This window comes from Apium graveolens, chromosome 11, assembly GCF_009905375.1.
Source record: "Apium graveolens cultivar Ventura chromosome 11, ASM990537v1, whole genome shotgun sequence".
NCBI classification, from domain to species: Eukaryota; Viridiplantae; Streptophyta; class Magnoliopsida; order Apiales; family Apiaceae; genus Apium; species Apium graveolens.
In genome coordinates this window covers 205,788,455-205,848,566 of record NC_133657.1, presented here as the reverse complement: position 1 = coordinate 205,848,566, position 60,112 = coordinate 205,788,455, and the positions used below count along the sequence as shown (strand labels likewise).

Genomic DNA, 60,112 nt, shown 5'->3' with positions numbered 1-60,112 from the left:
ACAAACTTGATTTACAAGTTATTCTCTCCGTCCCTAAAAATGTTTTCTATTTGTGTTGGACACGTTTGTCTGTTGATAAAGGCCTTAATTTAACACTCCCCCTCACTCGAAAGCCCATTTATGGGTCGAAGAGTGGAACACCGGCACCCATCTTTGGGGTATTAATTGCCTTTAGTGTACACAATAAATTGTGAGAATATTGGAGGTGGCTGAGAATCAAACCTTAGTTCTCCCGCCAGCCTAAACTCTGATACCATAACGAGTGAATGCAGATGATAAGAAATGAACTTTGCCAATGCACACTTTTGATTTTTAATATATTTAATTTCTTATTAGTATTAAATATAAAAAATTTATTATATTAAAGTACTCATAAATACAAATCTAACAAAATCACTCATGACTATGTTTGATATTACAGATTAAACGTAAATTAGTAGTCAATCATTTACCGTGAATAGTACTAAAAGTAAAAAAGAGAAACGTTTAACGGGACGGAGGGAGTACTTAACAAGAAAGAAGTTTATTTAATGACTCGGTTACAATGTGCTTCATTAACATTGTTAATAATTTGTATCAAAGAACCGGTTAAACTGAAACTTCAAGTTGTCAAAGAAACGTCAGTTGGAACTCTGATACTACGTCAAGAAATCGGTCATTCCTAAAATTTTAGAGGAAGACTATTATCATGATCAAATATTAGTATTCTAACAATTACGAGAATAAAGTTAAATCAGAGTCTTCTGTCAACAGCTTATATCATGTTTCGTAATTAGCTCATCTAAATTATTAGAAAAAGGTAACTTGATCAAATTTTTAAGTAATCAGTCACACTATAAATTTAAGGTAGACCACAACGTGATCTTATATTTTCAACACTCACCCTCAATGGTACGATACTTTTCGTACCGACCAAGATAACATACATATATAACTAAACATATATCAATACTAATAACAAATATTTAAATTAAATAAATGGGGATGTGAGGACTGAACCCTAGTCTCTCCCTAAACCGAGCTCTAATTTCATACTCCCTCCGTCCCAATGAATTCTTAACATTTGAAATAAAGTGTTCGACACGCAATTTAAGGCTCTTATCTACTACAGGTACATAAATAATTTTAAAAACTCTTTTCGTTAGAATAAAAATTAAATGTTCACATTTTTATTTTAAAAAAAGAAAATCTTAAAAATAAGTTATGAAACTATACTAGACGAGAGTCTTGAAATGCGTGTCGAACTTATCATTTCAAATGTTAAGAACCTACTGGGATGGAGGGAGTATTACGTAATCAGTATGGTCCAACATGATCATATACTCTACGACACATATTATAAATTATATTTAATAAATGTAACTAAATTATAAGCAATGCATGCAGTTCGAACATAACGTCAAATTTATTTGCAGTTCCAGTTGGTTGGATGCTGTTCTTGGACGGAGCTTCAGAAGCTATGTTCTGTATTTCGCATATGACTTGACAAATATTCTCTTCTTTACCATTTTCTAACGGAAAGCTGGATTTATATGTTAGTCTTACTTGGATTCTCCTTTATTTGTTGTTGCTAAACTTGTACTTGGATTCTTATCTGAGCCAATACATAGTATCAGACATTCCAGTTGGTTCTTACAGCTCAACTGGTGTTCTTTGTTGCTCGTGTTCCGCCTCTGGAGCTTGCCTTGTTGGTATTAGTCCTTTCGAAATTATATAACTTGGAATGTGGATTATTGTTTGTCAAAGTTAAATGCTTGTAGAAGTATAGAATTAGTTTGTTAAGAAAGTTTTTACTTGCAGATTCTATTCAGAGTTGAGTGAGAGCTGAAGAGGACCGTAAAAATGGATGCAGACAAGAGTTTAAGTGCACTCGAAGCAATCAGCAAAGAAACTGTTGATCTGGTACATCTTTTAGGATTGTTATGTTAAATCAATGCTTGATGTACTGGTATAAAGTAGGTATTAGATGGCCTTATCTGCAAATTAATCACGATTTCTAGAGCGTCTATTTGTTATGCAACTCAGGCAGCACTAATCTTAAATTATAGATGTCTTGCTTTATATGTGCAATTAGCTAGCATAATGTAAAATTTGTAAGTTGATGAGAACTAAGAAGTTCATAACCTGATTACGATCTTTTTGGAGGTTGTTACACATTCTTCTGCTTTAAACGATAACTGGCCATGTATTCTCATATTGCAGGAAAATTTACCAATAGAAGAAGTTCTTGAAAAATTGAAGTGTACCACATCTGGGCTCACTTCTGATGAGGTTCAGGAACGTCTTGAAGTGTTTGGATACAACAAACTTGAAGAAAAGAAGGTCTCTTGTTACTTCATTAAGCTTCTCTGGTTGTTGATCTTTGATATGTTCAAACCACATCTTATGACATATTGCTTTGACAGGAGAGCAAAATACTCAAGTTCCTTGGGTTTATGTGGAATCCTCTGTCATGGGTTATGGAAGCAGCAGCCATCATGGCAATCTCGATGGCTCATGGAGGCGTAAGTGTTTGAAAGATCTACTAGTTTTACTTAAAGACTTACCAGGAACATCTAGTTGACTAGTTGCATAAACTATGGTCTAAAAGTCCTGTTTGTTTCACCATTCACAGGACAAGGGAGTGGATTTCCATGACTTTGTAGGCATCGTTTTGCTACTTATCGTCAATTCAACCATAAGTTTTATGGAGGAAAACAATGCTGGAAATGCAGCTGCAGCCTTGATGGCACGATTGGCTCCGAAAGCTAAGGTTGGTCTGGATGATAGTGGATATCAAATTGCTAATGCACGTCCTACACTAAATTCTACCCTTGTTGACGTTTCAAACTTTAAATGTTCTGCCAGATTCTACGTGATGGAAAATGGAGCGAACAAGATGCTTCTGTCCTAGTCCCTGGAGACATAATAAGCATCAAACTAGGGGACATCATTCCAGCTGATGCTCGTTTGCTTCAAGGGGATCCTTTAAAGATTGATCAGGCATGTGTCTGCGATTCTCATAGTGTTCTGTCTGTTTACTAAAACACATAAAGAACGTTGGATCAAACAAATTACTACTCTCGATGTCTGACAACGTTGTGCATATTATTCAGTCCTCTCTTACAGGAGAGTCGCTGCCAGTAACAAAGAATCCTGGTGATGGAGTATATTCGGGCTCAACATGTAAGCAAGGTGAAATTGAAGCAGTTGTTATTGCCACAGGAGTACACACATTTTTTGGAAGAGCAGCTCATCTTGTTGATAATACTACGCACGTTGGGCACTTTCAACAGGTCCACACTGAGAGCTCATTTTCAAATATCAATAAACTCTTAATTGTACTGCAAATCAGAAATCAGTGAATATAAATACTTGATAAACATGCATTTGTACCTTCTGGTGGATCACAGGTCTTGACTGCAATAGGAAACTTCTGCATTTGCTCAATTGCTATTGGAATGGTCATTGAGATCATAGTTGTAGCTAGTCAACAAAGAAAATATCGTCAAGCTGTAGACAATCTTCTTGTCCTACTCATTGGCGGTATCCCCATTGCAATGCCAACCGTTCTATCAGTAACCATGGCCATTGGTTCACATCGCTTATCTCAACAGGTTCACTAAGCTATATATTATTATCGTACTGCCATTGGTTAATGTCCGAGAAATATTTCCAGTTATGCATTTAAGTACAACTAGTTGCTATGTAGGCATGCACCTTTAATCGTTGTATTTTCTTCTATTTCAGGGTGCCATAACAAAGAGAATGACAGCTATTGAGGAGATGGCTGGGATGGATGTCTTATGCAGTGATAAAACAGGCACCTTAACTCTCAACAAGCTTTCAGTTGACAAAAATCTAGTTGAGGTGAATAATCAATCCCTATTCCTTTACTTGCTGAAAGTATCTTTGATAAACATATCGATATTTTTAGTAGAAGCAGTCGCACATGAATCATAATCTTATTATTACAGTCTGAATATCTTTAGAAGTATTAGCTGCCAGATCACATTTTCCAAATCCTTGATGCACAGGTTTTTGCCAAAGGTGTTGACAAGGACACAGTAGTCTTGATGGCTGCAAGAGCCTCTCGATTGGAGAACCAAGACGCCATAGACACTGCAATCGTGTCCATGCTGGGTGATCCTGAGGAGGTATTGTTATTGTTGTTGTAGATTATCTTATACAGAATCCTGTTAAATTGGTGCAACATTATGAGAAAGCTAGTGCACATATTTGTCAAAGTACCTTGGTTCATTCTCAGTTATCGTTTACAAGAATAATCGACTTATGTCATTGATCAACTGTCATGCTGGTACCTTTTCAGGCACGGGCTGGAATAATCGAAGTTCACTTTCTTCCGTTTAATCCAACTGACAAACGAACAGCTCTTACATATATAGATGCTGCTGGAAATATGCACAGAGTGAGCAAAGGTGCACCAGAGCAGGTACTTATTCAACAATTTTTAGTATGAAGCTTACAGGTATCCTCATACCGTACTTAAATTCTTTATCCCATTGTTACTTCAGATTCTCAGTCTAGCATGGAACAAATCAGAAATTGAGAAAAAAGTGCATAGTATGATAGACAAATTTGCTGAACGTGGACTTCGATCTCTAGCAGTAGCTCGCCAGGTAGATAAACCTTACCATTTGCCTCATACACATGCTCTTGAAAAGTTTCCCATAAGGCTTCATTTTTGTGTTCTTTACATTGGCACAGCAAGTACCTGAGAACACCAAGGACAGTGCTGGTGGTCCCTGGGAATTCGTCGGCCTTTTACCTCTCTTTGATCCACCTCGCCATGACAGTGCTGAAACAATTAGAAGAGCTTTAGAACTTGGAGTGAGCGTCAAGATGATCACAGGTGTGTGCCAAAGCTTACTAAAATATCCGTTCTTTAGCTGCATCCATTAAACAATTTCTTCAACTTTGTGATTATCTGGGAAACACAAAATATGTAAATTCAGAAGCAGCTTGTGCTGTAGGAAATATGTTTTGGATCTGTCGAGATCTTTGTATAAACATATTGATCGTGAACTGGATACCAATTATGCACATTTGAGCTAATTAACTCGTTTTTTAGTAATCCCAACTATGGTACCAATTTTGCACGTTTGAGTTACCGCGTTTTGTAGTAATTCTTACTATAATTTCTTCACTTCAATTGCATATTAACCAGTTTCATAAGAAAAGGCCTCAATGCTCTCAATTCTCTTAGATGTTTACCCTTTCATGGATCGTTTACTATACGTTCTGTTTGGTGTGTCCAACAGCAACTAAGCTATCACTTTTAAGTTTAATCTCGCCTATCATTGGTGTCTGAATGATATCATAATTAACAAACAACATAATCAGGTGATCAACTTGCAATCGGAAAAGAAACTGGGAGACGCCTAGGCATGGGAACAAATATGTACCCATCATCGTCTTTGCTTGGTGAACACAAGGATTCTTCACTGGCAACTCTATCAGTCGAGGAACTTATTGAGAATGCTGATGGTTTTGCTGGAGTATTCCCTGGTAAATATGATGGTTATACAAATTAGAACTCTTTAAAATCCCTTCTGTTAAATATATGATCCTATTAGAGCTTTCCTCTAACACCTTAATGTTTTAGATGAGCTGGTTACTCAACATACACTAAATCCGTCTCCAATTTGCAGAGCACAAGTACGAGATAGTAAAAATATTACAAGGTAGAAAGCACATATGTGGAATGACTGGTGATGGAGTTAATGATGCGCCTGCACTAAAGGTAGCAGACATAGGAATTGCTGTAGCGGATGCAACAGATGCTGCCCGGAGTGCTTCTGATATAGTTCTAACTGAGCCGGGGTTGAGTGTGATCATCAGTGCTGTTTTAACAAGCCGTGCCATCTTCCAGAGGATGAAGAACTACACGGTAAATCATGTCTAACTTGTTCCAGCACTTCCATGCTTCATTGAAAATTTTGTTCTTAAATACTGGGATCTCGATTAACAACAGCTTATTTCCTTTTCTTCAGATATACGCGGTGTCCATCACAATACGTATTGTGGTAAGGACTAATTTATGATTAATACTTCAAGATTTTTAAACTTTAGTCACTTTTAAGTTATATCTAATGATTAGTCTCTTTGAGTTCTGTGCAACAGTTGGGATTTCTGTTGCTGAGTGTCTTTTGGAAGTTCAATTTCCCTCCTCTGATGGTTCTGCTCATTGCGATTCTTAATGATGGTAAGAATCCACTCCATGATACAATGTAGCTTTATAGCTTCACGACGCTTCTTGATTTCAGTCCTACTTGATACTTCGTTTAAAAAAAATTGTTTCAGGTACTATCATGACAATATCTAAAGACAGAGTCAAACCATCGCCACTTCCAGACAGCTGGAAACTCACTGAAATTTTTGCAACTGGAGTTGTCATAGGAACTTACCTTGCCCTAACGACGGTCATATTTTACTATGGAATGGCTGAGACTAGTTTTTTTGCGGTAAATGCATCTGAGCTTTTCTACAGATTACCAGATTTAAGAATGACCTTGTCGATTTATACTTTCTGGATGATGTCACATGACTACAAAGAGTGATAGTTGATTCTATTTTTGAGATAGATTAGCAATTAATAATTTTCTGTTCTTCTTCTCTCATTTCTCAGAAGCACTTCCATCTAAATGATTTCAACAAGCACCAATACGATTCAGTTCTTAAAACTCTCGGGAAAGAAGAAGCCAAGAAACTTACCAAATCCATAAATGGGCCTCTTTCTTCAGCTGTGTACCTCCAAGTCAGTACCATAAGCCAGGCCCTGATATTTGTGACGCGCTCCAGGGGATGGTCATTTACTGAAAGACCTGGCTCCCTCCTAATTTGTGCCTTCATCATTGCTCAGTTGGTAAGTCAGTTTGACACTCTCCACAAGCACTATCACAATGTTCTTTCTTTACCAAATAAAGAATCAAACTAGGTTCAGGAAGGGCGAGATTGAGATGTTAACTGACCCTGCCCTACCCTACTATTAGAAGTAGAAAGACTGTTTCCGTGAATACCTCATTTTTCAAAAACTTCTTCTAAGGCTTTGGAAGATGTTGAATTATTTACCAGAAGAACAAATACTAGAAAATTTTTAATGCTATCCTTTAAGCAATAGATTCCAGTCCTAGAATGATCTGAGATCGATTTTGTACTACCACTGCAGATCGCCACGGTCATATCTGCTGTAGTCACATGGGAAGTTGCAGAAATTATCAAGATTGGATGGAAATGGACAGCAGTTATTTGGATATACAACATTCTGACTTACCTGCTGCTTGATCCAATCAAATTTGGTGTCCGATACGCGCTCAGTGGAAGAGCCTGGGGTCTGATACTAGACCAGAAAGTAAGTGAACACTGATCATTTTATACCACATCCAGTACTTTCTTTCTGGAAACTCATTAAGCCTGATTCAAAACTGCTACCTAGCCAAATTATCGTCTTTTAAGCAACAATACAGTTTCTTTCGCGAAATTCAGAATGTCCCTCAATTTTTCTTTTCCCAGACGGCATTCACCACACAAAAGGACTTTGGCAAGGAAGCTAGGGAAGCAAAATGGGCAACAGAACAACGGACACTTCACGGCCTTCAGTCAAGCGACACAAAAATGTTTGCTGAGAATTACAATTTCAGGGAGATTAACATCATGGCTGAAGAAGCAAAAAGGCGCGCAGAGATTGCACGGTAAGTATACTTATCATCCTTTAATTATATCATTAAAATCACACGTTCAAACATGTAAAATAAACCCTTTGTTGGTGTTTTTGTGTTGCATTGTAAACAGGCTGAGGGAGCTTCACACTCTGAAAGGCAAAGTAGAGTCTTTTGCAAAGTTAAGGGGATTAGATATTGATGTCAACACACATTACACAGTCTAATCAGAGTTCCATGTAGTTTCAAAAGGTCCGGGCATAATATGGTCGTACTCGACATACATGCAGAGAGACTGTTTCCGTAAAGACCAGACTTGTTTTAAATTTTTTCATAGGAAGCAATTCCGTCTTCATTATTGGCTTGAGAATTGTAAATTTGACACCGGAATAATACATTAATCCACTAAGGGGTCGTTTGGTTGGAGTCATTCTGGTATCAGGTATGGATTTCGTTCATTCTAACCTCATACCTGATGTTTGGTTCAAATTTTTTTTCCTCCAAACCCGTTCCTCATACCCCCAAGGTATGAGTTTTTGATATCCAAGGGGAGAGGTGGGTATGGGGAAGGGGTATGGGGAATCAATTTTATTTATAGTATTTCAACTTTATTTAAGCAATCAAATGTAAATGTTTAATACAAAAATAATTTAATGAACTAAAATTTATTAAAATGATAATTAAAATAATATTTAAATTAATTAAAATTAATAACTTAAAAATATTTTAAATCTAAAATATTCATTACAGCACTCAACCAAACACATGATATCATAAATGATACTTAAACCCCATACTACCTTAACCCGATTCCTGATTTCAACCCCATACCACTTCTCGAACCAAACGACCCCTAAATATCAATAATAAAATCATGTTTGTCTACTTGTCTTGCTAGTTTCTTCTATCTGCAATTTCATCAAGAGATTAATTAAAAAATCCAAATATAAATTTGGAATCAAGTACGAATTAGTTGGATTGCAGGGCCAAACACACTCTCATGGATAATGAGCAGAGGTGAGGAACGTTTTGGAGAACGTTTTCGGGAACGTTTTCGGGAACTCTGACATTTCTAGGAGTTGTAATCACATTTGTAACCATGCTTTCCTACTCACTGAACAATGTGTGCACGGAGAGAATCAAGTAAGTTGATTGAGTATTAGATTAGTGCTTTATATTAAACAAACATGCATGATGTACTTATCATCCAATTAGCATGATTCTCGCCTCACTTGTCCAACCCCATAAACCAATTTTAAGTTATCATGATTTATCAGTAATTTCCATTATTAATCGATCGGCTTCCATTTTTGTAGACCTTCCGCTGGCTCAATCTATAAAATTGGGTCACAGGTCATTCTCAACATTTGACCTAATCAACTCCTATCATTCTATTTCAGTGAGTTTGGGTCCGGTCAAGAGCAAATAATTGTTGCAGCACAATATATGTTAGAAAGATTCAGCCCGACGTTTCGGACTATTAAATCTAAATCAAAATTAAAATAAAAATTCAATTTAATAGTCCGAAACATCGGGCCGTTACGGTTGGTATCAGAACAAGGCTTCGATCATGGGATCTGTGAGTTATAGGCCCACCACATTTCCGTTATGCTTATTTCATATTATCACATAACATCTGCCCCGTCATTTTGTAACAATTTTTTATAATTTTTTTATACGTATAACACAACTCTTTATTATTAAGTATAGTAAAAGAAAACGATACATTTACAAGGCGACTTTGGGTTCAGAAACAAATGATCTTAACTTACGAAACCATTGAATAGTAATGCAGTACAATAAGTTACTTGCTTCTGAAATGCATGTCACTTGTTCGTTGTTTGTACGTTTAATTATTTTGTATATAAACGAACGAGACGCACTATTTCTTGAGGGAAAAAGTAATTACAAGTACCTAATATTAGGTCGTGTGGGTTCAAATCTTGCACATTGAAAGAACAACAGTTGAGCACAGTCATGAGCTTGATTATCATGTAATCTAAAAGTCTTCATTTTATTAAAAAAAAAATTGCTAAAATTGTAAGTTTAGTCCGGGATTGAGTCTAGATTAGCCTCATTGTTCCGTCTAGGAATGTAATCGAGCCGAACCGAGTTGAACATGTCAGGCTCAAGCTTGATTAAAAAATTTTGGGTTCGATCTCTAGTATGATCGAGGCTTTAATTTCAAACTCGAAACTCGGTCGTAAAAGTTCGTTAGGCTCGAATTCGGCTAGAAAGTTCGAAGAGAATTTATCAAATATTAACAAAAGCTCGAAATATGATAGGTTTGGCTCGAGTTCGATTCGATTAAATATATAATATAAATAAAATACTAAATATTTATATAAAAATATATTTATAATAAAAAAATAAAAATAATAGAAGCTCGATAAGGCTCGCGAACCTTACGAGTCGAGTAATTTGAAGATCAAACTCGGCTTGGTAAATAATTTGAAAAGCTCGAGTTCGGCTTGATTGTTACCGACTCGAATTCTAATATTTTACGAACAGAACTCGAGTAGCTCACGATCGATTTGACTCGTTTACGTCCCAATTTCCGCCCAAAGTGTTACTACAGTAACTCATATTTTGATAGGCTCTCATTTCTCAGCCAGATATATGGAAATCACATGCTATTATGCTGTCCACGAAATCTTCCTTCTTTTAACCAAAAACCCACTAGATATTATTTTATATTCATTTATATGCACAAGCTGTTACTACTATAGTATTATTTTGCCCCACCCATGCATTAAAATAAAACACTCATATCAATCCAACAATGCAACTCCCGACATATACCCACTAATATTTTCCTGTTTTCTTAATAACAATTAATTATAATTATCTTTGTGATAAATCTTTAGTTAATCTTTACATTACATGTTTATGTAACTTGGATAATCTTCTAATATTATATTCTGGGGCTTATATATGCTTAGGTATCTTATTTGATTCTATATTTGTGGTGAGATTTGGCAGTCAGGACAAGATTCTTGATAGGTTTTGGAAAATGGAGTTGAAACTGTGTGTTTCAAAATCTTTGTCTAGGCCTTTCTTCAACTCCAGTCACATAGCTAGTCAGAAACTCTCACCACACCTCTGTTCTTGCAAAGGTAAATGCTATATTCTGTTGATTTTGTGAAAATTGTAAAGAAAGGCTCATGATCTGTTAAGTTATAAGCTCAGGACACTCGCTCTGATACCATGTTAAGTTACTTGCTCTCGAGGATGGCCTCGCTCTGATACCATGTTAAGTTACTTATCTCGACTATGGCTTAATTGGATCATATGTCTCTAACATGATCTTTTTTTTAGTTTTGAATTTGATTTTGTTTGCGTTATTTATAATTTATAATTTATCATTCTCTGTTGTTGTGAAAATGTTGTACACTCCTTACTTTACCTTCTAATTATGTTCTACCTTAGTATATGAAAATATAGCTGATTTGCTTCTGTCTTGTTTATACTGCTTTCTTTGATTTGTTAATGTTTAGGTAACTTTACAAGGGCTGCTTATTTGAGCACTTCAGGGAATACTATGAATGCAGTTTCGAATGATAAAGTAATGGTGGACACTTATTCATTTCAAATGAATGGAAATAATGGAGCAAGCCCAACTATATATTTCAGTAAAAGAGTACTTGACTATCTAGATGATGAGTATGGTGGAGTTGTAATTAATCCCGAAAATTTACCATCTAATCCAAGTGTTTTTGCTTCTGTGCTTCGTTCATCTCTTTCGCGGTGGATGTTGCAGGTGACTTTGAATTTGCTATTCTGAAAGTATCTTCATCCTATGAGCTATTGATGTTAATGTGTACACAATGTAGTTGATGGCTAGGATTATGAAAACAAATTAACTTTGCTTTCGGGTTTCTCAATTCTCATCGCGCTGTTTGTGATTTTACATTTCCTTATAATTGCAGGGAAAGAAAGGAGTTTGGCTTAAGCTCCCTCTAGAAAAATCTGAGCTTGTACCGATAGCAGTAAAGGTAAAGAAATCAATTAAAGATACTCGATTTTTCAGGCCTTTTACCTACATGGTAGATGCAGTATTTTGAGTTTTAAACTGTGGTTACTTCTTTATTATTTAGGAAGGATTTCAGTACCATCACGCAGAAAGAGAATATCTGATGATGACTTACTGGATTCCTGAAGGACCTAGCATGCTTCCTGATAATGCTTCTCATCAAGTTGGAGTTGGGAGTTTTGTGATTAACGAACGTAATGAGGTAAGATTTCTATGCTAGTTTTCTGCAGGAAAAAGAATTATGTTTTCCCAATATACTGCATCAAATCACCTTACTAGCAAGTCACAAGGACGTTTGTTTTATTTAGTGGTGGCTGCTTCAAGTATAATATGGAAACTAGAAATTCAATCCCCTCCTTATAATCTATCCATCAAGTCCAAATTGCATAAAAATTGAAGATTTCTATTAAATCTCTGGAAACGTATATTTGATGGCCATTTCAGGTGCTTGTAGTGCAAGAGAAACACACAGCACCAGCACTTACTGGCCTGTGGAAATTACCTACTGGTTTCATTCAAGAGGTTTGATTCTTTGAGTTTTGCACTATGATTGTTGCCAGGTGTTCCGATTTTGTAACTGTTTTTATTAACATTTCAGTCAGAGGAGATATTTACCGGAGCTGTAAGAGAAGTTAAGGAGGAAACTGGTGTAAGAACTTCATACATAGTTCCTTGATAACATTACAGCTATCTTGTAGTAGTGTGTATTCACGAGCTTTTTTTCCTGTCTATGTCGCAGATTGACACTGAATTTGTGGAAGTTGTAGCTTTCAGGTACAAAGAAAGTTTCCCCTTTTTTCCCCTTCTGAAGTCATATCGATAACATATTATTTATCTACTTTATTATCTTGTTTTGGAGAACTAGTAGTAGGATAATCGAGTGACATTCACCTAAGAAATATCTAAAAAATCAAAACAACTACTCATATTAAAGATACAAAAAAGTAGCAGAAATAAATCTGATGGAAAATTTGTCCAAAATGTACATCTTCTAGCAGCTTAGAGAGTACATAGCTTACATGTACAATACACTACAGGGGGGATGACTTCTTGACTGAGTGTCTGATAGTTTACTAGGGCCTTGGGGATTTCTGGTTAAAGTCCACTGATCCGTATTTCCCTGAAGTCATAGTTTATGCGGTGTTCATAAGTATAGTTGCCACAGTCTGCTATGATCCAATTTCAGATATACGGAAAGAAGGGATATTAATCACATCCTTTTAATCCTTAAAAATTACCAAATAAAAGAGATTTATTATAAGCAGTAATTCCTAGATGTCGTTGCCTACCTTGATTTCAAGTTTGGTGTTACTGTTATCCTTAAGCAGAGCATTTAACTTTCACTTCCCCAGAAACTTATTGTTATACTTCTCATAAGCATGGAAGTGTAATTGCAGGCATGCTCAAAATGTGGCCTTCCAAAAGTCAGATTTATTCTTTGTCTGCATGTTGAGACCGCTTTCAAATCAAATCATAATTGATGATATTGAAGTTCAAGCAGCCAAGGTAACACAACTTGACTTAACAATAATATAATGATCAGTTTCGTAGACAATAGCCAGAATGATTAATCTGGTGAGCTATCGCTCTCTATGTATCAACGCTCCTTGCTAATTGAACCTATTTACAGTATTTGTTAGTGTAGAACCAATAAATTTGCTAACTATCATCCTATTTATCGATCATCACAAGAGGCAACAGCATTTTTATTAATTTTCGCAGTGGATGCCATTAGATGAGTTCAGAGAACAGCCACTTATCCAAAGTGACAACATGTTCAAAAAGATCATTGACATCTGCATTGCGCGTCTAGGAAAGAAATACTGTGGACTAAATGTTCATCCAGTAGTTTCTAAATTCGACGGGAAAATGTCTTCATTGTACTACAATATAGTCGACACTTCAGATTCCAACTGTCAGACCACATCACTCTGAAGTGTCTCAGTGAAGTCTCGGATGAGGAGTCTCAAAGCAAAATACATATGTGCTTTCCTGCTCAAGACAAACACTACAGCTTCAAGAAACTTTGCCAGAACTGGTCTCATATGTACAATTCACATGTATAGTCTTCAAGTCCTGTATTCAACACTCAACAGAGATCTTACTTGTGTACATAATTCATTCGTCATAATAGGGGAGTAACTCACTGAACTGGGAAACATAGCTTGATTTATTTATATTATAAATAGGCGGTAGTCCACGTCAAGCGATTGTTCGCTTGATCATCAAAATGTTTGTTAAAGAAAAATTTTAAAAATAAAGTGCCTATATAATGACGTGACTCACTGCATTCACATACATGAGGCGATTGTCAGCAAAATATTCTTTAATGACGTGACTCGCAACATTCACTTTAAGATACTCGAAAATTAAATTGTAATAGAGAAAAGAATAAACAGTGAAATTAGATGTTGCTTATTGGAAATCATATCCTTGATCTTAAAAGTCACCTTAGAAGAAAAAGTCCTATTATATCCGGTGAGAAGATAAAGAACATGTTTGAGTAAATTTAATATTTTTTAAACTAGTAAATTAAAAAAAAATTACTTATAATTAATAATATTGAAAATGATGTTTACCAATATGAAATTTAAAACACTTTTTCCTTAAATAAACAATTATTCCGGCAATAAATAATTCTACTCCTGCCTAATTATTCTACTTTTGTCACAAATTGAATAAAATATAAATGTGTGAGTCAAACTTAGTTTTTGACCACTAAATAAATCAAACAAAAATCTAACTAACTATAAAAAACAACTGTTAAAAAAAACTATACAAAACAAAAATTATATGCCTACAATAATTCTCTCTCTCTCTCTCTCTCTCCTGACAACAGAGCATTCATTCTGTTAATCACACACCTTCAAGAATTGGAACTCAATTATGTAAGCTCTCTCTCTCTCTCTCTCTCTCTCTCTCTCTCTCTCATGTTATACTTACATACTTCTGTATCTATATTTCTTGAACTTCATATCATTCTCTTTACTATTCTGTAAAGCTACTAGGGTTTTTCACTTGGATCTACTACAATTCTCATTAAAGTTTGAATTTTTACACTTCTTATTACCATTCAACTTAATTATATATATCATGTGTGTATATTTAGTCTTTATATAGTTTTTTATGTTTTAAAGTTTTGATTTTTATTATGGGTTTTGTGTAATTGTAGTTCTTTAGGAATTTATTAAGTGATTCTAGTAGATATTGAGCTTAAAATAGAGAATTTATGTCTTTATTTGCGTAATTGTAGTATATGTAAGTTCAATAAAAGTTGTGATGTCGTAAAGTTTCGGTTTTTATTCTGTTTTGTTGTGTAATTGCAGTTGTGTAGGGGTTTATTAAGTAATTCTAGTAGATATTGAGCTTAAATTAGATAAATTTATGTCTTTATTTGCGTAATTGTAGTATATGTAAGTACAATAAAAGTTGTGATGTTGTAAAGTTTCGGTTTTTATTCTGTTTTGTTGTGTAATTGCAGTTGTTCGGGGGTTTGTTAAGTGATTCTAGTAGATATTGACTTTAAATTAGAGAATTTTATGTCTTTGTTTCTGTATTTATAGTATATCAAGTTCAATAACTGTTGTGATGTTGTACAGTTTTGATTTTTATTCCATGTTGTTGTGTAATTGCAGTTGTTTAGGGTTTTTACCAAGTGATTTTAGAAGATTTTGAGCTTGCATTAGTGAAGGATATAGTTCTTGAAAGTTGAGGAGTGGAGAGGGAAGTGTGTGTGTATATACACAGTATGCGTTTGTTTCCGTCCAGCTCATCTAGGGAGCAGAAACAGAATGGAGGAAGCAATTATGCTCCTTTGTATCTTAATGTATATGATCTTACTCCAATTAACAATTACCTTTACTGGGTTGGCCTCGGAATTTTCCACTCCGGTATCGAAGGTACACATTTTTCTCAGAGTGTTAAAATTGCATCTAATCGATATTTTCCTTTTTTATTCTTTTTACTAGGTTTTGATTACCATTATATTTGGAATAATTAAGTATCTGACTACGCGTTATATATTTCATTTGTGCTAGATTATGTATGGATTTGATAGGTATTTTGTTTAAGGATACCTTTGGGATGATTATGTCTGCCATATGATTAAGAATTTGGGATGATCGTAGTTACATACTTACATGTAGACTAATATACGGAAATTGGTACTTAATGTAGCTTTGTTCATATTTCTATTACTTGTTTTCAGTATATTACTCAACTACCTGGAAGGCTTTTATTCACGAAATGCATCGAGTTTATACTGGTTTGCTTTTTTGATTTAATGTAAAGCTCACGTAAGTAGTTGTGGCTTGTGAATACAGATACTCTTGATCTGTCATATTAATTTTCACTTAGGTTGTACATTTGCAACAGAGATTGAGAAATGCTTTACAAATTTAAATGTTAATGCGAGATCGACTAATAGTGGAGATGCGAAGTATTTTAACTTTGTTTTGTTGGAAAAGTCAGACGAGAATCTATAGTTAAATGCAGTCAAAATATGGTTTTTGGGGATAAAATCTGTGTTCACTTTCTTTTTATTTCAATGAAATGTATGTTAGTGCTGGAAACAACTCATGTTTTACCCATTGTACTCATGGATACATGGAAAAAGTAAAATACCATCACCTTCTAGAAGGCTTCACCTTTCTTTTTCTTTATCTTGAATGGGATCTCCAATTTTATATTCCCAGAATCCTTTCTTTAAATCCTATAGGTAGGTTAACTTTGACTACTGTGAATACTTTTGCATTAATTTCTGATAACTAGCAATCTCAGCATCTTTGTCATGAGACTCGTGACTTATCAAGAGTAGAAACTTAATGGTTACACGGAACATCATTAGTGAATGCATGGTGTCCTGTAATTATGTTTTTTCTTCCTAATGTTTCTCTTGTCTCATGTTTAATCTTAGATTGAAGTTGAGACAGTTAGAGTAAACACTACGCAAACCATTTTTTGTTGGTATTATATGAATTACAATGCCATTCTGACATGGTTCTTTTCCAGATCTTAATGCTTGCCTTTTATATTGTTGTGTATGTCTTTCATTTGATGAGCAGTACATGGTTTAGAGTATGGATTTGGAGCCCATGAATATTCATCAAGTGGGGTGTTTGAGGTGGAACCCAAAAGTTGTCCAGGCTTCATATTTAGGCGTTCAGTACTTTTAGGGAGTACTGATATGTCACATTCAGAGTTCCGTTCGTTTATGGAGAACCTCTCTGGGAAATTTCATGGTGATACATACCATTTGATTGCGAAGAATTGCAACCATTTTACAAATGAAGTGTGTTTGCGTCTCACTGGAAAGGCCATTCCAGGGTGGGTTAATCGGCTGGCCAGATTAGGTAACAAAGTAGAACCTGTATTTTTGTTTTGGAAGTTTCCCTTGCCCGTCGTCATGGGGGAGGGTTGCCTTTACCACTATACTAGACCCGCAACCTCCCATTATTTTTTACTTGAACTTATATATTTAAAAGTTTCAGGTTCTTTCTGCAACTGTCTATTGCCAGAAAGTATTCAGGTCACAGCAGTGCCAGTGAGACATCTACCTGATCATCCAGTATATTCTGGTTAGTTCTTCTCATATTAGATAATTTTGGTATTAAGGTTCATAATTCAGCTCTAGTATTAGAATGTATGGTCTCCTTGTCATTGATTATTTTATTATTATTTCATCAATCGTGGATCGTAAGAGCTCACATATGAAATAGGAAAATTATGCCAACTCTAATATGAAATTGTTTTCAGCAAGATTTGTGATAAAAGGGAACTTATCTAAAGAGGCATCTTCAGAAATAAGGAAAAAAAACGGCTCGTGTATGAAACACCCAATTTGTGCTTGATCTGATTTTACCTATCAATATGCACTTTACGGCTTTTATATTACATCATGCCAAGAAATAAAACTCGTGTATATATTATCTTGCCAACTTAGCTTTAACATGGAAGTCGGCATATTTTTATAATACAAATCTTCAGTATTGGAGTTCACAATTATGAGTTTAGGAATTAATGTGGAACAAGATGTTTCCAAAAATAAATTCAAACAGTCCATTCATTGTCACTTAACATACTACATAAGCCTAGGACTAGGCACTGCACAATTTTCAGTATGAGCTGATGGTACACAGAGAACAAACAATTTTATTCTCTGAGTAGTTCTGTATGGGAATTACAGGAAAAATAGAAAAGAAATGTAAACACACTCAGATTATCGTAATAGCTTTATATGGGAATTACAGGAGAAATGGAAAAGAAATGTAATTTTGTATCATTGAGCATTACTGACTTGTTTAGATATAATTCTGATTAAAAACTAAATATGAAAAATGAAAGCAAAACTCTGGGGATTATAATCCATGAAATTATAAGTAAAGAAACAAAACGAAAACATGACATTACATGTGTTTTGAGATTCTAGGTTAATGAAATGCTATCCAGTAGAATAGACCGCAAATTGGATGTCTGTATATTTTTGAATTTATGTTAATGTGTTCCGAATTTTGTTAATCAAGATACAGATGATGGGTCAGATTCTGGCGGATCATTTTTATCGGTAGAGACTGTAGAGGAGGATTCAGATCACCACCTATTGACTCTGCCAAATAGTGATGTGGCATTTTTGAAAGACCAACCAGTGAGGGTAGCAAAGGAGCTACATTAATTTGTTTTTTCTTCCATCCAATGTATCAACTTTCTGTTGGATGCTGCTTGTATCTAATGTATTTTTACGAGTGTTTTAGAAGTAACATATCATTCTAGTATTCAAGTGCGTAAATGTTGTTTACTCGTACTATTTGGAAGCCAAAAAATTTAGTATAATCTCAACCTTGCAAGTTAATCATCTTTGGTAGCTATGCTGGAGTTATTATAGAGGAACGAGATATATATTTACTGTTAGCTGTTATTGAATGGAATTGCTGTCAAAATCCACCTGCGGCAGAAGGCAGAAAAATTTGACAGGAAAATAAGTTGTAAGGTTTACTTCAGAATATGAAGCCCTGACCAGTGAGATGTAAGCAGCACTTTCTGGTTCCCCAAAGCTGTTTACTGGAATGTTTTATCTGATTAACATTTAATTACGTTTTTTCGATGTCGTATTATATCTTTTGCTATCACCAAATTCTGTTGAAGATTATTTATCAGCCCCTTTTGCAGCTGTGTTTTTTCGCTATACATACATACCTGTAAATTCCATGTCGATTTGAATGAAAGAACTTGAGGTCTTTTGGACCATATGCGGTGGATTGTTGGTGGATTGTTGGGTATGGTACGAATTTGTCTTGGATGTTTCTTAAGCGATGATTTTAGTACAAAAGCACCAAAAAAATTTTATGACCTGTAAAGAACAATTTAGGTACTTAAGTTTTTGTACACCTTATGACTAGACATATCTAAACATGATACTGAAAATCTACGAGTTCACTTCCATATTACACCAGGTTGGATTAGTACCAACGCGACAACTGACCACAATGTCCTTAGAACAATTCAACATCGACATCTATGGTAGAAATCATAAGAAAAGAGTCCGAGCCATTCGATTTTCCCAGTCGAGACCTGTTGTTGGAGGTACAGCAGTTGAAATGGAGTCGACGGTGATAGTACTCATAGCATGGACTGGAGGGGGCTCAGCCTTTGTTGTTGATGGGTAAACTGACAATGTTGTATCGAGACCTGTTGGAGGTACACAGGTTGAAATGGAGTCGACGGTGATAGTACTCATAGCATGGACCTGAGGGGGCTCGGCCTTTGTTGTTGATGGGCAAACTGACGATGTAGGAGCCGATGAGGGGACAGCAAAATGCTGACATGAAGGACATACGGTGAGGGTCGTGGGGGGGATCATTTGCGCGGAGAACTGAGGAGACAATTTGAATGCCCTTAATTCTTGCACCTCATTTCGCAACTTCCTGTTTTCTTCCATTAGAGTCTGGCAACATCTCTTCAGGAACTCACAGTCAACTGCTGTTTGCTTCAACTTTGTCCTGCATATACCAAAACTTATACAGCGATTTTTTAAATAATTAGTCTTGTATGCTTTACAAATGAGTATTGTTGCGAGCATTGAAAATCTACCTAGCTCACAGACACTTAGGCTGCCTAAGAGGTACCTCTGCAGATTTGCCTACATTTTTTTGTTTTTAAGCACTTGACTTTTTGCAACCAAAAAACATGAAACATTGAGATCTTAGATTCTAATAATTCTATTGCAAGTGTAGTGCTTTATGTTTGTAGTTCCTTAAAAGATTAAAAACAAAGTAGTAATAATGGAAATACAAAATTTCTCAAAATTCACACTCTTGATATCCCAATTCCTATGCAACTTGGAGAAATTTACCACTTCATATATAATCAAATAATAGCATTTTGCATCATAATAAATGCAACCGAACCATTTAAATATGCATATATTATGTATTTAACAATTTCCAAAAACGAACATTTTAAAAAAAAAATTTAATTTACGATTCTTGTCAGTACTAATCGAGCCAATGTCCAACCACAAAAAGGGGGCCATTATACGTTACAAACGTAGACTTTCTTGACTACTACAAATAAAAAACGAACTAGAGTCCAACCACGAAAAGCGGCTTTTATACGTCAGGAACCTCGATCTTTCTCAACTACTTGCACTGTCACTCACGTGACTCGATTTAAACCTATACTCTATCAATTACGCAAAATCCTATACGCGACAAGAAAAATCGCACGAGAATTGTCACTGCAGCACATGAAAGGTGAAGCATAAATCCTTTCAGGCCAAAAGATGATGTTCTCCCATTTATCCAAACTAAATATAGCAATCTAATTGCAAAACATAAGTTGTGACCATTAAAATGATAAAAAGAACTACCTCACCTTGCCCTTCTGTTCTGAAACCAGACCTCCACTTGTCGAGGTCCCAAACCCAGTCTCTTCCCCAAATCAATCTTTTGCTTCTGCAAACAAAACGCACCGGACCGGTTACTAAATTTACCACTGTTAATTTACTGTCTAGTCTCGTTTAAATTATAATTTCATAATATATATTTTTTCTGAATAAAAGTTTTATGTTTAAACTTTTATTCAAAAAAAAATTAAAAAAACATTATGAAACTATACTTTATAGAAGTCTCGAAATACGTGCAAACAGTGAACGTAAACATCTCAGTGGGACGGAGGTAGAGTACATTTTAACTACAGCGATTAGGCATATAATTGTCAATGTAATATCTGATTCTCCTTGTTAAAAGAACTGTAATTTCAACAATAAAATGAATCAAGAACCCGTCGCGCCTTAATAAACAATAGAATGAGAAAGGCTTAATTGTTATCAATTAATTTGAAGTACAGAAGGAAGTTACAACTTACAGGGTTCAGAGTACTGTGTTCTTTGAAGCTCTCCTCAAGGATAACAGCCTGGTCTTTCGAAAGCCTCAACTTTTTTCCACAATTATCGCCATTTTCATGGTCCTCACTTCTGGAAAATTCCATAACATCCTCTCCATTGGCTACCTCTCGGATCAGACTCCTTTTGTTCCCGCTCAGACTTGACAGCGTGCTGTTGGGGGGCGACACGACAAGTTCGTCTTCCACGTCCCCTGTCGGTGACCTGTTCACGTCTATTCCTGTCAATGACCGTCTTCTATCCACCCTGCATGTCTCCACTTTCGGACCTATATAGATATTGGTTACGTTTCTCGTTAAATATTGTGGGAATCGAGCATTTTTATGCTCTATTTTACAGGTTCAGGGTTCGATTCTGGCTCAATCCAGAGAATTATTAGGGAATTGTTTGCTAGTAATTCAACGGATATTACTCTATTAGCTTATAAGCAAATAGGTACGATAAAAAATAATGGCATCTCTTGCTACTAAAAAAATATGTCACGTGGTCAATGAAGTGTTGGTGCTGTGGTTGAGCTCTTGTACCCCTTACGGGAGGTCTAGTTTGTCAACGAAGTATTTGTATACTGATTGAGCTCTTATACCCTTTACGGGAGGTCAGGTGTTCGAAACCTGACGTGTGCGTGTGTAATCAATTAGAAGAAAAAAAATGTCGCATATCGGTGGTAGTTCAATAATTTATTGACATAGCATGCAAGTTATAAAACGATAATTTGCAAAAGTATACCTGATGAATGAGATGGCAAAGTGCTGATTTTGGGAAGATGATTAGTGGCTGAAGAAGGCTTTAGATTCAGCTCCTGTGATGATGAAAGATTAGCAGTTTGATTACAAATATTGTTAGTGTTTGCAAGTTTGTGTTCATGATCGGATGAGCCCGGAAAGCTCAAGCTTAGACTCAAACCAAACTCTTCACTTTGTTGTATCATCATGCTTTACTTAACTAGTACAGCTCACATGTTGCAACTATGGGTTGCAGTCTTGCAGAGGTTGGAGAGAGATTTTTATGGAGAGAGAGAGAGAGGACGAGAGAGAGAGGGAGAGAGAGAGGACGAGAGAGAGAGAGGGAGGGCGAGAGAGAGAGGGAGAGATGAGGTTTAAGTGCTTACTAGAAGACGACTAAATCTCTTTGGAAGCGACAAGGGGTGAGTGTGGCCGTGTGGGTAGTAGAGGGGTTGCCAAATATCTCAATCATATATAGCACTTTGCCCCCTTCGTTTTGTACTTGTGCTTCTATCATGTTCTTTATTTTATTTCTTTTACTTAGGTTGGGTATAGTAGCTTTATTTTTACGAAATATTTATTTCTATCGAAGAACGGATTGTTTAGTAAATCATTGTCAAAAAATTGGTTGTAAATAAACTTAATTTCAACTAAATATAACCGGTTAATTGTATGGGATCTGGTCGTGACAAGCAATGATCGTAAACATCGTGTAAAATATTTCCGAGAACAATAAATTTAATATCCAAAATTGATATGAACGTAGGGATATAACGTCAGTCTAACATCACTTAATTTTTTAACTTTAGAATTTTTTAATTATTTACGAAAAAATTTCACACAAATAATTTATATACAATCGTTCGGTGTGTATCAATTTTCTTAAAAATATTAGTAAAAATGGGTCAAAACTAACTAACTATCTGTTGGTTAACGTTGTAGTAGGTCTCTTTACCAGTCGAAATAATAATTTTTAATTTTTTTTTTTTCTGAATTAAAGTTTTAGTTATATATTTTTATTCACAAAAAGAAAATTTTAAAAGTTATTATTTTAACTACGTAGTCAAAACACTTAGAAGTGTGTGCATAAAAGTCAAACGTTATGTAAAAGAAAACAGAGGGAGTACGAATTTTTGTTTTGACAGAAAAATCACACGAACACTAAATACACGATTGAGATGTAATGTCAGTTTTGTGTTTACTGTATGGATACACGACATGAGTTACACGCAATAAATATATTTATAAGTAATTATTATTATTTACTATAAATATGTATATTTATAATAAATAAATGTAAATGTAAATATAAATATGTATATTTATAATAAATAATTTTAAAACACTGCATATTTTTATAATATTATAAGTATAAATGATATAAATGTACACATTTCATGAATTTTGTAAATTTTTACCTAAAAATTCAACATTTATATTTATTTATTTATCTAATAAAATTTATATTAATATTCAATTTTATATGACAAGACACGAAAATGGAGGTACGTGGCCTAAATGACCGATTTTGTGTTTAGTCTTTCGGTAAACGACATGAACGAATTGATGGATCTACTCCTGCCCTTACAAAAATTGATTTTGTGGGTGACATGGTATGTTACGTGACACATTGTTCACGATATGGCCCCCCTATTTGAATAACAATCCGAGAGCTGCTCGATTTTGATATCATTTTCAACTGATCGCTCGGTTATATTTGGTTGGAAATATATTTATAATTTACTAAATGATCATTTTTGACTATATTTCCAATCATCGGATCTATATTTCCAATCATCGGATTTGATTGATTTTGTTCGATAACACTCATTTTTAATTAATAATTAACGGTCATTTTTAAATTGGTCGCTTTTGACCGTTTTCGTTGCAGTGCAGACAAGTCGGTCATATTAAGTTGAGGACAAAGCATAGTAAAGATTGGACGGAGATGAGATGTTCGCAAAGGAACAAAACAAAGACACTAGCTTTACACACCATCTACATCTATCTAGGTCCTATATAATGGCAAATCTTTTCAAACCCCATATCCCACGAGAATATCAAGATTCTCAAACAAATTCATCGGCCCTTTGAATGCAACCAATTATATTTTATCCATTGTTGTCTTGAATTTCAATTCTCGCTCACTCTCGTTCTGAATTTTGTATTCAATTATCAGTTACTGATTTATTACAATGAATATTAATTTGTAAGATATGTATATATAAGGGAATGATCAAATACTAACCAAATTTAAAATAGAAATTTAGAACTAATCAATTTAATCAAATGGCCTCCCTAAAAGCACCTCACCCAACTACTCTGCACCATCTCATACCCAATTTCAGTTTTTCCCCTCCGTTTTTAATTTGACTTTTCCCGTCAAACCGTAACTTTTTTTAAAATCCGATTTCACTGTATTTTTCTACATCTCTCAACGATCGATTTGCATATTATATATGTTATATTTCGAAGTAATTTTAAAAAAAATATTTGGTTTCTAATTTTTATTTTAAAATTGGTTTCTATTAAGATAGCATATATATATATATATGTTTAATTATGAAAAGAAAATACAAATATGTGCGTAAATATTAAAATTTAAATAATAAAAACACAACTGTGCATGCATTCGTTTCGTGCATGTGTCAACAAGTATAAAATAAAGTTTGAGATGCATGTAGGAATAAAGGCGAGCATAGGGGAAGATGGGATGAAAAATAAATTTAGTCTATTTTTATCCAATAGGATATTGGACTGTCCGGTGGAGTATTTATTTTATTTGAGATACTCAACTTTAGTGGGGTATCGTATAAATACCCAATTATCAGTGGAGTATTTATACAAATTGGGATATCTAGTTAATAATGCAGTATTCAATGGGTTAAAATTAACCATTTTTTCTGAATAATTATTTTTGTTAATTTTTTTTAATTCAATTTTTTTTGTCATTTTTTCGGAAGACGGAGAGATGTTGCATATATGAATATTATGGTCCAACAAGCATATGATTATATAAATCAGGGAGAGAGATAAATCAGGGACTTTCTCTTTTTTCGATTAAATTTATCCCTTTCTAAAAGTCAAATTTTATATATTTTATTTATTTCAATCATACTATATTTTTCTTGACAAAAAATTCATACTATATTATTATATAAATTTATATTTGTATAGAGTAAAGTTATATGGAGTCTACTATTTCATTGAAATCCTGAAGTCTGTATATCTTGTGCAAGTTATATATTACGTAAAACATCGCAAAAATATATTATTTTGCTATTCATGTTCTGCAAATATTATTATTTTAGCAATACTCTTGCAAATTCTATATATTTTGCAGGTAAAATATTGTAAAATATACTCCCCCATCCCACTGAATTCTTAACATTGGGGGACGGGGGACCGGCACGCATTTTAAGGCTCCCGTAAAACATAATTGCCTAATAATTTTAAATATTTTTTTTAAAATAAAAATATAATGTTTAAATTTTTATACAGAAAAAGAAAATTTTAAAAATAAATTATAGAACTATACTTTATAGTAGTCTTAAAATGCGTGTCAAGTATGAGAAAAAAGTATGTAAAGAATTCAGTTGGACGGAGGGAGTATTATTCTGCAGAACATTCATATTCACGTTGCATAACATAATATATTTTGCAATATTTCACTTATGGAATGGATGAGATTTGCAAGATTTCTATTAAAATAGTGATGTTTAAAAAATATGATTCATATAATAATATGTTATGCAATGTTTTATTTATAGAACAAATATGAAATTTAGGATTTCAATGAAATGGTAAATCCGTGAAACTTAACTCATATATATAATAATCAAATATATGTACAAACAAAATTTAAATAATATATATACTTGTGTCTTATCCATTCATTGATTTACACTTTTTTCCTGTTGGACTCGTTCACTTTTTTTGACAAATATGACTTATAATCTTACAAATAAGTCTATGCTCTAATAAATTCTGGAAATAAGCGAAAGTCGAACCAGAACTAGGGATGACAACGGGTCAGATTCGGATCTGGTATAAAATCCAAATCCAAATATTTTCGATTTATCCAAATCCGTCGGGTTTCGGATTAGATCGGGTATTTTTCGGCTATCCAAAATTATGAATAATATAGTCAAATTTAATATTATTTAGACATGCAGACACCATTAATTACATTTGAATGTTATCTAAAATTAAAATAAAATAATTAATAAGTAGTCAAACACATTAAAAGACATGTAATATTTAGTATTCTTATCACAAATGAATTTTTGTTGTAAATATTTGAAAAGTATATCTTAAATAATAAAATTATTTTATTAATGTGTTTGATTACTTATTAATTATTTTATTTTTATTTTAATTTTTGAAAAGTATATCTTAAATAATAAAATTTGATAATCATAATTCACCAACAAACTTGACAATTAATCTACTACTACTTGAATAATATAATAAAAATATGTAAAATACACATTAGATCTAAATTATAACATATAATATATTATTTAAGTGTCGAGTTTTAACCGGATTTGTATTAGGTTTCCGATTTCGGATCGGGTATCGGTTCGGTATCGTTGAAATCTAAATCCAAAACATCGAGTTCGGAATGTCCAAAATTTCGAATTTTGGATTGTATGTTCGTCGAATCGGATTAATTTACCATCCATGCCCAGAACCTCTAATCTATGCTATACTATTATAATCAAAACATATAATAATTTGGTTGGTTGGTTAACACCTTCCAAAAAAATGGTACCACCTTCTAAAAACACAAATTAAGATTTTAATATTATTTTTTTTAAATCACAAATGTGACTAGGGGTGTACACGGATCGGGTTGGGCGGGTTGGGAGAATTTAGCAACCCAATCCAATTAGTTTGGGTTTTCAAAATTTCAACCCAACCCAAACCGTTTAAATTTATAACCCAAACCAATTTGTATACTTCGGTTTGGTTCGGTTTGATCGGTTTATTAAATATACAAAATTAATATAAAAAATTATAATAAAATATAAGGTTTCAAAGTTTAAAACACTTGAAAATAGTTCAAAACAATATTACAATCCTCCATATTGAATAGTCTTAAGCATCTAATTTTTAACATCAAAAGTACAAATAATATTGCTTACGCTTTAAATATTGGAATGAATCATTAATGCAAAAAATATAACACTAATCAAACATCTATTGTTGTTACGAAATGAACTATGAACACGGAGGTTATAAATTAAATTTAGAGTTAGAGATATATGGATCTATGTAAATGGCCTAAACATAATTTTGGATTAACTTATTAGCATGTACATATATATTTTAATCGGGTTGGGTTGGATTGGTTTAAAATTATCGAAAAGCATATCCAACCCAATTAAATCGGGTTGACATTTTTTCAACCCAACTATATATCGGGTTGAAAAAAATCGGTTTGGTTCGGCCGAAATAGGGTCGGTTCGGTTTGGATTGGTCGGGTTGGCCAAACCGTGTACACCCCTAAATGTGACGTACATACATACAAACAATTCATTGTGATCACAACATAGCGTACTCCTCCTCTGAATCTTCTTGCATTCGAATAACCAACCGATGCTTATTTTAAATAATATAAGAAAATATATATATAAACAATTTACATATTACTAATTATTTTAATAATATTAATTATTTTTAACAATCTATCCATATTATTAAACTATATTATTACAAGCAAAATATAAGATAATTTAATTGGTTGCTTAACACCTTCCAAAAAAATATTAGAATCTTCTAAAAACACAAATTAAGATTTTATATAAATTTTATTTAACATAAAATTCTCTCATTAATAAATTAATATTCACAATATTATTATCTCAATATAAACATAATTATAATAAATTAATATTCACAATTTGTACTATACTATTACAAGCGAAATCATGTTTCGCTTGGCCGGTTGGATAACGTTTTCCTAAAAAGTATGTTAACATCTTCCAAAATAAAATTTAAATAAATAGTATAATTTAATTTAAAAAATTAAAACATGTATCCAATATAACTACAAACTCTATAAAAAATTATTCAGCTTAATTTCTAATGACATTTAACTTCTTTTTCTTATCTTTTTTTTAGGAACCAAACACTTTCAAAATTAATTTTATTAATTTAAATTATAATATAACAAAATAATATAATTTACATACAAAATTATGGAAGAATTTTTATGATTTTAACCCGTACATCGCACGACTTATTGACTAGTAATAATAAATACACTCTTAATCACTTTAAGACATCCAAACATACTCGAATTCATCTATTTATTTGCACTACCCTCCACAACTTGAGACACATTTCAAGACCTCTAATAATAGAGAAACAAAGGTACGTGTGGGGCCAAGTGAGAGGGGTGGGGGAGAAATTGGAAGCCACGTGGGAGAGAAGTAAAATATTAAATATGTGATTAAGAAGTTTTGTTTGGTGTTTCACTACTCATTTAGTAATTTTTATCGGTAAGCGAATACTCCCTTCGTCCTTTTGATTTTGTTATCAAAAGAATTGGGCACGAGAATTAAAAAATATGTATAAAATATTGAAAAAGAGAAAGAAAAGTGGGTGAAGTGGTGGGACCCATTAATTTTTAATGTATAAAAGGGAGATAGTGGGGTAAAAGTAGTGTGAAAATGAAGGAAAAATAGGGAAATAGAGGGACTCATTGACTATTTTTGGTAAGTTTTAAAATGTAAAGAAACGGATGAGACATATCAAAAAAGAAAGTATAAAAAAATGAAAAAGACGCGGGGGGTAATTTCTTTCTATATTCACATGAATGAGAACATGTGTTGTTATTGTCAGTTTGCTTCCTCCTCAACCCCACTCTATTTCCGCAGCCGTGCATATCCATCTATTGTTTATCAATATTTCCGGTGTTGATCACGGTATAAATAAAATCGAACATTATCTAATGATGTGTTTAAATCGATATCTATACTATTATATTCAAGAAAAACCGTTAAAGATTTAGTTGTTGGTGGTTATGGGTCATTGATCATTCAATCCAGATCAAATCTATAAGAACCGTTAGATTTATTCTTAAAAATTAGTATTATTTAAGAGTTATAAGGTTCGAATCTTGCGAGTAACATATTAAAATTATATAAAAATAATAGTATTCTTTAAAAGTTATAAGGATCAAATTCTGCCAGCAATATACTAAAATTAGAATTTACAATATATAATGATAAAAATAACCGTGTATCGCACGGTTATATACTAATAATAATTAATTCTGAAAACGTAAAATTTTCTTTTCATCTCACATGAAGAGATCACGAGTCAGTTCGACTTAGTTTTTAGATTAAATTACAACCACAACTAATAATATTTTCGATTTTAAAATTTGAATTGATATTTTTGATTTTATTGTGCGTCGTTTACTATTTTTTTGTACTTTATTCGACGATAGATCAACGAAGCGGGCGCGGAGAAGAAACACTTTCAAGAAATGACAAGATAAAGATTTGGATTCTGTTTCGATTTAATATGATTCGATCTCGTCAATTTTTACCGTTTTCGGTTTAAAAGTTACTAGTATATAACCTGTGCGATGCACATTCATTTTATAATTATATATTATAAATTTTAATTTTAATAATATGTTGCTTGTAGGATTCAGTCTTATATCACTCGAATAATAATTTTTAAAATTATATCTAACGGTTCTAATCAATTTGATCTGACGGCTCTAGATTGAATGAACAAACACCAACAATCAAATTTTCAATATTTCGTCTTTATTACAATAATATAGATATTACAACCGAAAGTAACATACAAGTATTTATTCTCAGTTCTAATTCTAGCTGCGATTTTACTTGGCCCAAATATTTCAAACTCCAATTATTTTAAAATTGGCCTTGGACTCCTAGCCTACCTCAGAGTTAATATGTAATAAGCCCGGCCCATGAACCATTGGACCTGGACCAATCGAACTTCAAATAATTTGAATTTAAAATTTCATGCTGAGAAAAATATGGAGAAGTGGCATTACTAGTGGACAGCCCCAGTTACCGTTTTAACCGCCACTTTCAAATTAAAACACCACTGTAAAAAAATGATCAAACAATATTTTTATTTTGGAATTATAAAGAAAGCATGCATACGAGTCAAGAAAAAATGATCAAGAAAGGGCCATGGACTGCTGAAGAAGATGAAATATTGCTCAACTTTGTGGAGAAAAATGGCCCGAGAGAATGGAGCTCCATTCGATCCAACAATCTTTTGCCCCGAACCGGAAAATCTTGCCGTCTTAGATGGGTTAATAAACTCAGACCCGACTTGAAAATGTAATTTTTTTACTTGTACATGCATAAACTTTCTTATTTTTTAGGTACATTTGATTTTTGTTGTATTTTTAACTCGCTTGGTGAAACGGAGAGAGTGTGATACTGTTGGAGCATTTTTTTTGGTTACTGATATTTGTTTTTGTTATGTTTGGAACAAAAAAGTGGGTGCAAATTTTCAGCAGAGGAAGAGAGAGTGGTGTTGGATTTACAAGCAAGGATTGGTAACAAATGGGCGAAAATCGCAACACATTTGCCCGGAAGAACTGATAATGATGTCAAGAACTTCTGGAGTTCTAGGCAGAAGAAGTTGGCCAGGATTAAGCACTGTTCTCCAGGCAGAGACCTCAAAAACAAAGGAAAATCTTTGGTCGCTCAAGAAACTCAAAATTTATCGGTATGTATAGTGGACTCGTTAAATATACGTCTTGTTGTTGTGTAACGTGTATCTTTTTTGTTCTATGATTCAAGTTATGTGTTTGATTCATCTTGTTGTCGTGTTTCTTTTTTTCTATGATTCAATAACAACCTGAACTATGTTCTATCATATAACATAGCCTGAGATTCGAGAGACCTAGTCGAAATCAGTTTATGGGGCCCTAATATACATATTTTATGGAAATTAATATATATTTACTAAAAGAAGTTAGAAATTTTTGGGGTCCTCATATGTCGGGGACCCTAAGCGCAAGTCTTACTCGCCTATAGCCAGGGTCACCCCTGGACTTCTATGTTTGATTTGATAACATCAAAGGTTGAAGTGGAAATTGTAAAAGTTTAGAAAAATTTACAAATGCTATAGTTTATTTTGCAGGCATACAGGAGCAATACTATAGATCAAGTGCCAGAAGGACCATCTTCACAATGTAGTCAATCATGCTCACCTGAGATGCTCAAATTAGTGCCATTACCGGATCCAGTGAACTTGTCTCCTTTACGCGCACTTGAGACAGACGAAACCAACCTGATACCTTCTTCAGAATCGCAGTTTCTGTTAGAATTCCCTGAGATCCTGCAACAACCTGAATTGCCACTTTTGCCAGGACACAATGCCATGAAATTGATAGGAGATGATGAGCCACTTATGATGAATGGTAGCTTATTTTCGGAGGGGCTTGCAACTCCTGATTGCTTCTTGGATGATTTCCCAGACGACATGTTTGATTATATTGAGACAATGTCAAGCCCATCAGCACCATGATTCCTCTGTATCTTTGTTTGACTCTCTGGTTAAGATGTAAAAACATCAAAATATGTTAACATATATAGAGTAACATGTAGTGTATTGTTAAGATACTTGTGAACTAATCTTTTAGCTTGTCTAGTATATGGAGCTTGTAACATCTTTTCTGTGTTTATGAAAAAACTTATATAAAGATCTCATCCAACTCGTTCTACGCTGTTATAACATGATATCAGAGCCCGATTTACGGAAGAATGAAGATTAAACTTTCGTATTGCCTTTGTGGTGACTGGCATGCCACAGAGTTATGTGTAACAATATGATAAACAAGGTTATATTATATATGACTTGTTATCCGAATAATATATATGTACCCACTTCGCTTCTCCACCGTCCAAATAGATTTTAAGTACTTTATATATTTTGTGTTTATTATTATTCTTATTATAATATTCCCCATCAGCTCTCTCTGTAAAACTTAAAAACAAATATAAGCATTCGCGTCCTTGTGGCTGAGACTTTAATTTGGACTGAGAGTCAAGTTTCGATCGGGCATAATTTAAACGATGTTAAATGAGTTGGCTTGTGAGAGTTAAGTTTCGAGTCGGGCATAATTTAAGCGATGTTAAATGAGTCGGCTCGTGAGAGTCAAGTTTCGAATCGGCATAATTTAAGCGATATTAATCGAGCCGAGCCGACTCGTTTAACTAATCAAGCATAAACTTTTAACCGAACTCGAGTCGTTTAGTTTCATGAGTCGAGTCAAGCCGACTCGTTTAACTAAACGGGACGATTTTAAAAAGTCAATCAAATCCAGCTCATTTAATTTTAGACTTAATCGAATTTAAACATTTAACCTAACTCGATTTATTTAATTTTACGAGTGAAGTCGAGCAAATGAGTCAAAATGAAAAGAGTCGGATCCTCTCGACTTGTTTTTTTTGAAGTGAACTCGACTGTTTAGTTAAACGAACTACAGTTCCCGAAATCATTTCGATCGATATGGCCATAAGCAGGTTGAAGTTTAGAAAACAACTTCAAAACATAATTCAATACAAATAAGAAAGTGAAATTTAAAATATTAAACTTACAAATAATATGATAAATACGTCACACACGAATATAACTTAGTGCTATATTATACATATTTCATCCGAATTTACTTGATGTTTGATTTTTTGTGGTCAAATTGACCCAAATTTGGCCGTAAATTAAACATCGATCTTTCTTTATTTTTAAAAATTGAAAAATACATATTAAAGTATACGTAGTTACTTTCTATATGAAAAATACATATTAAAAATACTACGTATACTTTCTATATGAAAAATACATATTAAAAATACTACGTATACTTTCTATATGAAATTTTTGGTCAAAATTAGATTAATTTGACCGTAAAAAATTAAACATGACAGATAAATTGAGACGGAGGAAATATATTAGAGGTCAAAATTTATTAAATTTGATTGATAATAATTAGCGATCAAATTTAATTCCACTCCGCATTCCACTTCGTAATTTCTATTTACACCTGACTACTTGAGTACACCTTAATTTTACATAGAACACAGATCATATACCATATAAACAACAATTATCCAGGCATCTCTCGGTCTTGAAATACAAATTTCTTTTATTTTTTACGCGTATTTTAATGTAAATAATAAGATAGCTCCCCAAATTATTTTTTAAAGAATAATGCTAGGTTCCCCAAATATCTTTCCAAAAATTTTACCAAATAACGTGACACATGACTTATGTTAATTTGTGGACGTATATTAATACACGCGGGGTCCCATTTTATTATCGAAAATGTTACCAACTATTCATGTGACACATCAGATTTGAGGAAATTTTTGGGTAAAAAATTGGGGTCTATAGTATTTTTCTTTTTTAAATTGAATAAAAATATACTTATTATTATTGGCAAAAAAAATATACTTATTAAATTTTAATTTAAAAAAAAATGAAAATAGTATGGGGAGCTGTAAAATGTGGGTGAGACTTGTATTTTGGGACGAGCTTTGTTTAAATCTTATAACCACGTTTTAAATCTCATAACCACGTGTGATCTAAAAATCCCAAATATCCATTCTTTGCCTATCCTACACAAAACACACAAAATTCTCCAAACCCTAATCCCCAAATCCCCTCAATTCGGGTCCTCAATCATGACCCGAAAGTGCTCCCACTGCAACAACAACGGCCACAACTCTCGGACCTGCCCCAACCGGGGCGTCAAGCTATTCGGGGTCCGATTAACCGATGGATCATCCATCCGAAAGAGTGCTAGTATGGGTAATTTGACCCATTATTCCGGATCCAATTTGACCCAACTTCATAACCCGCCCGGAATTGACTCGTCCGATAATCCGGATCATGGCGCTGGCGACGGGTATGCGTCTGAGGATTTTGTTCCCGGGTCGGGTTCTAGTCGAGAACGAAAAAGAGGTCCAATTTTATATCCTCTTTTGTTTTAATCTCGATATAAATAATCTCGATAAATGAATAAAATTTTCCGTCTTGTGGGTATTAGTTTAATTTATTGGGGGTGGGGTTTGAGTTGCGTAGAGGGTTGTATTGTTAGTTAAGTAAAAGAGGGTGCAATGTGTAGCTTAAATTTGTTGCAATGAAAAAAAAAGTTTCGATTTTTATTTAATGTGTGTGTTATTAGGGTACATTTTCAGGTTTTTATGGTTGTTTGGTATTTTGATTTGTTTAAGTGTTGTATATTTGTATTGTAGTATTAGTTAAGAAGGTACAATGTGTAGCTCAAATTAGGTGAAAATGAATTATTTTAGTTAAAAAGGTGTGATATTTTAATTGATCCGAGTGTTTCTATATTATGCATTCGGGGTTTTTAATTTGCTTAAAGAGTTGCATTGTCTTGATTAAGAAAGTACTATGTTAGCTCAAATTAGGTAAAAGAAGACGAAAATATACTTTTTTTTCTTTAATACATGTGTATATATGTATTTTAGTAGCCTACTTATATTATTTTGAAGAGGTGTGGATTGTTTATATATCAAGGTTTCTTGGATAAATGTGTTGTGTATGATCTACTAATTTGTTATTCTTGTAATACATTGATTGGAGCTGTTTAATATTTAGGGTGTGGAGGAGGATAGTTTTTTTCAAGGCATGACAATGGATAATCGTAGCTTTGTCTACATTTTATTTTAGTATTAAGGGTGGTTATGTAATGTTGCATATGAAGTTTAGGAGTGGAATTGGAATTTCTGGTGCTTTAGTTATAGTTGAGGAGAGATTTTTATTTGTGAGACATGGAGAACGTCATCCACTTTCCTAAAGCTCTAAATTTTTAGGTGTTTTGCCATGTGTGTCTTTTTCTGTGGAGATAAGTACTTATCTTTCAAAAACTAAATTTTGCCAAACTACCCTTGATTTAAATTTATCTGCATCTTCAAGGGCTCATCTGATCAGCCAACATATATATAATGTTTGTCCCCTAGAATTGGAGCATGTCTGAAGAACCTAACAATTGCTGATATGATAGTTGGATAGTTTACCAAATGACATGAGATTGGCTGCAGGGCCTCGTATTCAGAGACATGTATTTTTGTTTCCTTCCTTATTGTAACATCTATAATATAGTTTGTCACAATTCTTTATATTTGTGGTGGAATATACCGTTTTTACAGATACTGTATATGGAAGGAAGAGGATCAATCAGGATTCTTGACTATTAAACCTTAATATGCTAATCTTTCAAGAAAATGATTGGGGCAATGTCAAATAGTATCTGCAATGTAGCTTATAATTGAATGGCTTTGAATCATCTGACTTATCAAAAATTCTGTCCACAAGCCTTTGCTAAGTACAAAAGTGGGCTAAGAGTAAGCTCCATCCCTAGAAAATCTTGACGGGACTGTCTTTTTCTGGTTAAAGATCATACTATCTGTCTTGATGTTGATCCATATGCAGTTACTAGTTTTGACCTATTATATTTCCCAAATCGGTTAACTTTAATTTTCAGGTAATCCGTGGACCGAGGAGGAGCATAGGATGTTTTTACTCGGTTTGCAAAATCTTGGCAAAGGTGACTGGCGTGGAATTGCACGGAATTATGTAATTTCAAGAACACCTACTCAGGTGGCAAGCCATGCCCAGAAGCATTTCATTAGGCAGAGCAATATGTCTAGGAGAAAGAGAAGATCAAGCCTCTTTGATATTGTAGCTGATGAAGTATGTATATCGCTCTATCTTCGAACTCCCCAGTTTAAGCCTTGAGCATACTTGTACATTTACTCTAATCAAACTGTTTTAGGGATTACAAATTTACTTATTGTATTATCTTACTATTTTTATTTTTTCCGTAGTCAGTCGAAACCACAATGGTGTCACAAGAATTCTTTTCTGTTGATCCTCCACAAGCCGAGGCACAAGCTGACACATTATTTGAAGAAGAATGTGAATCTATGGAATCTGCTAACTCCAATGATACTGTACCTACTCCTCTGAAGCCAGAGAACTTACAATACTGTTATCCAGTTATTTATCCTGCATATGTCCCTGTTCCTGTTCCATTTTGGTTGGGGTCCAACCAAGGGCCAATTACAACAGATGGTCATGAGGTGCTTAAGCCTACAGCGGTGCACTCAAAGACCCCTATCTACTTGGACCAACTTGTTGGCATGTCTAAACTCAGTCTAGGGGAATCCATTGGTAATGGAGGACCTTCTTCGCTTTCAGTAAAATTACTTGAAGGCTCTAGTAGGCCGTCAGCTTTTCATGTCAACTCAGCACCGGCTAGTTCTGGCATTAACTCGGGCAAGAGTCCTATCCATGCAGTTTAGCAATGTAGACTTGTAGGTATGCTTGATATATGTGAACTGTAGTGAATTTCCTTTGATACAAAGAAATGTAGTCTGTATGTGAGGTTATGTTATTTAAGTTGGTTAGATATCGTAATAAGCTTATTACTAATAGCCTCAGTTTGTGAGATATAATATGTAAGCACATTTCACCATTGAAATCTAAATGGAAGTTTTGTTCTATTGTGAAATAGTTCATCTGTGAAAAGCCATACGTTTTTTATTCATTAGCGGTTTTTGGAAGATCTCCTGCAAGTGGAAGGTAAGGTAACCCTGCTTCGAGTGAGACATTAGTGGTTACATTTTATTGTTACCGAATTATAAGCAAATACACGATATTATATTGTTGGTTTAAATAACTGCTCTGTGTATCCTTATATTAAACAGCAGAGAAAATAGTCATTTCATTTCTTTTCATGGAAATAGTAACATGTACTCGTAGGGGAACTACAAACTTAAGTAGCTAGGCATACTCTCAGTATGTATCAGGTATCTGAAGAAAATTAGTCCCAATGCATTACAGCTGGAATCATCTGTCCGCTATAATTTTGCGCGGATATGTGTTTATAGTAAAAATTATTGTAAATGGAGTGGACCACGTCGTCTATCAGTGCTTAATACACACTTCCCAAGGTTTTTATTGTCCATCCGCGAAAAATTATAGCGACTAGATGCTTAGCAACAAATCAATTTGCGGATACTTGTGGAATCAGCTAGGATGACAATTTGGACTGATTATGAGAATATGCAAAAAGTTTTGGAATCCTGGTGCACTGTGTAGAAGAATGATTAAAACTATTTATTGTTGGATTTACAAAACAAAGATAAAAGTTCACATTTTAGAAAGTCTTGCCTTGGTCCTTCAAGCAAGGGCCGGCCTTGTCCCATAGCTCTCTGTCTACATATCTTGTCATCAACCTTGCTCTGTATGTGCATCTTCTATCATTTCTTTATCAAATTCTGTAGGCTTCAGTATGGCCTTTGCAGCTGTTTGTCTTATAATTACCCTGCTAGCAGTTCCTTCTGTGTACGCTGTCGATCATATCGTTGGAGACAGATCTGGTTGGAGCCGAGGGATAAATTACTCTCAATGGGCTTCCGGCAAAAAATTTGCTGTAGGTGACAATCTCGGTAAGTTGCACACTTTACAATTTAGTAACAATTAGCCATTATGAGTTGCATGCTATATGTTACTAGTATTCTTTCTAGAATGTTTAAAAATATTGATTTGATTCACCATTTGATAAATATTTTGGAATCTCTAGATATTTTTAATTTTAGAAAAGCTTATACTGATATATGTACACTCATGATCAGTATTCAGTTATGGATCCTCTGACAGTGTGGATAAAGTCCGTCGATCCGATTACGAATCTTGTACTGCAGGCAACGCTCTGAAGGCATATAAAGGAGGCAATAATACTGTCCCATTAAAAAGCCTAGGTTCAATGTATTTCATCTGTCCAGTATTTGGCCACTGTGTTGCTGGCATGAAATTAAGAATCATTGTAAAAGCCTTTGATCCCACCAGCGCTGCTGCACCATCGACTACTAAAGACTCGTATAATGGTTCTGGTGGCTTTGGTAACATGATAAGTTGATGCTAGGATTTTGTATCGTTTTTGCAGGCCTAATAGGGTTTATGAGTACTGCAGTTTCGTTTCGTTGTCGTACGTTGTAATTGTGTGAAAATCATTTGATGATGGAATGTACTTTACGTAAATCATCAGATTCACCCTCTTTCATTCATATGTAATAGCGGCAGATTTTCCCAGTCTTCATTGTATTGCATAGTTGTAGGTTTTGTATTAACAAAGCTTCTGCTGCCTTTGCGGAGTAGCCAAAATATTGACAGTTATATTTCTAGATCAAGTTATTTGATCAATAATATCTTTTCGTTTGCTGAATTTGTGAAAGATCCTCCACTAACTTGTCGTCGTCCATACTAAGGTTTTCATCTTTGTTTTCAGGAACGAAACATACAAAGTATTTGCTGCAATGCAAGTTTTCACCAGACCTCTCATTTTTTCAGCATATCTTTTCAGCGAGAGTAGTCTTCACCAGACCTCCCATTCCACAAATACAGACAAGCGGATAAGAGTCATTACTTCCATTCACCGAATGTCCCGCCAAGAGATCAACTTCTGCCTGTAATCCAACAAATATCCCTGGTTTAAAGTTGCGCAAGAGTGAAACCATTCTAGCTTTCGCCATTGCATTGTCCGAGGAATTTAAGGATTCCAAAGATTGAGGTTGATTTTATATTGTAATCAAGAAAGCAACTGAAGATCAGTAGACCCATCTTTCTTTCTATATCTTCGATCCTTTTTGAAAACTTCCTTGTGTTCATCCACTAATTATTTTTCAACTGAATGAAGCCTTGACAAGAAAACTTTCAACAGCATGTTCAGCATCATAGGCAAGATCTCGTACCTCAACAAGCAAAATATGATTTTCATCTTCACTTATCCTTGAATCCGCGTCTGGTAAGAATTCTGCTGCCTTTATTTCATTTTATAGCTGAGATGGGGAGATTCCCCTTTATCTTTGTGTGACCTTTTGTGTATTATTATTATTTTCAGTTAGCAAAAAAAGGAGAAGGGTGTGACATTTGTTCTGCAGTTTTTGCAGTGTTGAACAATTTAATATAAAAAGTCATCTAAACTAAAATTCGTTTCCCTACAACGCAACTTCTAAAATGTTGTATTTGTATATTTACCCCTATAAAGCTCGAAAATTTTGTATAGTTTCTGGTAGAGTAAGGAGTTCTCTTAGTTTCTGGTAGAAAAAATTTGCTGCAGGTGACAATCTCGGTAAGTTGCACACTTTACAATTTAGTAACAATTGGCCATTATGAGTTGCATGCTATATGTTACTAGTATTCTTTCTAGAATGTTTAAAAATATTGATTTGATTCACCATTTGATAAATATTATGGGATCTCTAGATATTTTTAATTTTAGAAAAGCTTATACTGATATATGTACACTCATGATCAGTATTCAGTTATGGATCCTCTGACAGTGTGGATAAAGTCCGTCGATCCGATTACGAATCTTGTACTGCAGGCAACGCTCTGAAGGCATATAAAGGAGGCAATAACACTGTCCCATTAAAAAGCCCAGGTTCAATGTATTTCATATGTCCAGTATTTGGCCACTGTGTTGCAGGCATGAAATTAAGAATCACTGTAAAAGCCTCTTTTCCCACAAGCCCTGCTGCTGCATCGACTACGAAAGACTTGCCTAATGGTTCAGATGGCTTTGGTAACTTGATAAGTTGATGCTAGGATTTTGTATTGTTTTTGCAGTCCTAATAGGGTTTATGAGTTAGGGAAGAGGCAGTACTGCAGTTTTGTTTCGTTGTCGTCGGTTGTAATTGTGTGAAAATCATTTGATGATGGAATGTACTTTACGTAAATCATCAGATTCACCCTCTTTCATTCATATGTAATAGTGGCAGATTTTCCCAGTCTTCATTGTATTGCATAGTTGCAGGCTTCTGCTGCCTTTGCAGATTAGCCAAAATATTGACAGTTATACTTCTAGATCAAGTGATTTGATCCATCACTTTCATTCACCAATTGTCCCACCAAGAGATCAACTTCTGCCTGAAATCCGACAAATATTTCTGGTTCAACGGTTGTGCAAGAGTGGAACCGTTCTAGCTATCCCATTGTCTGAGGAATTTAAGGATTCGGCAAATTCTGAGGTTGATTTGATATTATAATCAAGAAAGAAGTTGAAGAGGAGACCCATCTTTCTTATTATATCTTCAATCTTTCTTGAAAAATTCCTTGTGTTCATCCACTGAATTATTTTTCCATTGAATGAAGCCTTGACAAAACAACTTCCAACAAGCATGTTCAGCATCATAGGCAAGATCTCGTATCTCATCAAGAAAAATATGAATTTCATCTTCACTTATCCTTGAATCCGCATCTGATAAGAACATCTTGATCCGCCTGAGCTCAGTCACTGCTTGTTGAATTTCATCTGTCACTCGGTGAAGAAATTCAGCTTCTTCACCCAGTAAATCAGCAAACCTTCCCAGTTCCCACAACCATTAACACAACAGCTTCAGCCATCTGGTATTCTTTGCGTCTTTCTCTAAGAGAAACTTCAAATCTTGTAATGCTGGCAATAACACTGTCCCATTGGAAAACCCAGGTCCAATGTATTTCGTAAGTCCAAGAATTGGTCACTGTCGTGGTGGCATGAAATTAAGCTTCAACGTAGAAACCTCCATTCCCACCTCCCCTGCTACACCATACACTCCAAAAGACTCGTCTCGTGGTGCCACTGGTTTTGCAGAATCTGTATTATTATTGCAGGCCTAATGCGGTTTACAAGAAAGGAAAAGGCAGTGCTGCAGTTTATTTCTTTGTTGTAACATTGTATTGGTGCTGTGTGAAAATCATTTGATGAACCATGAATGAGACGTACTTTACGATCATCATCAAATCACCCACTTTTGATAAGTGGCAGATTCGCCCAGTCTTCATTGTATCGCATAGTTGCAGGCTTTGTATCGATAAGGCTTCTGCTGCCTTTATTTGATTTTATAGCTGAGCTGGGGAGATTTCCCTTCATCCTTGTGAGAATATTAAAGTTAGCAGAGACAAAGAGTAGTCCAAAACCCTGCCCCATATGCATAAGGTGCAGTGTAAAGCTACAACATACAGTGGTGCCACAACATTTAAAAAGACTAACTGATGATGGCTAATGATACTTTTAGGACAACAATTTTTCCACTTGTTTTAGATAATATACATTACCAGGGCCAGGCCTCAGATTTCAGGGGCCCTACTCAAAATTGATTTTATGAGGCCCTAACATACATATATCATGCAACTTCATATTTATATTTACTCAAAGGGGTTGAAATTTTTGGGGCCCTTAAGTATAGGAGGCCCTCTGCACAAGTCTTGCTCGCCTATAGCCAGACCGCCCATGTACATTACCTGCAACTAGCTCGATTTTGTAACCAATTTTTGATTCCCCTAAGCTCTCTGTCTCTCTATATATGTAATCATCAACCTTTATGTGTATGTTCATGCTGTGTATGTTCATTCACTCTCCATTTACTTATCAAAAACTGAAGTTTCCAATATGGCCTTGGCAGCTGTTTGTCTAATAGTTACCCTGCTAGCAGTTCCTGCAGTGTACGCGGACACTGATTATTCTGTCGATTACATTGTTGGAGACAGCGCTGGTTGGAACACAGGAGTGGATTACAAAAAAATGGGCTTCCGGAAAAAGATTCTCAGTAGGTGACACTCTCAGTAAGTATGACACTTCATAATTTGATATTAAAACAATTTCATTCTATTTTTGTTTTCTGCAAGCAAAACTTGTACTAAATTGTTCATATTAATCGCGATCAGCATTCAAATACGGATCCTCCCAAATGTGACTGAAGTTTGTCGTTTAATGCGGTTTACCTTGGTTCACGTGGTTTGCAGCCTAATGCGTGAGCCCGTAGAATTTACCCGGTGCGCACCCGAAGGGTAGCGGTGCAAAAGAAAAAAAATATTCCATTTATGATATATAAAGGAGGCAACACCACTATTCCACTGAGTGCCATGGGTGATGTACTGCATTTCATATGTCCAGTATCTGATCACTGTCGTAATGGCATGAAACTTAAAATCACAGTCGAAGAATCGCGTCCCCCACCACCGCCACCTAAAGGCTCGTCGAATGGTGCTGTTGGTAGCTCTAGTGACATGAGCAAGGTGGTGCTAGGAATCTGCATTGTTTTTGCAGGTCTAGTGAGGTTTTTGAGCTAGGGAAGAGGCAGTGCTGAGTTTATTTTGTTTTTTGTAACTTTGTTATGTCATTTCATATGTAAACTGTACTTTACCTTCGTCGTATCAGTACTTTATACCGTTCGCCTCACGTTTTATACGTATTTCAAAATGTTTTGATCAAATATTTAAAATTCTTTTTATTACAACATTTTGTTTTTGACAAAATTTAAAATAATATTTATAACTATCCGGTCAAATTCAAGTATGTTTAAAAAATCAACCGCTATTTAAAATCGGAGGAGGTATATATTTTTCAATTATTGCATATTAACGGTCAAAAGTTGTCTACGTTAGTTAGTCCTAAAACAAGCAGTACTTATTTGACTGACCAACTGTAATCAAGTAGATTTGTTTGTTTTTAAAAGGTCAGTTAGCCCGCCAGACAGGCTATTATTGTTGGCTGCTATGGATACAAATAAAAAGTGCATTCGTCAATCTTCGAGTATTCATTTATCGAGATTTAACTTAACTGTTCAAAATAAACAATTATGTTTAATTCGACCACCTATTAGTTATCGTTTTCTCTTTTATATAAGTATATTGATTTTGTACTGGCATCTTTTTTTTCTCGGTTTATTCGAGGAATTTATATAATCCTTGTTGTATTTGAGGCTTTTCTGAGTTTGAAGAAGTAGATAATGGAAGGAGTAGATTACTTAGCTGATGAGAGGAGAAAAGCCGAGTTCGATGTTGATTCGATGAAGATTGTCTGGGCTGGTTCTAAGCACGTTTTTGATGTCGTTGATCGCATGTCTAAGCTTGTTGCTGCTGATCCAGTAACCTTCATTCTCCTTCCTAAAGTCTTATGTGGAAGTCTTATGTGTTGTTCTTATTGTTTGAAAAATGTCACAAGTTGAATTTATTTGATCAATTTTTGAATTACCGAAAAAACGTATTATTTTATTTAATGCGTATGAATTCTTCAACTGTGAATTGTAGTGTTGATGGAGAATGTTAGGTCTGGTGTACTATTGTTATCATCTGCTTCAAGATGTCAAGCTTGGATCATAACTTAATGTACGATTACGTCTTGGACTCTACGAGATTTATATTCAACAACTCTGCTAAAATCCGCTTACAATTAAAATCAGCCAAAATCAGCAACAATCATTCAAAATCAATGGATTGTTATAAATCCTCTGAAATCTGAATTGAATACACCCCCTAAATGTACGATTATGTCTTGGGCTAATTAAATTAGTTTTCGAAAGAAATTTAGAACAGGAAAACTATCTGTTATGATTATGCTGACTTCTGTTTCATAGCTCTAACCTGATTACGTCTTGAATGATAATTGATATCTCTGTCATGGATTTAGGTTTTTCGAAAGGATGAAAGGACTATGCTCAGTCGAAAGGACTTGTTTACGAGCTCCCTTAAAAAATCAGCTCATGCGTTCAAGAGAATGAATGAACTTAATCTAACCTGTAGGTATTCAATCAAGTTTTCTCTAGTTAATTTGTATGTAGCAAGGCAAAGAAGTAGTTATTCATACATAATAAATCCAAGAAGAGGAAAGCTATTACATATTTTCAGTTTCGGTTTTGTTTCTTACATAATTATGATGGTGATATTGCAGATGAAGAGGCAACTGAGCTAAGGTTTTTCGTGGATGAGCCTACTTATACTGATCTTCACTGGGTATATCCTGCTCTTTGTATTTGCTTTCGTAAATATTGTCTACCTATGTTGTCGTACCATTGATTTGTGTGAAAAAGGTCACTTTCTTCACTTACGATGCACATTCTTAATAAGCCAGTTATCTGTCCTCTGGAATTGTGAATACGTAATGTTTGTATCAATGCCTTAAAGAAAGAACTGATTAGGTATCGTGTCTTATTAAGTCGTGATGGCTTATAACTGCTGTTTTTTTATCATTCCTATTCTTTCCGGCCAGGGAATGTTTGTTCCTGCTATAAAAGGACAAGGTACTGATGAACAACAAGAAAAATGGTTGCCGCTTGCCCAGACAATGCAAATTATTGGCTGCTACGCACAAACTGAGCTTGGTCATGGATCCAATGTACAAGGCCTTGAAACCACTGCCACATTTGATTCCAAAACAGACGAGTTTGTACTTCATAGTCCAACACTTACATCAAGCAAAGTGAGTTAGATAATTTATGAGATCGCATATAATACTTTCTTGAACACTTCACAGATAAATAATTGAGTCAGTTACTTACCGCACTGGTTGCAAAACCTGCAGAGTGCCTCTCATGTTCTGTCATTGCTACTCCTACATATTTATCTTATTTTTGTTATGAAAAAAGAATTGATCTTGCTAAGTATCTAGAATCTAGCTTGGTTAACTTTCAGGTTATTTTTGATATATTTTCTTAAACATTCACTTATTATCTTTTGTTCACTAAATCTTAATAGTGGTGGCCGGGAGGTTTGGGTAAGGTATCAACACATGCTGTTGTTTATGCTCGTCTTTTGACTGAAGGTCAAGACCATGGAGTACATGGTAATAGCAAAAACAACTTTTTCCCATCATTTTCAGTTAAATACTAGAAATATAGTTTTTGAATGATAACCTAGCAATTCTAGTATGAATTTGTATGCATATGTGTGGTGAAGGTTTTATTGTCCAACTTCGGAGCTTGGAGGATCACTTGCCTCTTCCGGGCATAACTGTTGGTGATGTTGGTACAAAATTTGGAAATGGAGCTTACAACACAATGGACAATGGTGTGTTAAGGTTTAATCATGTGCGTATACCTAGAAATCAAATGTTAATGCGGTATGTCAATCCCAGTTCTTTAATTTTCCACTATTGTCGTACAGACACACACAAAAATATAATATTTATTCTGATGTTATTTGAACTCCTCAGAGTCTTGCAGGTTTCGAAAGAAGGAAAGTGTACATACTCTGATGTTCCACGCCAGCTAATTTATGGGACTATGGTATATGTCCGACAAAAAATTGTAAAGGATGCTTCAAATGCTTTATCCAGGGCAGTTACTATTGCTACAAGGTATAGTTGTGTCCGTAGACAATTTGGTTCGCAGAATGGTGGACCAGAGACTCAGGTAAATTGAACACCCTAAATTAAGTTGTAAAGTGAATACTAGCTTTTGAAAGTGTGCATTGATGGTGTTAATTACTCATTTACTTTCCTGTTGTCGTTGATGATTAATAGGCTTATGTTTCATTCCTTGAGATGGTTTCGTTATCATTTTAGCCTATAATGCTTTTCCATTCTTCCTTTATCAGGTGATTGATTACAAAACTCAGCAAAATAGGCTTTTTCCATTGCTGGCTTCTGCTTATGCCTTCAGATTCGTTGCTGAATGGTTACAATGGTTGTATGGCGATGTGACAGACAGATTGAAAGTCAATGACTTCTCAACATTGCAGGAGGCTCATGCATGTACTGCAGGACTCAAGTCTTTGACCACATCCGCCACTGCTGTAAGTCACCATTTCCCGATTCTACTGCCATCTTTCATATCAAACTATTCTTTTATTGTCCAATCGTGTGTGGTGAGTCTGGTGACGTGTAACTAGGATGGTTTGCTAAATATCAAATACAATTTGATAGATTTTATTGGAACCAACTCTTTACTTGTTCAATTTTAGTTCAGTTCTAAGTAATTCTTGGCAAGTGTGTTAATAAGTTTCTGTTTCTAAAGTCAGTGCCTTATCTTTTTTATGGCTCTTGTCTCTCGCCACTCTTTACTTGTTAAATTTTAGTTCAGTTCGAAGTAATTCTTGGCAAGTGTGTTAATAAGCTTCTGTTTCTAAAGTCAGTGCCTTATCTTTTCTATGGCTCTTGTCTCTCGCCACTATTTACTTGTTAAATTTTAGTTCAGTTCGAAGTAATTCTTGGCAAATGTGTTAACAAGCTTCTCTTTCTAAAGTCAGTACCTTATATTTTCTATGGCTCTTGCCTCTCGCCACTAATTTAGTCCACTCTAAGTTTATGTATTGGGCAGAAAACGTACTAATTGTATACTTCAAATGCAGCTTCGTGAATATAGAAATTCCATTTTGATTCTTGGCTTTATGTATATAACAGTAAGAAAGAAAACTCTCCGATTGAAACTGTAGAATGAAGTTCATATCCCCTCGTCTATGTTAGTTTAATCTTTTTGAAGTACACGACTGTCTTGTTTCAGTCACCAAATTTAGAATGCAGGGAATATACAGAATTCTGGGCTTCATTTTTTGCTTAACTAATAAAATTATACTTTAAAATAGCTTACAGATATATACTTGATATTTTTTAGAAAATTAAAGATTCTTATGGCAAACATCTAAATGAATCTCAGTAAACAGTTCCATTTTATAGTTAATCTGTCTGATATACTGTAATTATCAAATTTTTTCCAGGATGCTATTGAAGAATGTCGGAAATTATGTGGGGGACATGGCTACCTATGTAGCAGTGGCCTTCCTGAGCTGTTTGCAGTATATATACCTGCCTGTACATATGAAGGAGACAACGTTGTGCTGCTTTTACAGGTACCCAACATAAAATAATCCATTGATTTAGTTGTAGGTGAAACAATAGGATTCAGTTTGAGTGTAAATACTGTCTGTAACCCTGATGTTAGAAATATTGCTTATACTGAAGAACCTCCTTCTGTAGGTTGCAAGGCATCTTGTGAAGACCGTCTCTCAGTTGGGATCTGGAATACATCCGGTGGGGACAACTGCCTATTTAGGAAGAGCTAAACATTTGATGCAATGTCGTTGTGAGGTTAAAAAAGGTAGATTATCCATTTTTAAGTGCAGTCTGATGCTCTAGTCTCTACCCATCCGTGCACTGGAAACTGAAAGGGTAGTAAAATTTTGTTCTGATGAATGGTAGCATATGAATTATGAATGTTAGGGTCTGCATTGCATGCTTCACAAGGAACACATGTCATACTGTATCCCTGACATTAAGACTCATAACATTAACATGGGAGTCACTAGTCAGCACAATGATGAATGAACCCATACAAGATTGCATTGATGAAGTTCTGCAGTTCATAAAAATAGCACATCTAATGTATTGCTCTTGAATATATGCAGCTGAAGATTGGTTGAATCCCAGTGCAATACTGGAGGCATTCGAGGCTAGGGCCTTCAGAATGGCCGTTTTCTCTGCTCAGAGTTTAAGCAATTTTCCAAATCCAGAAGAAGGTGTTATAATTTTGATGAAATTAGTGCTTAAATTGTTTTTAGTCACTGATTTTCCAAATATTATCAGAAGAACTCATTTAATTTCAGGCTTTGCGGAACTGTCAGCAGATTTAGCCGATGTAGCAGTTGCTCACTGCCAGTTAATTGTAGTTTCCAAGTAAGCTTCATCAACTTACTATTTTCTTTGAAAGCAATTTTCTAAAGATCATCTTCTTTGACATACCCTAAAGATCTATGCATGTAGCTGATGACTAACAATATTATTATGATATTATAGGGAACTCATAGGTGATTCCTTATCTGTGTTATCTTCATTCATCTTTACATTTGCTGCTAAAAATTATCTCAGAGATCTTAAACTATTACTTTTGCTCTCTTTCTGCAGGTTCATTGATAAACTGAAACAAGAGATTCATGGAAAGGGAGTTAAACGGCAACTTGAACTTCTGTACAACATCTATGCACTCTCTCTTCTTCACAAGCATCAGGGAGAATTTCTCGCGACTAGAAGTATCACAGCTGAACAGGCTTCACTTGCAACTGCTCAACTTAGAAATTTGTATTCCCAGGTTGCTACATTTTATTCCTTGTTGTCTCCGTTTAATCGATTTTTAGGATGTCAGAGCTCTTAACATCCATGGATTATCATCAGGTCCGACCAAATGCAGTAGCACTCGTCGACTCATTCAACTACACAGACCACTACCTTGGTTCAGTTCTCGGACGTTACGACGGAAATGTGTATCCCAAGCTTTATGAGGCAGCATGGAAGGATCCATTGAATGACTCTGTTGTGCCTGATGGTTATGTTGAGTACATCAGGCCTTTGCTCCAGGACAACTTACACCTGTCCAGGCTTTGAAATTATACCAAAAACTAACCTTTTCGAGGAACAGAAATACTAGAGTTCTCGAAATATTTATGATACTCAATGTTGTACAAGTAGACCGGCAACGTTCCGTGTCATGTATAAACGTTCCGTATACTTTCGTGTTTTCGTATACCAAACCTTAAACCCAAACCCGGTCCGAATTTACGGTACAAGTAGTATAATTCACAAGTTTTTCATATTCGTCGTTTAAAAATTTTCTTATATACTCGTAAAATATATGTGACCGGTAATATAATTTTCGGAAATAAGTTACATAAATAAAGCGGTCATTTATAAAAATTTAAGATGGTAAATCGACATCTGGTTAAACAAAAAAGTTTAAGACGATAAATAAAGATCGATATTAAATTACAAAAAAATCGAAAGAGAATTTATCTATTACATTATATAATTAAGGACAACTATACACCCTAACCTTATATGCTCGTATAAAATTCACGGTAGGAGAATTTATGATTATATATCCTGAGGATGTTGTATCTTGGTCCACGTGATTTACAGGCTATTACGTGAATCCGGGGATTTATCCCGTACGCACCCGAAGGGTAGCGGCTGCGGATTACCTATGATAAAAATAAAAAATAAATACAATAAAATAAAATTTCTAAACTAAGACTAACCCTTATCTTTAAGGACCGACCGTGTCAATAATGCACAAACATTACATTAATAAACTGACATGCCGTACGAGAAACACACTTAAAAAATGTAATTAGAGAATGATTCTGCACTAATTAGGTAATTAGCTTTATAACAACTTCTGGCATTATATTCATCACTTAATTAAGAGTATGATATGTGCTAACCAATCCAATTATGCACACATTCAGGGCGGCTAAAAATGGATTATTATGTTTACTTCTAGAAGTAAATTGGTTTATTGTATCTTGTTTAGATTAATTAGTGTAGAATCTGGGTTAGTTAGCACACAAATGTGACTAGGGGTGAGAAAAAAAAAGTCAAACCGACCGAACCGAACCGGACCGGACCAAACCGCTTTTTACTGTTTTTTCGGCAGTTCGACTTGGTCTAGGTTTGGTGTAAATAAAAACCGTTATTTTACGGTTCGACCTGGTTTCATCTCCAAACCGGACCGTTAAGGTCGAACCGGACCGTTTCAATATATATTAATATATTTATTATAATTATATACCATTTATATATATATATATATATTAATTACTTAAGTTTATTTTATACTTTATATATATTTTCTAATTAATATCTTCAAATTTGTATTTTACATGTAATATTTGTATTCTAAATTTTAAAAAAAAAAATTATAATTATGTATTTAGTTAGGTTTCAAACCGTTACCGACCGGACCGGACCATTAACTCGCGGTCTGGTCTGATCTGATCCGAAATTTCAAACAGTTCGGTCCGATTTGATATTCTGTAAAACCGTTATATATGGTCCGGTCCGGTTTGATCGTAAAAAACCGATCAAACCGACCGTTGCACACCCCTAAATGTGACAGTCTCTAGTTTGTTTTTTTCAAAATTATTATTTTTTATTTGTTAAATTTGATTATGTTGAAAGGTAGACAAGTAAAAGATGCCAAATAATTTTTCCAGAAAATAACAACAATGACCGATATATGGGACCCTTAAATTTATTTTTGTAGTGGAATTGGATGAGAGTCATTTTTATTATGAGCATGAAATAAATTATAGAAATCCAAAATATTAAATTATGAAAATCTTTTGATTTATATAGACTAATTGTAGGGTCAGTGTCTTTCAAGAATTTCAAAACATCACACCAACAGGTACAAAGACATGTCTTGCTGTGCTTGCTATACAGTTTTAACTCCACAATATTGCCGTTTTAGGCCAATCATGTACCGATTTATTTTTAAGTTATTTCGAAAAGATTTTATTATAATTAGAGTTATATGACTGCTTATATATTACCAATTTACTCCTCCCATAAATGATATAAGACAATTCCTAATAATCTCCTTCTTCACATATCGGATCCGACACCTGTTGAATCTGCCACTTGAATGTGTGATCTGACTCCCCTATACCGGATCCATCTCACTATCTGGCTATACCTAGGTCCATACTGAAAGGTTCGTCTGCCTTTTTGTTGAGCCCATCAACTACTTTCTAGATTACTTCTGAAACCCATCTGAGATTCTTATTGACCGTTTATAACCTCGTTCTAATACCACTTGTTAGGTTTGCTAAGTAGGTCTAACTCCATAATATTATGATATTGTATATTTTGGGTCGAGACCGCACAGATTTTTTTTGGATCACTCTGAAAAAGCCTCATTTTAATCGGAGTTATCTGCCTACTTATATACTAGCAATCAATGTCACAAATGATGTAGGACAACTCAACATGTATAGTATACCAAATAAAAAATTGCAGCAGACCCAAATTTTTTGTTACAAGTATTCCCAAAAGGACGTGAATAATTGGTAATTTTTCGAATAATAATATGATAATAATAATTGAGAAATTATTAAATATATATATTTTTTAATTTTTTTTGTGATTTTACTATATTTAATTTTTTTTTTGTAAAAATACAGTGCAACCAAAATTGATCAAATATACAACTAATTGAATTGAATTATCTTAATTTCATGAAATTACAGAAACTCGTCGAAAATTGGATCTAGTTGAATCGAGTTTGTAGAAAATCGTAATTTTACAGAAAAAATAATTTAAAAATAATATAATTTTGCAAATAACTTGCATAAATAAAAGGTTCGACATGGAGTAAATGATGTGGGTAACAAAATTTGCCTTCTCGAATGTGCTTCTTTATGCTTTGGCCCCATATAATTCTTTTATATTGACTTTATTCCATTTCATGTTAAATTCATATGAACCTTAGCTTCCTTAAGCCTAGCTATATCCCCCTGCATGCTCCTTCTACCATGAAACAACAAATCTCCACTTCTACCTCACACAGCCACACCAAATGCACACCCTCCTCTCCCACCAGCACCTCCTCTTCTTCATTAAAACCCGTCGCCGCGACACGAAAATCGACAAAAAAATCAGTTGAAACTGCCAACATGACTAAAAAGTCTGAAAAATGCAGCAGTAGTGCTGCAGATGGAAAGCACCCTATTTATCGCGGTGTACGAATCCGGAGCTGGGGAAAATGGGTGTCTGAAATTCGTGAACCGAGGAAAAAATCAAGAATTTGGTTAGGAACATTTGCAACACCTGAAATGGCTGCTAGGGCTCATGATGTTGCTGCAATTGCCATAAAAGGTCACTCAGCTTGCCTTAATTTTCCTGATTTGGCTCATAAATTGCCTGAACCAGCCTCCAAGTCCCCGAAAGATATTCAAGCAGCTGCAGCTAAAGCAGCAGCCATGGACGATAATCCTACAAGCCATGAAGCCGAGCTGAGCCGAGCTGAGGCGAGGCCTACGACAAGTGAGTCCTTTAGAGAGTCTTCATCAAATGCACCAACTGGCACTGAGGACCTTTTTCTTGACTTGCCACATCTCTACCAGCTCAATTTAGGTCATAAATTCGGGCACTCGAGCTATGAATTTCCATGGAACCTGGCTCTAGCCGAGACGGTTGACAGTGAGCTTTGGCTTGATGAACCATTGTTATGGTAAAATCTAGTGTTTCTATGTAAAATCTCAGCAAGTCCATATGCTTGTTTTAATTTTTTTTTCTCTTATTCGCATCCAGCTTGTCTCAATTACAGTAGACAATTCATGATGTACTGTATATGTAAATGAAGGAATAAGTTAGTTCTTTGACGCAATAGTCAAGTGTCTACGTGTTATCCAGTCAATTACGGATTCAAACACTTGAAAACAACCTCTTTCGTAAAAAAAATAAGAGCAAGACCGCACAATGTTATTGTCAGAGATTCTGCGAGAAACTAATCCAAACTGAGGGGGATTAGAATCTTATTACTTCACTAATCAGATTGCTTATTCTATATTCTGTCTGTGTACTGTTGATTAGTTCATTAAGAGTTGCAGCTAATAACTGAGCATATAATTGGCACATATCCCCGCAAATGACTTTTTCCTTTCCGCTATAAATATCCCCCCGAAAAGACTTTTTCTTTTTCGCAAATATTTATAACGGAAAGAAAAAGAATCTTTAATCTGAGCCGTTGAAATATAAATCCGACGTCTCTGCTATTTAAAACTTAACTAGCCCCCGGATGCCAGAGAACATAACCCTTCCCCAATTAATAGCTACAAGGTCAGCTCGTCAATTAATCACGATTACCAATTTTTACAACATTAGTTGCCCCGCCCATGAACTACCTTAATTAACAAACCTAGTACCTTAAAGATTTAAGACATTCGTCTCTGTTACATTTATAATCCTTAATTTTTATGGCTTGTTAATATCTGAAATTGCATTTCATCATCTTCTGTAATACTCACTATTCGGGACAGACAAAATAATGTACTATCTTGGTGCTCAATGTAGTACCTTCGAACTTTATGTATCCATCAAAAAAGTGGACACAACATTACATTTACATATTGAACTTGTTCCGTGTCAAGTCATTGTTAATAATCATCCATCCGTTATAAATTTTTCACGTATATGTAAAATCTCTCGAAAGGATGAAGATAAATGATGTGATCCCCTTGAATTATAAAAAAGTTATTCCCTCAGTCCCGGCCAATTGTTATTATTTTTGAGTATTTGTCCTGCACGCATTTTAAGATTAATATAAAATATAGTTTTATATTTTTTTTAAATATTCTTTTTCAGAATAAAAATAGAATGTTTAAACTTTTATTCACAAAAATATTTTTTTTAAAAAAGTTATAAAACTATATTTTTTATTCATCTTAAAATGCGTGTCGGACACTCTCTCAGAAACGATAACAATTAGGAGGGATGGAGGGAGTAGTGTTTAAAGGTTATTACAGACAATTACGTCAATCATCTGTCAGAGACCCGAACTCTTTACGTATATTGAAGTTGTACTATAAAGAGAGTAAGGAAAGGTGTTCCCCATATCATCCACTAATGATTAAGAAGCTAAGGTTACTTCACTAGTGAGGCTTACAGCTTACCTAATGATTCCAATTTAATTAATTAAGCTTAAAACTGATTAGTATGGTCAATGGAGCAAAAAAGAAAGGTGATTAGAATGGTCAATTATATATGCAAGTACAATTATTTGTAGCGGTCCATCAACTAATTATGGATATAGCTGGTAGTTAGATACTTAATTATTCTCTTAAACATGTTGATCATCAACGGAGTAGTGGTGGAGTCAGACTGAGATTCAGTAAGGGCTAAAAATCACTGGAGTACTAATGCGTTGTTAAAAGGTTAAATATAAGTATGTTATCGATTGCGTCCAAAAAAGCTTAAGTAACTAAGTAAGTCATTATTCGTAAATTTGATTCAAAATATTCATCAATTAACTTGACTTGATCATTCCGTTAAAGTCGAAAACTGAAATTATCTGAAATCAAAAAATATTAACACGGGAGGGTATGGCTTCTTTTGGGCTTCAATATAATTATTAAAATTTGTTATTTGACTCACGGATGCGTGATAAAATTTTATTTTTAATCTTCAAAATCTCATAAATAACTCAAATTATAAGGTGAATCAAAGCCACATTACATCATAATTCCGTTAGCCAAATAGAAAGCTATAATAACAATACTGAAATCCAAAACGAACTGTATCATCCTATATTAACATTTTTCAATTTCGGGTAATTTCAATTTTTGACTTTACCGGAATCATCAAATTAAGTTAATTGATAATCATTTTGAGTCAAATTTATAATGAGTGACCTACTTGAGTCTTTTGGACACAGTCACTCACCTACTTGATATTTAATCCGTTTTCAAACATATCTCATTTATTTATACAATGCTAAAAGTATTTATAAAAAAAGATTAATATAAGATTTAAACACTTAGATAGGACTCATTATTATTGTCTCAATTTTGTATATAACAAGACGAGACGGATTCATTTTTCAAGTGTCGTGTTTTCGTGTCGTGAGTATTGTCATGAGTTACACATTCTTGTGCAAGTATTGAGTACAATTGAGACCCACTGATTAAATATAGGATGTACGATCTGATCTGATCTGACCTTGAACAACAATTTGGCAGCCACTGCACACACAAATGTACTCTGTAACAACTGGCAAACAAAGCTGAGTAATCCGTCCGGCCTTACAAAACATGATCTATTTATTCGTATAATTAATCACGGGATTTGTACAATGAATATTAATACTGATGTGATGCTTTTCCAAACAAATGAATATTAATCAGTGGATTCGTATAATTAATCACTCATATTTTTGTATGAGTGAGATAAATTTATATGAATCTCGCTAATAAAAATACACCAGTAATGTGTAATTTAGGTTGTCAAGATATGTATGTGTTACATTTTTTTATACTATTTTGGACCGAAACTATATTATGGACCGAATTATTTCGGTACGATCCGGTCCAAGAAAAAAATGTTAATTCAATTTTTTGTTCTATTTAGTTTGGTACGACTTTGGACTGAATCGACCGAATGCTCAGCCCTAAATTCGAATTAGAAAAAAAAAAGTTTGATACTAAATTGATTCAAATAAAAAAATGTTTGATACTAAATTAAAACTTAAAGTTATTCAAATGTTTTCTCCATAAATTTTTAAAAGTATGTATTTAAACTATTTTATATATAATGTATTTATAATTGTAAATAATTATACATATACACATATATATATTATTTAATAAAATAAATACATACACTGTAAATATAATACGATAAATTAAAATTATACTATATACAAGAAAGTTATCAAATGATTTCTTATCTTATATACACTATAAATTATAATCCAACAATGCAAAACAAAAAAAATCAAGTTTTTAGTTTTTTGTATACTTTCGCACATCATTATATCTGATCTTGCCTCTATGTCCTGAGCAAACAATCGAAACAAATTATTGAATTTCGGTTATAGGTTCTCAATATATGACAAAGCCTCCTACGATCACCACCATTTGTCTCATTCATTTCTATACATTTTTCTCTTTTACGATGTCCATTCAATTTTATACATTCAAAATTTACCAAAAATAGTAACATTTTTATAATATAAAAATTAACTGCACTCATTTACATCCACTACTTTTTTTAACTACATTAATTTTATACATTAAATATTAATTAGTCACATCACTTTATCCATTTTTTTATTTTTAATTACAATCTTTCACTTTTTCTTAATCTCGGTATCTAAAACAAACGTATACTCTCTCTGTCCCGTTGATTTCTATACAATTTCTATTTTGGGATGTCTCTCTCATTTCTATACACAACCTAAAATAGTAAGTTTATAATAATATAAAAACATATAAGATTATATTATGTTATTTTATACAAATCACATCAATCACCATTAACTTATAAACCACAATTCCTAATTAATTAATCTCCTGATTAAGTTAACCAACCTACTCACCCTCACCCTTTTCCTCTTTCCTTCTTATTTTGTGCGTCCCTATCTCTTCCCCATCCATTGATGAAGAACCCTAAAAATCTTCGATCTCTCTTTTTTCCTTGTACATAAAGGAATCTCAATTAATACATGATTCAGCCCCTTCCTTTAACTCAGACTCCGAAACCGTCTCTCCGTCATCATCTTCTGTCCCGACTGTAGTTGGTGAAGATTCCCCGAAATCTCAATTAATTAATGATTCAGTCCCAACCTTTAATCCTGATTCTGAAGCTGTATCTTCACCATCTCTACCCCATATTGCTGAAGTTGTTGCAGATACCCCTGAATCTAAAATCATACAGTATTCTGTTAAAGATGTTAAAGATGCCCCAGAGAAGATGAAGAAACGTACTTCCGATGACAAGTTAAACAATCCCAAAGCAAAGAAACTGAAGTTTGATGACCCTAATGGTCTGCTGTCAATTTTTCTTCCCCGATTTTACAAGTGAAGACTGGTATGCATAATCACTTATTGATTTTGCGATTTTGTGGTAAATTTAATAGTATATGGCATAATCTCTGATTATTCAAAATATATCTTATTTTTAGATTGACCTTGTGAATTTCACTCAGACCTTGTGAATTTCAGCATGCCTATTAGCCTCAACTGTGTTTTTACTTTCTCTGTTCTCCTGCTTGTCATTTGGTAATGCAAAACTTGATATTTTTTCTTGTTTTTTTTATATTTTCTCGAGCCTTAGTAATTCAAAAGTTCAAATAAAGGTTAATATTTCCTCTCATGCAGCTACAGAAGGAATTTAGCAGCACATTTGAGTCTGCATCGACATCAGGATATGAACTACCGCATAAGTTACAAAAGGTAATTCTGTTTCCTAGCATATACTGCTCCATTACATACCAGAATATGAAATCAAAACAGATTACAACAAAATATATAAACACCACTTCTGATCACTGATTTCCATGAACTGCTGCATTGCTGCTAGTCTCGTTTAATGCCCTTTCCACTATGTATAGTGGAGCGCTGATTTGAGTAGGCAGTAGTCCAAGTCGTTCAAGTCTTTTTTTCCCATGTGTGGCAGCTTATAATTGTTGTTACCATGATGTTTTAGTATCTCCGTCATACAATTCATAAGTGACAACCACACGTAATTTAAAGTGGTAGAACTAACTTCGTCATATGCTTGCTTTACGGCAACAACTAATTGAGTAACCGTAGTAGGTGCCTTCTCATGTTGTAGTCCTTGTATTATTCTAAAAAAACCCAAATCGTTGATATTGAGATCCGGACTATTAGGTGGTTGATTAGCTAATGTAATGTGAAATCCACCATCTTGTGCAACCTTGATAAAATCTTCGTCATTGTCACTTATATGGGGTCTACCATTATCTTGTTGGATGACGATATGTTTACTAAAGTCGGATGGCCATTTAGCTTTAATATCCGGAATAATCTTTTCGATTAAACATTGTTTGATCACAAGTTTAGTGATGCTATCTATGAGTTTTACTTGTATGATACCTCTTGCTCTATTCTTACTTGTTATAGCCGCCGGCTCCTCAAAAGTGAAAGGAAAGATTCCTAGTTTACCATCAAATATACAAACCCCGTCTTTGTCATACCTAGGTCTCGCAACCGCACTCATAAACATAACCTTTTTTATAAATCTCTTGGATTTACAAGTTCTATGCGGTTCCGGTTCATTGGGCAATAGGTAGAATTTTTGTGATGTTTTAGTCATATAAAACCACTTCTCGTCTATGTGAACCATACAATACATGTCTACATATGTTGGGTTTGTATGGAGTGTTGAACTTTCAATATGCTTCAAAACAAACATCACCCTTACTTCCATATTTTGAGATGTTAAATAAAGTTTCAAGGCATTCGAATGCGATTTAATTTCCCCTCTTTGAATATATCTATGGACAGTAGATTTAGGTGCATTAAGATGACAAGTAAGGGTCCGAATATTGGTTCGTAAGCGTAAAGGAATTGAACTTACCTTTTCTAAGTCAAAAACTTTTTTCTTGTTACCGCCTTTGTATTTTCTGTGCAAATCAGGCTCCTCACCACTTTTGATGGATTGCAGAATTGATTTCCATATCTTTGAAATGACTACCCTGGTGACTTCATATTTAGAAGCAATATCCTTGATCATTCCATTCCTTAACTTGTTATTGCTGTAATTTAAAATCATAATACGACCAATTTGATCCTTTTCTAAATTTGTCAATCTTTTTTCTTTTGCAGGAGGACCCCTAACAGTGGCTGGAGATTCATTTAAATCTGGAAATGGGTCTTCATTTAAATCTGGCAGCATAAAATCAACCATTTTTATTGTAGATTACCTGTTGTATATAGAGTCAGTAGTTTTTCTCTGTGTAAAGTAGTTCAGATTTATATTTGTAGTTCCGGTTTCTATTTGTAGTAATAGCCTAACAGGTGTCTTTTTGTAGTCATTGGGAGGCAATATTTTAATTCCAGATTTTGGTTTAGGCGGTAAATATAATGAGTTTCCCCCATAAAACTTCCCCATTAAAGCTAATTATCTGTCATGTTTACTAATTTAATAATGCTAAACTTTGCTCATTGATTATTTTAATAAGCTCCTTGTCCTCTGTGCCCAGATGAATGATATAGTATTCACTGGGACAGAGGGAGTACATGTCAACGTGATGGAAGGAGTAAGGTCCGAATCAAACTTAAACTTCAAAGTTTACATTTTTACACACATGGGATAAACAACACCAAGCTCACCACTGTCGGTTTTAAACAAGAGGAGTAAATTCATTCGTACGTTAAACGATCCTCCAATGAAGTTGGAACACCAATGTCTCTGCACGCACAAAAGGGCTGTTTTAATTTATATTAATAAAACAAATTACAAATCTATTCTTGGATCCTAATTCGATATAGATAGACGTCACTATCCGTCATTATATATGACAACTTGTGACACGAAATAGACTGACACGACTAGAAAATTTTATTAGTTATTGTTTATTGGTGTTATTTCACTTGCGTCAACCTCAAAAAAAAAACAAATCCCTTATTTTTTTTGTTTTTTTTCTAGAATTGTATAAATTATCAGTCTTGTATCCCTAATTTTTTTATATCATTTTGAAAGGAAGAGATGTCACTTTGTATGGGCTCACGATGACTTATAAGATCGAAACAACTTATCGACGAATATTATAAGTTACAAACTGATAAGTTTAATGTTAATAACGATTTACTTTTCCTCAACTAATCAACTTATTTTGATTTCGTTTATTTATTAATTTCAGCTTTAAAATATATATTTTTAAATATTAATCTAACTTTAAATATAAGAGTTAAGATAATTTTATTTAAAAATTATTTAATTTAGTTCATTTATGTAAACAAATTTGACTTATGAGTAAAATTATTTAAACATGCACATATATAACTTACAAACATTCACCAAGTTATTATTTATAATTCACTTATTTATTTTCAATTATAATTTATTTATTTTAAAATTTCACATACGAGCTTTTAGTTGCCAACTAACTTTTGTAGAAGAAATTTCATGCATTCCGTATTTTCATGCAGGCATTGTTCTAAGGTTTTTTTTGACTAATATGGCTTATAACCTTAAAAATGAGTATCTATTCTTAATAATTGTCAGATGAGCCAGAGTCAAATCAGGACCTAGGACGACAAAGAATAAATTTCATACCACTAGAGCTATCCAATGGTGCTCCATTGTTCTACGGTTTTAGCCATACCCAAAACTAGTGAATTATATTTAACCCCAAGCATGGTTGCAAGTACAGACGCTAGGACCATTGGCGTTACATAATTCAATTCTTTTGTTAGTGTGTGGACCAAACTAGCACATCACATGCAGAGCTTGCTGGCCTCGTAATTAGGAAACCTGTTATGCGTCTCGGTGACCTCTACTATTTCAACATGTTTCTTTGGTGAGTTAAAACATTTTCTTTTGGTCAAAAAAAAGTCAAAACATTTTATGGCCTCATATTTTAGATGACTCACTTGAACATTCCAAAAAATTTAAAATGTGTAGTTTTGAAAACCAAGTGTATTTATTTAAAGAGAATTGAATTTAAGATTTAGGCTAAGTTTGGAATTAATATTAGAAATTGTTGTATTTTTAGAAAAAATGTTAGTGTTTCTTGTTTTTTATATTTTTATATTTTGATGCAAAAAATTAAAAAAATATATTTTTGGTGAGGTTTATTGATGAAATCAACAACTGCTTCCTATAAAAACTGACAGTGGAAGATCCCAATAAGATCGTATACACTTTAACACCCCCTCAATCGTATTATATTTTTCGTTACGACTGCCAACAACAAATATAACCAATATGAATAACAAATATTTAAATTAAATAAATGGGGTGAGAGGATCTGAACTCAAGAACACTGTCTAAACCGAGCTCTGATATCATGTTAATTAATCAGTCACACTAAAATTTTAAGGTGACAGATGAAAGTCCGAAGAAGATCGTATATTCTTTAACAAAAAAACAGAGCTTTTCAAAAATATGAGGGCATACTTTTTTTAACTTTAGTTTTTAGGTGAAAATATTTTTTTAATTTTATCAAACAATATTTTAGTTGATTTTCAGCAAAAAATTAATCTTGTTGTCTGT

The 60,112-nt window shown here is 34.1% G+C and overlaps 8 protein-coding genes and 1 long non-coding RNA gene across 20 annotated transcripts; 8 read left to right on the top strand and 1 right to left on the bottom strand.

Annotated features, from left to right (window-relative positions):
* Positions 1 to 978: 978 nt before the first annotated feature.
* LOC141697643 (ATPase 11, plasma membrane-type-like) lies at positions 979 to 8,063 on the top strand. 5 transcript variants are annotated; one of them, XM_074502135.1, is made up of 22 exons: positions 979 to 986; positions 1,866 to 1,902; positions 2,203 to 2,322; positions 2,406 to 2,504; positions 2,615 to 2,752; positions 2,848 to 2,982; positions 3,096 to 3,275; positions 3,393 to 3,596; positions 3,730 to 3,849; positions 4,017 to 4,136; positions 4,310 to 4,432; positions 4,515 to 4,619; positions 4,708 to 4,852; positions 5,344 to 5,508; positions 5,652 to 5,890; positions 5,994 to 6,026; positions 6,124 to 6,205; positions 6,304 to 6,464; positions 6,707 to 6,865; positions 7,169 to 7,351; positions 7,513 to 7,691; positions 7,792 to 8,063. In XM_074502135.1, the coding sequence occupies exons 1-22, from the start codon at positions 979 to 981 to the stop codon at positions 7,883 to 7,885; spliced, it is 2,829 nt and encodes a 942-aa protein (XP_074358236.1). In that variant the 3' UTR covers positions 7,886 to 8,063. The 5 variants fall into 5 exon arrangements, with proteins under 5 accessions (XP_074358236.1, XP_074358235.1, XP_074358234.1 ...); XM_074502134.1 differs by having other exon boundaries at positions 6,304 to 6,470; XM_074502133.1 differs by lacking the exon at positions 979 to 986 and adding an exon at positions 6,556 to 6,562 and having other exon boundaries at positions 1,843 to 1,902; positions 6,304 to 6,461; positions 6,696 to 6,865.
* A 2,315-nt stretch (positions 8,064 to 10,378) lies between these two features.
* Positions 10,379 to 13,989, top strand: LOC141697563 (nudix hydrolase 8-like). Of its 3 annotated transcripts, XM_074501997.1 has the most exons (10): positions 10,380 to 10,774; positions 10,848 to 10,910; positions 11,156 to 11,418; positions 11,588 to 11,653; positions 11,756 to 11,893; positions 12,136 to 12,213; positions 12,290 to 12,340; positions 12,431 to 12,465; positions 13,089 to 13,197; positions 13,414 to 13,989. In XM_074501997.1, exons 3-10 carry the CDS (start codon positions 11,200 to 11,202, stop codon positions 13,624 to 13,626), a joined length of 909 nt encoding a protein of 302 aa, XP_074358098.1. In that variant the 5' UTR covers positions 10,380 to 10,774; positions 10,848 to 10,910; positions 11,156 to 11,199; the 3' UTR covers positions 13,627 to 13,989. The 3 variants fall into 3 exon arrangements, with proteins under 3 accessions (XP_074358099.1, XP_074358098.1, XP_074358097.1); XM_074501998.1 differs by lacking the exon at positions 10,848 to 10,910 and having other exon boundaries at positions 10,379 to 10,774; positions 13,393 to 13,548; XM_074501996.1 differs by lacking the exon at positions 10,848 to 10,910 and having other exon boundaries at positions 10,381 to 10,774.
* A 445-nt stretch (positions 13,990 to 14,434) lies between these two features.
* Positions 14,435 to 18,541, top strand: LOC141697062 (deSI-like protein At4g17486). 5 transcript variants are annotated; one of them, XM_074501260.1, is made up of 5 exons: positions 14,435 to 14,579; positions 15,327 to 15,590; positions 16,755 to 17,042; positions 17,181 to 17,267; positions 18,219 to 18,541. In XM_074501260.1, exons 2-5 carry the CDS (start codon positions 15,440 to 15,442, stop codon positions 18,359 to 18,361), a joined length of 669 nt encoding a protein of 222 aa, XP_074357361.1. In that variant the 5' UTR covers positions 14,435 to 14,579; positions 15,327 to 15,439; the 3' UTR covers positions 18,362 to 18,541. The 5 variants fall into 5 exon arrangements, with proteins under 5 accessions (XP_074357361.1, XP_074357359.1, XP_074357360.1 ...); XM_074501258.1 differs by having other exon boundaries at positions 18,213 to 18,541; XM_074501259.1 differs by having other exon boundaries at positions 17,175 to 17,267.
* A 440-nt stretch (positions 18,542 to 18,981) lies between these two features.
* On the bottom strand, positions 18,982 to 22,279 carry LOC141697061 (homeobox-leucine zipper protein HAT4-like). 2 transcript variants are annotated; one of them, XM_074501254.1, is made up of 4 exons: positions 21,815 to 22,279; positions 21,052 to 21,356; positions 20,560 to 20,639; positions 18,982 to 19,700 (listed from the first exon to the last, which is right to left on the bottom strand). In XM_074501254.1, the coding sequence occupies exons 1-4, from the start codon at positions 22,017 to 22,019 to the stop codon at positions 19,214 to 19,216; spliced, it is 1,077 nt and encodes a 358-aa protein (XP_074357355.1). In that variant the 5' UTR covers positions 22,020 to 22,279; the 3' UTR covers positions 18,982 to 19,213. The 2 variants fall into 2 exon arrangements, with proteins under 2 accessions (XP_074357355.1, XP_074357356.1); XM_074501255.1 differs by having other exon boundaries at positions 18,984 to 19,685; positions 21,815 to 22,277.
* Positions 22,280 to 33,383: 11,104 nt separating this feature from the next.
* LOC141697309 (transcription factor KUA1) lies at positions 33,384 to 36,350 on the top strand. The gene is made up of 3 exons (XM_074501607.1): positions 33,384 to 33,783; positions 35,330 to 35,538; positions 35,673 to 36,350. Exons 1-3 carry the CDS (start codon positions 33,504 to 33,506, stop codon positions 36,147 to 36,149), a joined length of 966 nt encoding a protein of 321 aa, XP_074357708.1. The 5' UTR covers positions 33,384 to 33,503; the 3' UTR covers positions 36,150 to 36,350.
* An 8-nt stretch (positions 36,351 to 36,358) lies between these two features.
* LOC141697310 (blue copper protein-like) lies at positions 36,359 to 39,595 on the top strand. The gene is made up of 3 exons (XM_074501608.1): positions 36,359 to 36,429; positions 37,134 to 37,298; positions 37,485 to 39,595. The coding sequence occupies exons 2-3, from the start codon at positions 37,142 to 37,144 to the stop codon at positions 37,766 to 37,768; spliced, it is 441 nt and encodes a 146-aa protein (XP_074357709.1). The 5' UTR covers positions 36,359 to 36,429; positions 37,134 to 37,141; the 3' UTR covers positions 37,769 to 39,595.
* A 2,787-nt stretch (positions 39,596 to 42,382) lies between these two features.
* On the top strand, positions 42,383 to 48,188 carry LOC141697857 (peroxisomal acyl-coenzyme A oxidase 1). Its single transcript, XM_074502412.1, has 14 exons — positions 42,383 to 42,755; positions 43,298 to 43,406; positions 43,559 to 43,620; positions 43,877 to 44,086; positions 44,362 to 44,449; positions 44,563 to 44,725; positions 44,819 to 45,017; positions 45,202 to 45,399; positions 46,321 to 46,452; positions 46,580 to 46,700; positions 47,008 to 47,118; positions 47,206 to 47,275; positions 47,504 to 47,687; positions 47,771 to 48,188. Exons 1-14 carry the CDS (start codon positions 42,618 to 42,620, stop codon positions 47,978 to 47,980), a joined length of 1,995 nt encoding a protein of 664 aa, XP_074358513.1. The 5' UTR covers positions 42,383 to 42,617; the 3' UTR covers positions 47,981 to 48,188.
* Positions 48,189 to 50,779: 2,591 nt separating this feature from the next.
* LOC141697722 (ethylene-responsive transcription factor ERF035-like) lies at positions 50,780 to 51,874 on the top strand. The gene has a single exon (XM_074502229.1). The coding sequence runs from the start codon at positions 50,854 to 50,856 to the stop codon at positions 51,607 to 51,609; it is 756 nt and encodes a 251-aa protein (XP_074358330.1). The 5' UTR covers positions 50,780 to 50,853; the 3' UTR covers positions 51,610 to 51,874.
* Positions 51,875 to 55,513: 3,639 nt separating this feature from the next.
* On the top strand, positions 55,514 to 57,964 carry LOC141697723 (uncharacterized). Its single transcript, XR_012564834.1, has 4 exons — positions 55,514 to 55,960; positions 56,055 to 56,151; positions 56,251 to 56,325; positions 57,721 to 57,964. It is a non-coding gene; the product is annotated as an uncharacterized LOC141697723 (long non-coding RNA).
* The last annotated feature ends 2,148 nt before the right edge of the window (positions 57,965 to 60,112 follow it).

Bases quoted from the DNA above. Each gene is read 5' to 3' on its own strand.
- LOC141697643 (XM_074502131.1), top strand. From the start codon at position 1,843: ATGGATGCAGACAAGAGTTTAAGTGCACTCGAAGCAATCAGCAAAGAA. The intron at 3,597-3,729 runs GTTCACTAAGCT...CTTCTATTTCAG, and splicing joins CACATCGCTTATCTCAACAG to GGTGCCATAACAAAGAGAAT. The intron at 7,352-7,512 runs GTAAGTGAACAC...TTCTTTTCCCAG, and splicing joins GTCTGATACTAGACCAGAAA to ACGGCATTCACCACACAAAA.
- LOC141697563 (XM_074501996.1), top strand. From the start codon at position 10,672: ATGGAGTTGAAACTGTGTGTTTCAAAATCTTTGTCTAGGCCTTTCTTC. The intron at 11,419-11,587 runs GTGACTTTGAAT...TTATAATTGCAG, and splicing joins TTTCGCGGTGGATGTTGCAG to GGAAAGAAAGGAGTTTGGCT. The intron at 13,198-13,413 runs GTAACACAACTT...TAATTTTCGCAG, and splicing joins TTGAAGTTCAAGCAGCCAAG to TGGATGCCATTAGATGAGTT.
- LOC141697062 (XM_074501256.1), top strand. From the start codon at position 15,440: ATGCGTTTGTTTCCGTCCAGCTCATCTAGGGAGCAGAAACAGAATGGA. The intron at 15,591-16,754 runs GTACACATTTTT...TTTGATGAGCAG, and splicing joins TTTCCACTCCGGTATCGAAG to TACATGGTTTAGAGTATGGA. The intron at 17,268-18,212 runs GTTAGTTCTTCT...TTGTTAATCAAG, and splicing joins TGATCATCCAGTATATTCTG to ATACAGATGATGGGTCAGAT.
- LOC141697061 (XM_074501254.1), bottom strand. From the start codon at position 22,019: ATGATGATACAACAAAGTGAAGAGTTTGGTTTGAGTCTAAGCTTGAGC. The intron at 21,357-21,814 runs GTATACTTTTGC...ATATCTATATAG, and splicing joins TTTGCCATCTCATTCATCAG to GTCCGAAAGTGGAGACATGC. The intron at 20,640-21,051 runs GTAAGTTGTAAC...TTTTGTTTGCAG, and splicing joins AACACAGTACTCTGAACCCT to AAGCAAAAGATTGATTTGGG.
- LOC141697309 (XM_074501607.1), top strand. From the start codon at position 33,504: ATGACCCGAAAGTGCTCCCACTGCAACAACAACGGCCACAACTCTCGG. The intron at 33,784-35,329 runs GTCCAATTTTAT...TTTAATTTTCAG, and splicing joins TAGTCGAGAACGAAAAAGAG to GTAATCCGTGGACCGAGGAG. The intron at 35,539-35,672 runs GTATGTATATCG...TTTTTTCCGTAG, and splicing joins TTGATATTGTAGCTGATGAA to TCAGTCGAAACCACAATGGT.
- LOC141697310 (XM_074501608.1), top strand. From the start codon at position 37,142: ATGGCCTTTGCAGCTGTTTGTCTTATAATTACCCTGCTAGCAGTTCCT. The intron at 37,299-37,484 runs GTAAGTTGCACA...ACTCATGATCAG, and splicing joins TGCTGTAGGTGACAATCTCG to TATTCAGTTATGGATCCTCT.
- LOC141697857 (XM_074502412.1), top strand. From the start codon at position 42,618: ATGGAAGGAGTAGATTACTTAGCTGATGAGAGGAGAAAAGCCGAGTTC. The intron at 42,756-43,297 runs GTAACCTTCATT...TCATGGATTTAG, and splicing joins AGCTTGTTGCTGCTGATCCA to GTTTTTCGAAAGGATGAAAG. The intron at 44,726-44,818 runs GTATGTCAATCC...TGAACTCCTCAG, and splicing joins AGAAATCAAATGTTAATGCG to AGTCTTGCAGGTTTCGAAAG.
- LOC141697722 (XM_074502229.1), top strand. From the start codon at position 50,854: ATGAACCTTAGCTTCCTTAAGCCTAGCTATATCCCCCTGCATGCTCCT.